This window comes from Macrotis lagotis, chromosome 2, assembly GCF_037893015.1.
Source record: "Macrotis lagotis isolate mMagLag1 chromosome 2, bilby.v1.9.chrom.fasta, whole genome shotgun sequence".
In the NCBI taxonomy this organism is placed as follows: Eukaryota; Metazoa; Chordata; class Mammalia; order Peramelemorphia; family Peramelidae; genus Macrotis; species Macrotis lagotis.
In genome coordinates this window covers 113,875,939-113,948,027 of record NC_133659.1, presented here as the reverse complement: position 1 = coordinate 113,948,027, position 72,089 = coordinate 113,875,939, and the positions used below count along the sequence as shown (strand labels likewise).

The following is a 72,089-nucleotide window of genomic DNA, read 5'->3' as shown; positions in this document are numbered from 1 at the left end:
CTTATGATTTTTTAAAGATAGCTTTAAAAATCAATATTATTTTATGGGACAATTAGGTGGTACAATGGATAGAGCACTGGTTCTGCAGTCAGGAGGACCTGAGTTCAAATCCAGCATCAGCCACTTGATATTTAATAACTGTGTGACCTTGGGCAAGTCACTTAATCCCATTGCCCCACAAAAAGAAACAATTAGACACAAAATCAATATACTTTGTTTTTGTATCTCCTCTATTCCTCCTCTATTCCCTTCCCTTTTAGAGAGTCATCCCTTATAACAAAGAACTTTTTCTTAAATGAGAAAGAAAAGGAAAGAACTAGCAAAACTGATCAATATATTGAAAAAAATCTAATATCATATACAATGTTCCAAATCCTGTGGACTGGACTCTACCACTACAAAAGAATAGGGAGAAGTGTTTCCCCATAGCTCTTCTGTAGACATGTCTGTTTTTCAAAATTTTGCAATTTTGGGGGGAATTGTTTTATTTCTTCCTGGTTTCTTGCAAAGTTGTAGGCTTCCTTTAGTTCCATTCTGAATTTGAAGGAGTTATTTTCTTCAAAGAGCTTTTTTGTCTCCTTTTCTAGCTGGCCAATTCTGCTTTTTAAGGCATTCTTCTCCTCATTTGCCTTTTGTGTTGCTTGTTCCATTTGGCCTAAGCTCATTTTTAACATATTATTTTCTTCAATATTTTTTATATTTCTTTCACCAAGCTGCTAATTTATTTATTTATTTCATGAATTATCTGCATCACTCTCATTTCTTCTCCCAATTTTTCGTCTACCTCCCTTAATTGCTTTTCAAAGTATTTTTTGAGCTCATTCATAGTTTGAGCCCATTTTCTTTTCTCTTGGAGGTTTTGGAAACAGAAGCCTTGATTTTGTTATCTTCTGAATCTTCCATGGGACCAAAATAATTTTCTATGGTCAGATTCTTCTTTTTCTTTTGTTTGCTCATTTCCTCAGCCTATGACTGATTTAACACACACTTTCAAGGCTTTTGGGGGGTTTTGGGACAACCTACAAGGACCTTAATTCCTCCAAGGTCTTATGAGAGGCTCTGACTGCTCTCTTTCCTGTGCTTTGATATGTGGATGACCACAGGCCCTCCCCTCTGCCCTGGAGCTATGAGGAAAGTCCTTGCTCTGCCATTATGGAAGCCCAAACTGCAGCCTGGATCTGAGTGTGGTCAAACAGCAGAGTCCTTGCCACAGGGAAAGTAGAGAGACCCCTGCAGTATCCCCTGACCCCCTTACTGTCAGTGGGTTCTAAAGGTGTAGCCTAGCTTCCCTGAATCCCACTACAGGTTCTCACTGCAGGGCTGCTCTGAGGCCAGCACTCGCTCCACACTCACTCTGGTATGGCAGAGTTCTCTCACCACCCCTTCAAGCTGTTCCCCATGATCCCTGGGTCAGGAGGCCTGGAAATTGCCCCCTCTGCCACAAAACCAGGCGCCCCTAGGGATCTAGGCCAGCTGTGTTGTGCTCCAGCTGTGCTCATAATGACTTTTTTCCAACCCCCAGTCTTGGTGAAACAGACCTTTCCTGCTGAACTTCTAAGTTGTCTTGGACTGGAAATTGTATCACTCTCTTTCTGTGGGTTCTGCCCCCTCTAAATTTTGGCTAGAGTCATAATTTGAAGGCTTTTGGAGTTTTTGAGGGAACAAGTTTCTGGGAATTCCTGCCTACATGCCTCCATCTTGAATCTGCCCCAATTTTGCAATTTTTTTTATTGCTTTTTGAATGTCATTTTTAAAATTTATGTTGTTGTAGTCATGTATACTATTATCCCAACTCTGTTTACTTCACTTTTATTAAAAATAAATTCATTTATTTTTGAATTTTACAATTTTTCCCCAAATTTCATTTCTCTCCCCCAGCCCCCACAGAAGGCAGTCTATTAGTCTTTACATTATTTCCATGCTATACATTGATATAAATTGAATGTGTTGAGAGAGAAATCATATCCTTAAGAAAAATAATAAAATATAACATAGGAAGATTAGATAATAAAATAACATGGCTGTTTTTTTTAAAATTAAAAGTAATAGTCTTTGGTCTTTGTTCAAACTCCACAATTCTTTCTCTGGATACAGATGGTATTTTCCATCACAGATACTCCAAAATTGTCCCTGATTGTTGCACTCATGAAATGAGCAAGTTCATTAAGGTTGATCATCAACCCCATGTTGCTGTTATGGTATACAATGTTCTTTTGGTTCTGCTCATTTGCTCAGCATCAGTTCATGCAAATCCCTCCAGGCTTCCCTGAATTCCCATCCCTCCTGATTTCTAATAGAACAATAGTGTTCCATAATATACCACAATTTGTTCAGCAATTCCCCAATTGATGGACATTCACTCAATTTCCAATTCTTTGCTACTACAAATAGAACTGCTATGAATATTTTTGTACAAGTGATGTTTTTGCCCTTTTTCATGATCTCTTCAAGGTATAGATCTAGTAGTGGTATTACTGGATCAAAGGGTATGCATATTTTTATTACCCTTTGGGCAATATTCCAAATTGGGTATAATTACAAATTACTCTCCAGAAAGTTTGGATGAGTTCACAGCTCCACCAACAATGCATTAGTGTCCCAGATTTCCCATATCCCTTCCAACATTGATCATTGTCCTTTCTGGTCATATTGGCAAGTCTGAAAGGTGTGAGGTAGTACCTCAGAGAAGCTTTAATTTGAATTTCTCTAATAAGTAATGATTTAGAGCAATTTTTCATATGACTGAGGAGAACTTTGATTTCCTCATCTGTAAATTGCTTCTGTATATCCTTTGACCATTTGTTAATTGGGGAATGGCTTTTTTAAATATATATTTGACTCAGTTCTCTATATATTTCAGAAATGAGTCCTTTGTTGGAAATGCTACTTGTAAAAATTGTTTCCCAGTTTACTACATTTCTTTTGATCTTGGTTACAGTGGTTTTGTCTGTGCAAAAGCTTTTCAATTTAATGTAATCAAAATTAGCTAGTTTGTTTTTAATGATGTTCTCCATCTGTTCCTTGGTCATAAATTGTTTCCCTTTCCATAGATCTGATAGGTAAACTATTCCTTGATCTCCTAGTTTTCTTATAATTTTGTCTTTTATGTCTAAATCCTGTATCCATTTTGATCTTATCTTGGTATAAGGTGTGAGGTGTTGATCTAATCTGAGTTTCTGCCATATTAATTTCCAATTTCCCCAATAGTTTTTTTTTATCAAAGAGATGTTTACTTTACTTTATATCAGTTTATGTTTAATTTTTCCATTCTTCAGTGTATTCATCTTTGTTCTTTCTTCAAGAATAGTAATATTCTCTTACAATCATGTGTCACAATTAGTTTAGTCATTTCCTAATTTATGGTCATCTATTTTGTTTCAAGTTCTTTGCTAACACAAAAACTGGTGCTCTGTTGTTTATGGGACCTTTCTTCTTTTATCAATGACTTACTTGGGATAAATGCTTAACATCTGCCATTGTTTATAGCCTGATAGAAACACCACCACTGATTTATATGATCCTCATCAACATTGCTTCACAAATTTAAATTTTTTCCTAAATTCATTATAAACTAACTTTATTATCAGAGTAGTAGCAGTGGTAATGATAGTAACTTAATAATAATAATAATAATGATAATAGTGTTAGTGGTGATGGTAGTAGTAGTAGTAGTAGTAGTAATAGTAGTAGTAGTAGTAGTAGCAGCAGCAGCTTTGATTGCCTCGCATCCAGTTGTCCTGATTCATATTTGGCCACTGGACCTAGATGTCCCCAGAGGAGAAAGTTTGGCTGATAACTTAGCACAGCACCCATTTACTCAAATCCAAGTCACGTGCTTGTCACCTTCCTGATGTCATGGTCTTCTTCTAGAAGGAAGGATAAATAATTACTAGTAGTTATAGTGTTTTTGATGATGATAGTGGTAGTAGCAGTCAAATATTGCTGTTAGTTAAACTCAGGAGGGTCAAGGAAAGACTGGTTGATCATAAAGCTCTCAATATGATAGAGGTCTTATTTCTCAGAATAGAGTATTTGCTACTGCTACTGTTCAATCCAGGCTTCCAGGGAAGTTTTAAGATTTTAAAATTGAATCAACCCTAATGCAAGCATTAATTTTGCAGGCAAACTGAAGAGGCTTAAACTTGAATTCACTATGTATGGGGATTTGATACTATGCTTCATCAAGGCATAACTGTAGTCTATCAAGGATAGCCATTTGGATGCTTTGGATGAGAGCAGTTCTTCCCACCCCTTCTCCTACTCACCTTGAAGTATGGTTGCCCTTTGTCCTACACATTTTTCGGAAGTCATAGACACCATGTCATTATAGTCATCTAGTTTTATCTTTATTGATGACTTAGAGTTTAGTTTCTACCATAAAAGGACATTTGGAATTAATATACAGCAAAAAGGCAGGAGGTAAATTTCACTTTAGTTTTTTGAGTAGACTAAGTTGAGCAATAGACACCACACTCCCTGCATTTTTATGGTCTTGGAAGTCTCCCCACAACTGCACCATATTCACTTTCCAGAGATCTATCCTAACACCCTTGCAGCTTATTAGTTTCCTAAGAAATCCTAATTTTTTTGTCAAACTGATGTTTCTTTTTTTCTCTCTTGAAAAATTGTCTCTTAACTATGTTGTTTTTATTGATATATTTTGTTTGCACATCACTTTTATTTCTAAATATAGATTTACCATATCCTCTTCCTAGCTTTCCAATCCTTATTATAAAGATTAAAAAAGAAATTATTCAATTCAGCAAAGTCAACCATCATTTGGCAGCATAGGTAGTATTCCACAACTATGTTCCCCCTAGCCCCTTCAATGAGAAGAGGAAAAGCACATTTTTTTCCCCAAATCTTTTCTGGACCAAACATGTCATCATCTTTGCACAATGTTTGGTTTTCTTTTGTTTAATCTCTTTATACAGTTATTGTATAAATTGTTTTCTTGGTTCTGCATATTTCCCTCTATCAGTTCCTATATCTTCCCATGTTTCTTTGAATTCTTCAGTATTTGTCATTTCCCATAGGACATGAATATCTTATCACATTCATTTGCCACAATTTGTTTATAAACTGGGACATTTTTAATAGTATATATTTAGAGGCAGTACTTGAAAAGATAGGCATGGAGTACATATATTATTTAGGCAAGAAGTTTGGGATCTTGATTAAATCAAGATCTAGCAGGTTTTGAAAGCTCAGAAAATTCTGGAGATCTAAATTAATTACACCATCACAGTTGAGATGGAGAAACTGAGGACTGTATTACCTCTGATGATACCAAAGATAAACTATTGTACATGATGTTGGTTGGTGGGGGATAAGGTAAAAGGGGAAGGTATTGCTGTTAGGTTAGTAAAATACAATTTTCTTAGAACACTGGAAAATATGGGGTTGTTACACAGGCATACAAACAATCCCAAGACCTGCCAGGGAAAACAATAAGCCCATTATATTGAAGGAGATTATTTTATAGTAGTCTTATCTGAATTTATAAGTCTGTTTTTGCATGGGAATGAGGCAGAAAGGTTGACCATCTTTTATCTCTTCCAATAATGTGATGGCCCAGAATGCTGTTTTTTCTTATTGAACATTTTTATATTGGATAAGATTTTAATTTATAAAATTGCTGGTTGCTCTATGTTTCATCAGTGCTTAGAAACAAAATGTTCAGTATGTTTGAGTGTGTGTGTTAGGAATGAATATAATAAGAAAGGAGGAAGGAAAGTGACTAGCAGTCCATCTCTGAGTAGTAGAAGGCTGAGGTGGAGCAGCAACACAAGTAAGCTAATTGCTATAAAGATTCTAAATTTTCCATTTCCTTTGGGCATTAAACCCTGCTAAATGATGGGCTAGTCATTTAATGTGTAAATGTCCTGACAACTCTCTAAAATTATAAATTGCAAAGGAGATGTTCAACTATGTGTGTGTGGGAAGCTCTCCACACCAAAAGAATTATAGATCAGTTCTCTGCCTAAAGGTGCAATATGTAAATATAAAGAAAATGTAAAACAAAAACCAAGAAACAAGTCCTTGCCCATGGGGAGCTTACTGTCAAGGATATGACAGACACATATAGACACAGACAATATATTTTAAGGAGGAAGACAACATTAACAAGGAGTGTCAGGAAAATTTCCTGTAGGAAGTAGATGCCAAGATGAGTCTTGAGAAAGATGTTAAGAATCTTAAGTCATGGAGATAAAGAGAAAATGAATTCCAATACATGTAGCAGTCTGTGAAAGGGAGTTGAGTGAATAACAAGTTGACCAGTTTGACTAGTCATGAACCAGAGTAATGAGAAATGAGTTTGGAGAGGTAGACTAGAACTAGACTATAAAGGGTTTTAAAAGGTCAAGCTGTGGAGTTTATAATTTATACTAGAGGCAATTGGAAGCCACTGAAGACTTTAGAGCAGAATGTGATGTAACCAGACTTATGATTTAAGAAGATTAATTTAGCAGCTGTATAGAGGATGTATTGTAGAGAACCTGTGAGGGGGCTGTCTAGTTAGGAGGTCATTGTAGTAGTCCAGTCAAAAGGGTTTACAATCCTAAATTTAATTGGTGGTCATGCCAATGGCGAGAAGGATTACCAATGAGAAATGTTTTGGTGTTAGACTTGACATTACTTGGCAATTTAGTATATCTCCAAGATCTAGAATGGTACTCCATATAGTATTGTATGATCTGTTAGGTGTAATAGAGAGGAATAAAACTATGAAGATGTCAATATAAAGGTAACAAATTAAAAAAATCAAACAGGGCTTCATAAAGTAGGTGACATATAGTTAAACTTTAAAGATTAGTTGAGAGTTTAATGCACTAACAGTCAAAGAGGGGGAGAGAAGACATTTCAGGCTTAGGAAAAAGTGAGCAAAATTAGAGAATCATAGAATATGTTGATTGAGGGAAGTGCACATGAAAATGATATCTCTATTTGATATGAATTGTTTATCTGGAAATCTTGAAGAAAACACAACCTACCGGGACCATCTTATCCATAAAATGAAAAAAATCCTCATTTGTAAAATAAAGGGGTTGGACTAGATGGTCCCTTCCAATTTTAGCTCTGTCATCCTATGAGGGCAGCAGTGTGGTGCAGTTGGACATGGAGTCAGGAAGACTCATCTTCATGAGTTCAAATCTACTCTCAGACACTTAACTGTAACCCTGAGTAGGTCACATCCCCCTGCTTGCCTTAGTTGCTCATCAGTAAAATGATTTGGAGAAGGAAATAGCAAACCACTCCAGTATCTTTGTCAAGAAAATCCCAAATGTGTTCAGGAAAAGTTGAACATAACTGAACAACAAAACATCCTCTTATACAAAATACTGGACATGGGATGGGAACCAGGTTGAGTCAAGAGTTTGCATTTATGAACTGACTAGCCTGATCTAGATAGATATACAGCATGTAATAATGAAACAGAACTTTCCTCTGTGCAATTTTAAATGACCCTTCTATGAAGGGAAACTTATAACACTGGCCTTGTTCTCTCTTCTCTACCTGAACTAACCAGCTTTGCAAACTGGCAAAACCGCCAAGCCTAAAAGTTGACATGACCTACTGATCAATAAACTAGAATCAAGTTGTTTACTATTGGTCAATGGGGGATGTTGAGTTCAGGGCCCAAACTCATTGCAACTAGCCTTTGCTCTTGGGGTGAAATGTAAGAGCTGGAGAAATCATGTAAAAAGTCAAGCAGCAAACATTATAAATACCAAACTCCCTAGAGTTTGGCAGTGAAACAAGTCACTTCCTTTAATGCCCATTCCTTACAAAGCCTGCTCTTCTGAAGGGAGAGATTTCCAAGGGAGCAATACCACAGTTCTCCCACAGCCTTGGAGAATGGAGAGTAGTTCTCATTTATTCTGTATTAACAACTTTTTGTAAACAATCTGAGTGGGGTGAGGAACTCCCCCCCCCCAGGGAATAAATATAAGAACCTGCATGGATTTGAAAACCAACTAACCCCTGGGGAAGGAAATCTCTTATTATGCATGGTTATTTTAACTGATCTTTTGAACTTTCAGAAATCCAGTACTTTCCTAATGACATCCCCTCAGTCTAGTAACCAGACCATCTAAGGCAGTTTCAGCACACTGTGAAAGAGGCCTTGTAAAGATATAAAGTTCAAGTTGTCTCTGATGACTAGCTAAGCAGAATAAATGGAGGGGGGAATAAAAAAATCTTTCCAAAATGTCCTAACAGGAAACCTCAGAAATCCTGAGAAATGACAAGTATTTCCAAAATTAAATTTGACTAAAAAAGCAGGAGGTGGTTCTGAATGAAGCACTGGAGCAATTGGAAAGTATTTGGTAAAGTAATCAAGTTTAAAGGTGTGGGTTCAATGAACTAAACTCCCTGGCCCTGGTCATTCCCTCTGCCAAGTTAAAGCTCTGAATACCAGGATAAATTAGCCTTCCTAAACCACTTAAATATTGGACCTGAACTCTGGAGACCTAGATACTTGCCCCAACTCCAATATTAAATTGAGGTGTGACTTTGGATAAGTCAATCCCTTCTCAGTTTTGCTTCCTTGAGAGGACAGATCAGGTAGAGCTACTATAGGAAGTCTTTTCAAATTCCCCTCCTTACCCACCACCACCCCCCTGCCAAAGTTTTTTTCTTGTTTGTTTTGTTTTTACATGCTGGAAGTAGCCCCTACTCCATGGGAGAATCTAATATCCTGGGGAGCAAGTTAAGTTTCTGTTCTCTTATCCCTACCAACCAGTACAGTGTTCTGAACATATGAGATACTCATAATCAATGTTTATTGAATTGAACTTCATTTTGTCAGCCCCAGTTTTATTATCTGAAAAAATTAGACATGGATTGTTGCTGCTGACTATGACTCCATTTGGAGTTTTGTGGAAAAGATATTGGAGTGATTTGCCATTTCCTTTTTTTACAGATGAGGAAACTGAGTCAAACAGGGTTAAGTGATTTTCCCAGGACATACAGCTAGTAAATGTCTAAGGCTGGATTTGAACTCAGACCATCCTGACTTCTAGACTTCCTGGTTCCCTATCCACTGTACCATAGAGCTGTCCCACCAAATTATGTTCTTCCATACTAAAAACTCCTAGCCCTATCTTATGTCTACCAAACACTTAATAAAACTCTTTGAGGTTAGAGATTGCATCTTTCTTTGGATCTGTATGCAAACTAACTAGAATGGCAGCTGCAATGTAGACACTTTCTAAATACTTGATTGATCCCAGGTCTTTAGCCAATATATGAATGGACAATTTCTAACATTATAGTACTATACACTATATACATAATCAATAAAAACATTAAGCTTAGATAGGCCTAGATGGGCCAGTGATAGGAAGATTTGAATTACCTCCAAATTACTTAGAGGAAAGAACCTACTAGTCAAGGATGGACTATTCAAATAATTCAATTGGATCTAAAATCTTAACAATGTGCAACAACAATAGCACCAAAAAATGTTTCCTCCAGGACTGAGTATCACACCCCATCAGAGTAAGTCAATCTTCTATGATTCTTGTAATATCACTACAAAGAGTGGATCCAATTATCTTCTCCTAATATCATAAGCATACTAGAGGAACCCAGACTGTCCAGTAGTTATTATCTCTTGTTCTTTCTACATAACTAGCACATTGCCTTTTTATCTTTTTTTTCCTGATGGAGTCCTTCATTCTCTATTCTTTTCACAATTCCTGTTTTTTGTGTTGCTATCTGCTCACACCTACAATAATGTGCATCTTCCTTGCTATCTGTGTGATATTCATTTTTAATTCTTTGGAGACTATTCTATTCCACAATAAGGAACTAAACAAAAACAATAGTAGAATATTGGAATTAAAATCATGGGCTTTCATTTCTGGGAGAAGTATGGAGTCATTAAAAGAATTTTTACATTACTATAAGGCCTTCTTTTCTCATACCTAATTCTATGCCCAATTTATTATTCACTGACACTGTTTGTCTGAAATATATTGTTGAGTGAGTTCAAAGGGTTGCTGGCCTAACTGCATATCATGATTTGGATAACAGACTTTTTTTTTTTATCTGTTTGGTTTTACCATTGTGGATGGTTAATTCTCTTTAGTGGATATAAATCTCTTCTGATGTTCTAGCAACTGATACAACTAGAATATTATCATATACAAGCAAGAGCATCTAGAGAACTTTACTATCTGTAAGGAATTATAGATTTGGACTTCTCTTCAATTTGGACTGTTATGGATCTCCTCTATGAGAATAGAGAGCATCTTTGCTAAACATTTATTTTCTTGCTTAATATTAACAAGTGTTGTCAGAGTGAAGTTATTTCTGCTGTTATGGTTTTCAATGAATCTTGAATAATTTTGATGTGTGAATAAGATGTACCTTTTGGGAAGAGAGTGTCTTGCTCTATCAAATCAAACTCTTTTTTCACAAACAACAAATAAGCATAATGGGATCTTACATTCTCTGTATTTTTCAGTGAATCGTGTGATGGTTAAGATGTATTTTACTGTGGAACATTGCTTGCAAATGCCTGCCTGTTCTCTATTAATAGTTTTGTTGAAAATACTTGTGTCAATTTTAACAAAAACCTAAATAGGAAAGGAGGCTGTTGTCATTGTTCTCTCAGTTACTACTTTTTTTATTAATAAGGTTCATGACTTTGTACACTCCTTGAGTCTCTTAGCCTCCTTCAGCTCCTTTTTGAATTGATTCTATAATGTTCTCACAATTGTGTCACTTCCAGCACTGCCCTTACTGGATGTACACTTGTATTCAGATGCTTTTACCATTTTTTTCCCCTTAGACCTATTCTTATCTCTTCTGTAAACAAATCAGCTTTTACCCTATTAAAGTCCAAGCAATATTCCAAGTCCCTGCCCCATGCAGACTTGACCAGTTTTTGTTTAAAAGGATTTGAAGCTATTCTCTTCACTTAATTGGCTGTGGATCTAAACCTAAGTATATGACACAAGATTCAAGTAGCAGTCTGATCTGCCCTCAAGCCTCTAACTGAAGACCATTGTGAGCAACACAGAAGCAAAGAGGCTGTACCCAGCTGAATCAATACAGTAGCCTTGTTTTTTTTTTTTTAGTTTTTTTTTGCAAGGCAAACGGGGTTAAGTGGCTTGCCCAAGGCCACACAGCTAGGTAATGATTAAGTGTCTGAGACCATATTTGAACCCAGGTACCCCTGACTCCAAGGCCAGTGCTTTATCCACTACACCACCTAGCCGCCCCTGCAGTAGCCTTGTTGAGTATCTTTTTCCTGCTCTGAATATTCTTCCCCTGCTATGGCAAAGAAAGGAAACATTAAGTGACAGATGTTCTGCAAATACCTTATTTCATTTCACTCTAGAACCTGAGTTATAAGACTAAGCTAAGTGATGACTGATCTGTTTATTACATGGGGACTCTACTGTTTTTTATAACAAAAAGTTATATTAAAATATTTCCATTAATAAAAAGACTGCAGGACTTTATTTTTTCAGTTTTCTTTCATTTGTTTTCCTTCTCTTTTCTTATTTCAATACCTTCAAGATGACTGCTCAATTAGATCTCTCAACAAGTTTTCTTTATACTAGATTTAGTCTCCATTTTGTCCTATTGTTTTATGAACAATAATGAACATGCTCTTCTGGCATCCTTTCCTGTAAGATTTTCCAATTAAAGTTATTATCCTAAACTTGGTGTTGGTTGCTCTTGTTTAGCAAATCTCGGCCAGTCTTGTGATTCCAATCTTTGTTGACTAAGGTACTTGTGGATCTTTTGATCTCCTTGTTATGACTGTTGATAAGTTAAACATCTCTACTACTGATAAACTGAGAATCTCAGTTTCTTTTGCAACCTGGAGAGGTTATGTAGCTTGCCTAAGAGAACACAAAAGGTGGTCAAAATTTGATTCACCCCAAGGTTTTTGATTCTAACTCTAGGGCTCTTTACAGTACACTGTGATTTATTGTTTGTTGATTAATTGATCTGTTAATTGATTAATAAATATAGAAATATTAAGTTGTTGGCAACTTAGTGACCCAGTGGTTAACATGTTAGACTTGGAGTGAGGGGAACCAGAGCTCAAATCCTGCCCCAAATATTTACTAGTTCTGTGATTGTCGGTAAATCACAAAAAAAAAAAAGGGAAAAAATCATGGGACCTCTCTCATTGGGTTATTGTGAGGATCAAATGAGATAACTAACTGTATGACCCTGGACCAGTAACTTAATCTCTGTCTGCCTCAGTTTCTACATCTATAAAATGAAGATAATAGTGCATAACTCCCAGGATTGCTGTGAGGATAAAATGAGATAAAAATTATAAAGCACAGTAAATGCTATATAAATGTTAACTATTATTTACAATTAGATAGCTTATGCAAACTGCTTTGCAAAACTTAAGCGCTATTTAAGACAAGCTGTTAGTATGATTTTGTATCCTGTGGATACCAAGAGTAAAATTATATCAGAGACTGAATCTTCCCCTCAAATTAAAAGCACTTTCCCAATAAGTTGAAAGCACAAAGGTGGAAAGCAAGAAACTCCAAAATATCTTAGTATCTTCTAACTTTCCCTTTCCTGGACACTTTCCCCAGGGTCTATCATTGGCCTTTCTCCCAGGCTGGATTCTGCTCTCCCTTTCCTTAGCCAAGTGACTCAGAGGCCACTTCAGTCACATAACTAAATGTGATTGGTCTAAAAAAAAATGCTTGGCCTAAAATATCCAATTGCCTCAGAATAATCCCTGTAGGGTATGTTACTCTTAAATAGAATCACAGAGTTCATTTAAACTGTAGCCCCACTAATTTACAGTAGACTTTGTAACCTTTGGTGGCTATAATTAATATGTGTAGTCATCCATAGTGACTTTTGGATAAAAGGTTTAAAAAAAAGATTTAAAAGCTTCAGAAATAAACCTTTGCATTCAGGTCTTGGATTTGGGGAGTAATAATCTTTTACTGATCTCTATTTGTGCTTTTAGTCTTCTGTTGTCCTACAGTGCCAACTGTTTAAGGAGTTCAATTGTCTGGATGCTTGTTAACTAGAGTTATAAGGTAGAAGGTGCTTACAGGATGCCATTTAAAACAATGTGCAAAGAGTTTTCTCCCCATGTCATCTCATTCTCTAGGGTGTGGTCTGTGGTGTGAACCCCCATTTTTCAGCTGAAAGAAACTGTGGGAATCAACCCTAGTTACCTCTTCCTATTTCAACATGCAAGATAACAACAAGCAAGAAGTCCACCACCACCATTATTACCCATCCCTAAGAAATTCTGTCAAGTGAGCTCTTACCAGATTGAGAACCTTGTGATTCAACTCTAATACAAGGGCAATGGGGAATCTTTCTAGCATGTTTCTCCCTCATGGTCCAAATAGTCAGGGTACATATATTCTAGTCCTGGAAGAGCAATGAACTCAGTGTTACAAGGATCCCATTCAACTCTGACTGGATCAGGTAAGGTTTAATTTGATAATGAGAGAGGCATCAGGGAAAAAAACAGGATGAGGAGAGATTGAAAATTACTGAGACAGTGACTTGATGAAGGCAGCAGTCTTTTGGAGAAAATAGAATGGAATGGGAATATGTGTGCATGTAGAGGAATTTGCCTTAATAAAAACAGAGGCAACTCTTTGTGAGACAGATGTAAATATAGTAGGAAAAGACGTATAAGTGATATAAGATGAATATGAGGGAAAGGGAGAAAAGAGGGAATGATCAACAAATGTTTCACTTTTCTTTTAGAAAAGTTTAAACAAAGTTCTCAGCTGAGAGAGTGAAAGGAGGAGGAAGATCAGGGAAGGAAGGTTGCAGAGGAATGAAAAGGTTTGGAAAAACTTCATGAATATGGACATGAAATGGTTGTCAAGGGAAATGAATTCCCTCTATATGCCTCAGTTTCCTCCTCTTTGAAGTGAGGGAATATGTTTTGATAGTCTTTTATTATGAATATGACCAGGATTTTACATCCACATTTATGATTCCTTTGTTATAGGGATTTCCCCATGATCAAACTGCCTTTGTCAGTGAAGATTGCCATCTTCTTTGCAAATGATAATTTTGGATAATTGACTGGACCCTAATAAAATGTATTCAAAGTTATACAATCAGTATATAGATAAGAAACAGGATTTGAACACAGATCTTTCTGACTCTGAGACCAGTTAATCAAAATAGGGGAGGTTTCTAGCAGGAGTAAGAATCTAACCTGAAGTTTAAGGATTGAATAGGAATTTGATAAATGGAGGCAGAAGAGAAGAGGAATTATGTTTTAGGTATAAGGAATATTACAGACAAATGCATTAAGATGGTAATGGGTAGTACTTGTTGGGGAGATAGTGAGTAGGTCAGTAATGACAAGCCAAGTAATTTAAATTTTGTTCCACAGAAGGGGAAGTCGTTATAGGAATTTGAGTGTGATTAGATGAATGGATAAGGAAGGTAAAACTGGGAATTGTATGGAAGGATGGTTTGAAGAGAGGAGACAGAAGAGGGAAAAACTGGCAAGAAATTATTACAAGGTGGGTCATAATAAGGACCTGTAGTAGAGTGGTGGCAAAGGGAATAGAATAAAAAGAATTGCCTTTAGGAATAGAAAATTGGAATAAGAATAGAAAATAGACTAGGAATCATTTATCAACTTGTTAATAACAAGAGATGAGAAAGAAGGAAGAATCAAAGATCTCACCGAGGTTTCAAACATGGGAGACTGGTTCAATGATGATATTACTATATGTAACATTTAGATTTTGAGGAAAATATAAGCTCAAGTTTGTACTTGTTAAATTAAAAATAATGGCAAAACATCCAGACGGAGATATCCTATAAGCAGCTGTAGATATGTATCTGGAATTTGGAAGAAAAGCAAAATCTCTGGATCTGGGAATCATTTATATAGAAATCTTAGTTGAGGAAATGGGAATGAATGAGGTTGCCAAGGGAGGGAGTACAGAAAGGGAAGTGCACCAAGGACAGAACTTTGGGTGACTCCCAATTTAAGGGATCAGAAAAAGGATGACAGCATGCAGAAGGGCTTGTTAGAAGGTAAGAGGGTAGCCAGGAAAGCATACTATCTCTGAAGTCAAGGGAGGGGAGAAAATCCAGAGGGACAGAGATGTTCAAGCTTGTCAACTGTTTCAGAGAGGTCAGACAGTATGAGGATTCCCCAAAAAGGGCCTTTGAATTAAGTATTTAGGAGGCTACTGGTGATCTTTAAAAGAATCAGTTCAACAGAAGTCATATTCCTAGGACTTGATGGAATGGGTATTGAAGAAGTAGCGGTATTGAGTGAAAATTTAAAGTGATGGAGAACAATAAGATGGGATAGGAGCTTGAGGGGTTTAAAGGGTGAAGAGGAGTGGTTATTGTTTTTAATGATGAATTAGAAATCCCTTGAGCATTGTCTATGGATCAATTGAAAACTGATTGAAAATATATGAAAAGTGGGGGCAGCTAAGTGGCAGAGTGGATAAAGCACCGCCTTGGAGTCAGGAGTACCTGGGTTCAAATCCAGTCTCAGACACTTAATAATTACCTATCTGTGTGGCCTTGGGCAAGCCACTTAACCCCATTTGCCTTGCAAAAAAACTAAAAAAAATATATATGAAAAGTGATTTCTTAGAGTTTACATGGGCAAAGAGAAGAGGGATTAGTTTTGGTGAGGTGTTAGGATATCTATTCTTATGGGATAGGAGAGAAAGAGGACAGTGAGTGATAATACTGAAATGTATTATACAGAGGAGATTGGGGAAATAAGAGACAAAGTTACAATGTTTCCAGTCCTATTTGTACCATATAATTTAGTGGGATTTTTCCCCATCAAATTATTTTTCATGTCATCTTTGTCTCCATCAGAAGACAATAAGCTCCCTAAAACTGGGGATTGTGTCTTAAACATACTTCCTTGATACTGTCCCCACTGTGACTAAATGAAATAAACATAAATACAATATCAGAAATGGCATTTATCTATTTGCCATTATATCTACAAAAGGAGGATGTGATCTATGGATTACCTTGACCTAATTTAAATAGTAGAGTTCTCCTCAAAAATGTGTTGTGTTTCTCTCTAATATTTCCTTATAAATTTTTTTATTTTTAATTTATGGCATAAAACAAGTATTTCCATAACACAATATTTTTTTTTTTTTTTAGTTTTTGCAAGGCAATGGGGTTAAGTGGCTTGCCCAAGACCACACAGCTGAGGCTGGATTTGAACTCAGGTACTCCTGACTCCAAGGCCAGTGTTTGATCCACTGCGCCACCTAGCCGCCCCCAACACAATATAATTTTAAAAAGATTGTGCATGAAACTGCAAATCCATTAGCACAACTTGCTATTCTTTTTAAAGTTATGTAATTTTTTCCCTTTTTTCTCTCTCCCACACCATAGAGGTAAGTTCCATTAGATGCAAATATGTGTTGTATGTAAAATTATTCTATACACACTTCTATTTATCATTTATTTCTGATGGCTTCAAATAAAAACCATTGATCATATATTTAAATGTTCTAAAGGAATTTACCTTATAGTTTACTGGTTCCTCATTTTCCTTTTAAATGAGTTTTTCTGCCCTTTTTTGCAGCTTTACTTTTGAGGCTATATTTATAGATTATTAATATGTTTCCATTTTATAATAATAATAATATTTATATAGAACTAAAAAATTTGCAAATACTTTAGAAAATTTTAGATATATTATCTCATTTGATCCTCACAACAATCCTGGGAGATAGGTGAGTGATTAAGTGACTTGCTCAGGGTCACACAGCTAGTGTCTGGGGCTAGATTTGAACTTATACCTTCCAGACTCCAACTCCAACCCTCTATCTAATGTGGTACATAGCTTCTTACAAACTCTATGCCAGAAGTGGAGGTAGGGGAGAGGAAAAAACACTAATCTTCCGTTTGTATAGTCTTAGTGAATTATTAAAAAACACAGCAGATTTTAGGCACTGGGGAAAGGCTGATGCGAATTTGCATAAATAATAAATTAAGAATTGCCATATATGTTGTGGTCTTGTACAGGTTGGCTATACAAGACTATTAGATCTGGAAAGCATTCTAGAGAATTGCTGGTCTAAACCACTCATTTTATAGAAAAGGAAACTTGGGTCCAGAGGAAAAGATTTGTCTTGCTTAATATTACAAGCTGTGTTAAAAATAGTCACAATCATTATTAGTATCACAAAAGTTTCAGCCTACAGATTGTACCTTTCTGGGTTTTAGTAGGACTGGGAGTTCTGAGGGAAGGAATAGAGTGGGGGGGGTGGAGACTAATAATAGCTAACATTTATATAGCCCTTTAAGGTTTGGAAATTATTTTATTTATATTACCTCACATGATCCTCCTAAAAACTCTGAGAATCTAGGTGCTATAATTATCTTCATTTACAGGTGAAAAAACTGAGGTTAAATGACTTGTCCAAGCTCACAAGGTTTATATGTCTTGACAGAATTTAAACTCGGGATGAATCCTGATTCCAGGTATAATACAATCCACTTCACCATTTAGTTGCCTCATTACTAGATTTGATGAGATAGCTCAATTAAACAAACCGTTTTATTCTCTAGATGAAAAAAAATTATGCCCAAGAGTTTGAGTGATTTGTCCTAAATGATATAGCTACCCAATAGATAAGCCAGAATTAGGATCCAGACAATTCTCCTGATTGCTTGTCTAGTCTTTTTTTTTTACTATGCCTCAGGGGTATTTATTCTGGGAAAAAAAAGTGATATAAGGCAGGAGTACTGGGTCCTGTGACACAAGCCTGTAACTCCTGTTGCTGGAGTTGGTGAGGTTTTCAGATTTCTTCTGAATTAATATGAAAAGCCTTCTACTCCTGAGTATAACAGTAATGGAAAGTAGTGCTCAAACTTCCAGTCTTGGAGAAATGAGGAGTCTCAGTCTTTAAAATATAAATAAATGCAATGGAGCCAGAGGAACCGAGTTAGAATTCTGCTGCTACTACCAATGCCTGTTTCTTCTCTAAGTTGAGGAGATGGGCTACAGTCTCTAAGATCTTTCCAGATATAAATCTTATGATACTAGTAGTGGGACTAGAATCACATCATTTGGTGACCTGCTTACCATGACTTGACCTCTTTATATTACTTCTACTTTGGTCATGATTGGATGCAGTCAAATGAGGCATGGTTGAACCTGCAGATAATATTTAAATGTCCCCATCTACAAAGTTTGGGGAAACAGGGATGGATACATGTACAGGAACCTGATAAAGCACTGTACATCATCCCCTTCCATCTACCTCCATTCCATAATAGTCTACCTTTTAATATTTCAGCTACTATCCTCAAAAAGCTATTTATATTTCTGTAGTCTTAGCCCACCTTAGGGACCAGCAGGGGACCCCACTTCATTCATCTAAAAGGCAGTTCACCCCTTCTACTTGCATCAACTTTTTCATCAGAATGGTATCTCTCCAGTCTGTGTGGCTCTTGAACACCCAATTGGCTAATGCTATCCTTAGAAACTAAGTATATACATGCCTCTCATCCTAAGCTAACTCCAGTTCTGTTTAATTTATCTAAGCTTTATATCAGCTGGGTTGTTGTCATGGAAATTGTCTACTCTGGGGACCAAACAAAGTACAGAGCAACAAAACATGGCCATATTGACTAACTCACTGAGCAAGGAGATAGTGTCCATAAAGTCCTTATATTGTCCATCTGATGCAACTTATCACTGAGGATTTCCTCCTTCTCCCTCTTTTCTTCCTCTCCTTCCCCTTTCACCCTGCCCCAAATTCTTTTCTCCCTCCCCATTCTTAGTTAATTCTTATTCCTCTTAAGTGCTGTGAGAGACAAAGAAAAGGGAAAATCCAAGAGACTCATATTATGATCTTTCTTTTTCAACTTAAAAAGTTGATTAGGAAAAGATATTATTTATTTCTTTCTCACTCTTGTCTCACTCCAGTCTTACTCCTTTTCACTATAATTCATTTCTGCCTGACCTCAGCCTCTTAAATTCATGTGGGTCCCTTGAGGCAAGGCTAGTACAGACTAGTAACAAACAGCATTCATGGATTCTGGATTGCTTCATGGATAACTGTCAAGGAAAATTGCTTTTGATAAGAGAGCTCTCCTATGTCGCAGGGATATTTTTAAGCAAGCAGCATGCTTCTTGTTAGACTACTTCATAATATCTATATGATTTAATTCAGGTGTAACCCCTCAATGTCTTAATAATAAATTTTTTGAACCCTGAAACTCCTCTCCCAGAGGCCAGCTTTCTGTGTTGAATCTTTCTGTACATAACTATATCTACCCTCAGATGACAAACATTCAGTATAGTTCCTTAATGGACTTGCCTTCAAAGACCTTCAGTGTGGTGGGACCTCCTAGAGTTTGGCTCCATTTTGTGTAGCCTCCTAAAAATGAGGGTCACCTACATCAAAGCATTAGAGGGCATACTTTAGTGTAGGGGCTCTTTCAAGTATCACTATAAATATGGATTATGGTTCCAAAAAAAAAAGAAAATGGAATAATATGCCCCTATTGATATGGGGAGAAAAATGCTCAGGTCGTTTGAGGAGCAGGATAGAATTGATAAGAGTAAGAGAATTCAAGTCTTTTCAATCTTTTTCCAGTTGTCTTTGAATCTTTTTGGACTGTGGGTACTTCTAGCTTCCAGCTTTGAGACAAAAGATGAATGATATCAATCCCACTTTATATTGTTAAAGGGAAAAATAAGACTCTAAGAAGAAACTGACATTAGAGGAGTTCACAGTCTCCCATCGTGTCCCTCCCTCTCTCCAGCTTGCTGCACTAAAGACAAGGTTTCCTCTAGGGTAAGACCTAGGAATCTCATTCTGGCTTGATATGAGTTACCTTGCACCCCATTGAAGAGTTTCTTCACTCTGTACTGTCTATATATATATTTTTTTTCTTATGAATAACTTCTCTAATTTCTATTTTGCCATGATTTCAATACATAGGTTTCTGTGTTATTCACTATGTATCATCATCAGAGGAATGGCTATTCAGTGGGAAAGGGGTCTAAATCATAGACATAAAACTTTGAGTCTCCTTTCCCAACAATGAAATAGGCATCAGAAGTGACCTTGAACTTGAAAATCACATTTCCTAGACTAACAATATTTAAGAGAGTGGATAGATATAATTCTAAGTAACCTCCTCTCTCTGTCGAAAGCCTCTGGTCTCAACTTCCTGCTTCCCCTCCTGGCAGGAATAAAAGTCTGCCTTGGACAAAGGTGGGGGAAAAGAAGCTGGTGATGTTTATTCTCACTTCCTCTGAGATACACAATGACACTCCATGCTACATGTGAGGAACAACCCCAACTACAAATATAAATATAATTACTTCAGCTATGGAAGAGGTATTTTTTTTAGTAAAGAAGTAGAAAAAAATGTCAAGAGACAAAATTGATAGATTTGTTCATACAGAAATTAAAGGATTTTCTACAACAAAAAAAGGAATATCTTCAAAATTTTAAAAAAGAAATTGGGAAAAACATTTTTAAGTGACTTTTTCATTATATTTATTTTTATTTTTAAACAAATGATTTTTATACATTACTAAAATATTCTTGTTTAAGAGTAAACATAATACCCCTCCCCCCCAAATTATAGACCCTCATGAGCAATAAAGGAAAGAGAAAAAAATTAAAATTTTTTGAGAAATTAAAAATAATAATAATAATAATAGGGGCAGCCAGGTGATGTAGTGGACAGAGCACTGGCCCTGGATTCAGGAGCACACAAGCTCAAATCGGCCTCAGACACCCAACAATCACCCAGCTGTGTGACCTTGGACAAGTCACCCCATTGTCCTGCAAAAATCAAAATAATAATGATAAAAATAAAAATAAAAATAAAAAATGTGCCTCAGTCTGTGTTCAAACACCACCAGCTCTGTTGTAGGTGGATCACATACTTTATGGTAAATCCATCACAAAAGCTAGTTCTATATTTTTCCACTGTTGCCATTGCTGATCGCAAATCCCTCCATTCGTACTTCCCCACTACCATACACTATGTTTTCTCTCTCCTTTCACTGTCCCTTTTCTTAAATGTGCTGTAGGGTAGATGAGTGGCACAGCAGACTGATCACCCGCCCTGGGGCCAAGAGACCCTGAGCCCACATATCACCCCTAAGGCCCAGCACCACCCAGCTCTGTGGTCCCAGACAGGCCATCCAATCCCAGCCCTTTGCAAGAAGGAAAAAATGAAAATGTGTTATATCTGACCACTCTCCCCCAAAGTCCATCCTCTCCTCCATCACTCACATCCCCCCTTCCCCCGTCCCCCTTCTCTCCTTCTTACTCTAGATGTTTATACCCCATTGAGTATATATGCTGTTTCCTCTCCATGGGAAAAAAAAAAAACATTTTTAGTAAAAATGTTAGAAAAAAGTTAGATTCAAGGAATACATAAGGAAATGTCATATATCTATAACTAGTAATACAGACAGTATTAAGACTTGTATTAAGCTTGAGTAGCACTATTTAAGGGCATTTAGGTGGCATAGTAGATAGAGGACTAAGACCAGAGTCAGGAAGACCTGAATTCAAATCCAACCCCAGATACTAGTTAAATGATCCTGCCAAGTACTTAATCCTCTTTGCTTCAGTTTCCTCATTTGTAAAATGAGCTGGAGAAGAAAGTGTCAAAACACTCCAACATCTTTGTTAAGAAAAACCCTCAGTAAGGGCAGCTAGGTTGCGCAGTGGATAGAACACTGGCCCTGGAGTCAGGAGGACCTGAGTTCAAATCCAACCTCAGACACTTAATAATTGCCTAGCTGTGTGGCCTTGGGCAAGTCACTTAACCCCATTGCCTAGCCAAAATCTAAAAAAAAAAGAAAAGAAAAAAGAAAACCCTCGGTAAAAAGGGTCACAAAGAGTTGGACATGACTGAAAAAGAAGTGAAAACAATATTGAAGTGCCATCTCCAGTTACCCTGTTCTATACCTGGTGACTGGAGCCAGATGTCTCTGGAAGAGAAAGTGAGACTAGTGACCTAGCACATCCCCCCTCACTTAAATCTAAATCACCTCCCTGTTGTCATGGTCTTCTTTGAGAACAAAAGGCAAACATCATCATCATTATCATATGTGTATATTTAAATACTATTGTGTATATATATATATATATATATATATCTGTATATATACAATATAGATATAAATATAACACATACATATATATAACACATATCTATAGATGTATGGATAATAATAAAACAGTACCAAGTTTTTAGCGATATTCTGTATTGTTCAAATGAGCAATTGTCAAAGGATATGATCAGATAGTTATCAGAGCAAATAGTGTCTATTAATAATCACAAGAAAGATGTTCAGGCTTGCTAAATAATCAGAGAAATGCCAATCAAGACAACCTTATTATTAATCACCCTACACCCACTGGAATGGCAAAAAATACCAAAAAAATGATAGAATTTATTATTTTTGGTAGACTGTAGGGAAACAGGAGCTCTAATATGCCATTTGTAGGACTGTGGATTGGGATACGTATTTTGAAGAGTGATAGGACAGAATATAAAAAGAATCCCAGTCCTGGTCATATCTTCTGACCCAGTGATTCTATTTTGGGGATTTTATCTTAAAATATATTTTAAAAGAGGCCTGTTAATACACAGGTATTCATAGTTGTTCTATTTTTCATAGAAAAAAATTGGAATCAAACTTTAAGCCCCCAAATTGGAGAATACCTAGATAAATTAAGCTAAATTGATGTAATAGAATAATATGGTACTATGATAATGATAAATATGAAACATAAGGACACATGGAAAGATCTAGAAGGTGGTACAGAGTGAAACAAGCAGAATATATACTAACTATAGTTTATGTGTTTGTGTATGTGTGTGTGTGTGTTTGTGTGTATGTATTATAAAAAAGGAAAGAAAACCAGAGAAAGCAAAACTTCAAACAGGCCTCAAAGGGAACACAGAATTTTGCCATGGTTTAGTTTATTAAGTTCTATCTTGTTCAAATCTTAATCTTAAACTACTTTATACCCTATTTTGAATATTTTATTAACTGTTTTATAGATTGGATTTTCAATTAAAATTTTTAAAAATATATGGCAAATGATTTTTTTCTGGATTGCTCAGAGGAATCTGTTCTTTTTATGAACTTTCCTTTGTTTATATAGTAGATTTGCAATTCAGTCATGTCCAGCTCTTGGTGACCCCATTTGAGATTTTCTTGGCAAAGATACCGGAGCTGTTTGCCATTTCTTTTTCCAGATCATTTTCCAGATAAGGAAACTGAGACAGAGATAAGTAACTTGCCCAGGGTTGCACAGCTCTTCAGTGTCTGAGGCCAAATTTGAACTCAGGAAGATGATGAGTCTTCCTAACTCCAGACCAGGCATATTATCCACTGTACCACATAAATGCTATTTATAGCAGATACTTTTGATAATCTGCTTTCTGTGACATGTTTCCATAATACCCCTACTATGCTGATATTTCTCACTTGGTCCACCTCCTTATCAATGGCAAGTAGGTATAAGGATGCTGTTTCTGAGCATGGAGATTTTCCCTGTGTCCTGTTAGACTCATGACTTTGATTTAGTGAACTCTCTTCCTCCTTCCTGCCTATCAAAACCCTACTTGTTCAAATCTCACCTCTTTCATGATGTCCTATTGTATAATTGCAAGTAAATGTTAATCTTGTCCCTTCCTGATGTATCATGGTATTTATGATCTATACTACACTGTTTGTGTGTGTGTGTGTGTGTGTGTGTGTGTGTGTGTGTGTGTGTGGAGTGGCTGTTCTCTAAGTGAGGTGACTTAGCACAGCACCCCCTCACTCTAATTCAATTCATTTACTTGTTATGGCATCACCTCCCTGATGTCATCTTCTTTGAGAATGAAGGACAAACCTCATCATCATCATCATATTTGTGTACTATTATATATGTATATAATACACATACCTCTCTATGCATGTATAATTTATTTATTTTTGTAAGTCTTGTCTCCTCTAAGAGAAGGTAAACTCACTGAGGGCCAAAACTATGGTATAGGCTTTTTTTCTTATAATAATTAGCATTTATATAGCTCTGAACAGTTTACAAGGTGCTTTCTTCCAAACAAACTTGTGAGGTAAGAACATAAGAGGTAACTACTTGGCACAGTGGACAGCATGATGAATTTGACCTGAATTGACTTTGTAATCAGAGAAAGTGAGACTGGTGACCTAGCACATCTCCCCCTCACTTAAATCCAACCTACTTGCTTATCTTGACATCACCTCCCTGATGTCATGGTCTTCTTCCAGAACAAAAGACAAACATCATCATCAGATACTTACTATCCAGTCAAGTTACTGGACCTTTCTCCTCCATGGTTTTCTAATCTATAAAATATAACTCATAATAGTTCCTACTTCAGAGGAAGTTAGAAGGAACAAATGAGATATATAAAGAGCTACAACTTTAAAATTATATAAAATATATATTTATAAAATATATATATTTGAATTTATTATATACCAGCTATATTATATATCTTTACTATTGGAAGGGCACCTAGGTGGTGCAGTGGATTCAACTGGGCCAATAATTAAGAAAAGCCATCTTCCTGAGTTCAAATCCAGCCAGATACTTCTTGGTATCTGTGTGACCCTGGGTAATTCACTTAACCCTGTTTAAAAAAAAACCTCAGTTTTCTCATCTGTAAAATAAGCCAAAGAAGGAAATGACAAACCACTCCAATATCTTTGCCAAGAAAACTTCAAAAGAATCACAATGAGTTGGAAACAACTGAGCATATTATTGGAGGTAACTAGGTAATACAGTGGATAGGACATTGGGCTTGGAATCAGGAGGTTCTAATTTCAAATCCAGCCTGAGACCCTTACTACCTGCGTGACCTTCTGTCTGCTTTTATTACAGCATTTGTAAGACGAGTTTGACAATAAATAGCTCCTACCTCCCAAAACTGTTGCTGAAGATCAAATGAGGTAATATTTGTAATGTGCTTGCTTTGTACTCCAAGCATCAACATCATTAGGTAGCAGGAACAAGTATTCTTACACCCATTTTACAGATGGGGGAGCAATTGCTGAAAGAGGTTTAATAATTTAGGAGTGCTATTGCCAGAGTTTGGATTCAAAACCTTGTATCCAGACACTGAAGTCTAGTGTTTTTCACTTTAGATCACAGAGATTTTCTGCTGTATGCTCATTTTTTCAGCCTATTTCTTGACTTCTATATTTGAGTTGTGTTCTGCTCAACTTTGGGAGGCAGAGATAGCTGAACTGAACCTCTGTAGATTGACCTGGGAGCCTGAACTTAATTCTAAGATGGTCACTGCCCTTCCTGAGCTGTATTCTGGTCTTTTCTCTAGAAGAGCCCCTGTTCCCTTGAACCCTACAACCAGGAACCAAGTAATAGGTTATGGGATTGCCAAACCAGGGTCAATCCTGTGTCCAATACTAGCACAGGGATCCCCTAATCTCTCACACTTTCAATACTTTTATCTGTCCCTTTTCACACCTGGTGCCTCATAGCTTTTTTTTCCCCCCTTTAATTTTTAGACCTGGAACTTCTTGAATTAAATTTGGTCCCACTGAATTAGCCAACTCCATCATAAGCCAGATTTTCTTCTTTTTCTTCATCAATACACCCACATAATGAGGACATAATATGTGCTGTGCACTATGGGAAGTTGTGGCATCCAGAAAGGATGAAAAATACTGCCTCTCCATCCTCCCCTCTATTTCCAGGCTCTAAGTCCTTAAAGTTGGAGAGTAAAAATTCGTCTTGTCAAAGGAGGCTCGTTGACAAAGGCAGATAAATGTTCAGTCTTTAAATTATAAAAATGAAGACCATTTTTAGAAAGTTTAGAGATTCTTAGGATTTTAAGACTAAATCCAGGCTCCCCATACATCAGTAATGATGTGGGAACATTTTCTTTTCTTCCTGCCTTTTTCACTCCTTTGTCTGTACGTGTAGTTTTCTATTTCTGTCTTTCTAGGCCTGCTCTTTGTCTGACTCTTCTTTTTATTTTTACTTTGCTACTTAGTTCATTTCATTTAAAGGAAAGAGATAGGCCTGGGAGGTGTCCATCAATGGAGTAGAAGCTTGGAATCATTCCAGTCTCAGGTCTGTGCCCCAGCATGAACCCTCCCTCTGCCAGCTAGGAGATGAAGCCTGTTTAATAAGTCCCAAACATTCCCCTTCCCTGCCAAGAAGTGGGATAGCAGCACAACAGGCCACTTGGTTCAGCAGGATTAACTGGCCAATCCCATAGCTTCAATTAAGAACCTTTCTGGTCTGTGCCTGCCACCATACAAAAACTACCTGGGCCCCAGCTTTGCCTCTGGGTATTGCCAGCTTAAGACTGTATTGATTCACATAGACGGTTTGAAAAAAAATTCTTTTTTTGGATCCTAACAGCTGGTTACTAATAGGGTTGTTCTAAATAACTGGTTAGTTGAATTCAAATCTTTTCTTTTCTAGACTAGTTTGTGGGGAATGGAGTACAGGGATAGGAAAAGGCTGAGAGATATTCATAAAAATAAATAAGCACGAGGTAAAGGTAGCTTTAAAGCAAAAATAAAGGAGAAGTTAAATATTTACACTTGGTTGAGTTGCACAACCCAAGGTCAGGGTTTTTTGTTTGTTTTTTTGGAGCTTTTTTTTTTCTGAGCCTGAGTCTCCCCGTGTTGATCAGGTTGGAAATTTAGCAGCCATTCCTGGATCCATCCCACTACTGATCCAAGTGGGAGATTTAATCTGTTCCATTTCTGACCTGTGCTAGGTCAACCTCCTTAGGAAGCCTGGTGGCTAATGAAGATACCTGACAGACTTAGTTTACTGCAGCAAAATTCCCAAATTCAAGAGATCCCTTGACCTCAGAGCCCCCAAAGTCAGGGGCTGTATCCTTATCAAGGCTCAATTCTTTTCTGATCCCTGCTCAGATGAACACCCAGATTCTTAGAGCAGCCTTTCCTCGGTACCCCATTGTCTCAGTTCCTCCTTTATGTGTTCTCAGGTTCTTACGGGTCCCTTGTTTGGGAGCCACAACTGAGTGCTCTGGTTTTTAAGTCCTCCTTCTGGGCTCCAGACTACAAGGGGAGCAAAAACAAATAAGGGAGAGTAGCCAGTGTCAACAATGGTCTGAGTCCAGGCAAAAAATGTCAATAAGAACTTGAAAGGAAACTTAACCACAACAAGAAAAGGGGAAGAGAGCAAGAGAAAAAGGTGAGTATAGCCTTCCAGGTTTGACTCATTTTCCTTTCTTCAGACTGCATCTTGCTCCTCTGGGTTAGCCACCAGACCATTTTAGGATGGGGGAGCCCCAGGAAGTAATTGTTTTTACCTTATATTGTGTATCAGTAGTGACCACAGGGGAAATTTGCTCCCTTTCTAGATCTCCTCTGTAGGACAGTAGGGGTTGAATTGGGGGTGAAAGAGGGTTCATGCTATTTAGAATGATGCTGAGATGTTAGCTGTAACTTAAAGATGATCCCTCAGAGAGTTGTGTGGAGAGTTTAAAGACAGTCCCTTAGAGATAGTCCAGTCCAACCCTCTTACTTTACCAAAGAGGGAATTGAGTCTGGGGGTGTCTAGAAATTAGCCCAGATTACATAATTTATAAATAACAGCAGGGATAAAATTTGAATTCAAAGCCTCCAATCTCAAATAGCATGTTCTTTTTATTACCCTAAATTTCCCAAGACTTTGGAGTCAGAAGATCTGAATTTGTATCATAATTCTGCCACTTGTGATTTATCTAATTTCCATGGGCCTCATTCTGACTTTTTCCTCTGTCAAAGGAGGAGATTGGGCTACAGCAGATAATTCTGAAGATTTCTTCTAAAATTTGGGTTAATCATAGTTATTTTGGGATTGCTAGTTCTCTATCAGTTTAGCTGTCAGTGTGTAAAAAGGACCTTCCTTAGTTTCTGAACCACTCCCTGTGGCTATGTTTGTTGTTACTGCTTTAAAATAGCAGGGCTTCATTTCTTCTATTACATTAAGGCTGTAAATTTGGTTGTAGGTGGAGTGAGACATTAAAGAAACTCTTCCCCAGGGAAGCAGCCTGGCTTCCTCTTTTTAGACAGGACTTTCCCCATTGTGGAAAGCCTTTTCCTCCCCAGATGCCAGGTAAAGGTTCTGCCCTGAGGGCAGAGGGTAAAGGTTCTCAGTCCTTTTTGTTCTCTGTTCTATGAATTAATGCCCCATTATCTTCCTGAGAAACTTCCCTCTGCTTTCTCATAAAGAAGTATATAGTTCCATTGTCACATGGGAAAACAGAAGATGGGGAAAGATTGTGAAGGAGACTTTCATGAAGTTAGATTTCTTTGTCTTATGCTTGGAGATAAACTACCCAAGAAGAATGCCCATTTTCCTGAAGAGGAAAAGGAAGCCTCTCCTTTCCCCATACCACCCCTTGTCTCTGCCCCACCATATTCATTCTCCACCTGGATTGATTTCATCTTGAGATTCTCTGCCTTCTAGAAGCCCCAACCAGCAAAATGGGAGCCCTATTGCTCCAGGAGCGATCCCTTGCTCAGGAAGCCTAGTATTGTTCAATGCTCTGCTATAAGCTCCATATGAACAGCTCATTTGCTGTGGGGGCTGTTCCTGTCTCTGGAAGATTCTGGTTTTCATCGACAGAGAGTTTCCATGACTTAAGCGTTGCATCCTGTGAATCACATAACTTTCTATTATCTTTGGCACCTCATGGACAAGCACACTAATCAGTTCGATGCAATTTACAAATACTTTTTTAAATGCCAATTAAGGGCCTGTCATTGTGGTAAATCCTGAGGAACAGAAAATCAAAAACAACATCATTCTTGCCCTTGGAGTTTTTACTTAAATGGGAAGGGAGTGTGAAGGAGATCTCAAGGTGTCGAGGAGATGAATGAATGAATGAATGAAGCATTTGTTCAGCAATTACTCTGTGTTAAGCATTATAAAATGCTAAGCTCTGGGGATACAAGTCCCTGCTCTCAAAGAGTTCACATTCTAGGGGGAGAGACAGTTTATGGTATGAGATATATCTGCTACAAGCCTTATTGAAAGGCCTCATAGTCTTAGATTATAGTAGCAAAACAAAATTATTTATTAATATTATTTCCACAGACTGATGGACTGATGTTGGACCATTTAAGTGGTGAGAACTTTGTAAATTTCCTGATCTTCAACAACTATAACAACTGCAGAGGCAGTTGGTAGGTTAGGTTTCCACAAGGGCTAATTTCCTGGATGATGGTTTGCTCAGTCTCAGATGCTCCCAGGCTCTTATCATAGGGTGGGAGGATCTGAGTGTGCTTCAAGGTGTCTCAGTCCACCTCTAAATTCCTTCTACCCTTCAAGAGGAGACTTACAATCTGGTGATCAGTAGGAGGTGGGTTGGGGAGGTTCTGCATTGAGGAGGTCCAGAAGGGTCAAGGGAAGGAAGAAAGGAAGGAAGGAAGGAAGGAAGGAAGGAAGGAAGGAAGGAAGGAAGGAAGGAAGGGAGGGAGGGAGGGAGGGAGGGAGGAAGAAGGAAGGGAAGGAGAGAGAGAGGAAGGAATGAGGAAAGAAGGGAGGAAGTAGGAAGGTGGGAGGAAGGGAGGAGGAAGGGAGGGAGGAAGGAAGGAAAGAAAAAAAGAAAGGAGGAAATCTAGCATTTATTAATACCTGCTATATGCCAGGCACTTTGTTAAGCACTCTGCAAATATTGTCTCATTTGATCCTCACAATACTGGAATGTAGGCAGCATTATTAACCTAATTTTACAGTTAAAGAAACTGAAGCAGGCAAAGGTTAAGTGACTGACTCAGGGTCACAGAACTAGTAAGTGTCTGAGACTGGATTTGAACTCAGGTCTTCCTAGTCTCAGGCCCAGAGCTCTATCCAAAGGGCCACCTAGAGCTCAGCTTGAGCCTGAGTCTTTTGACTCAAATTCAGGTCTCTGTTCACTGTTGCTGTTTCTTGTCTCTGTATAAATACTTGTCTTTTCTGAAACACGTTTGAGAGGCAGCATAGTGAATAGAAAGCCAGTGTTGGAGTAAGGATGACCTGAGTTCAAGTTCTACCTCTGCCGCAGACCTTCCTGAGCAATCCTGGGCAAGTTGTTTAACTTTGGGGTACCCCAGGCAATTTTCCAAATCTATAAGTTGCCAGCGTCCATAGCAGAAAGGGCAGGTCTGAGCGAAAAAAGATTAATCTACCTACTAATAAATAAGCTATAATGAAGAATGTGACAGGAGCAAGGAAACATCTAAGCAAATACTCTAATAGGAGGGAGGCATTATTTTCAACTGTGATTCAACTCTGAGAGGGGGATGTGGCATCTGAGGAATTCAAATTCCCAACACTGAAAAAACAATCAAAGTAAAAATTGAATTCAGGAGGCCAGGAGCAAGGACAGAAAATCTGGGAATCCAGGATGCCCAAACAGCATCAGGGACAATTGACAATGATAATGTTGGCAATTCTCTATTCCCAACCCCCCACCCCCCATCTATCTTTTTCTTTCTTCCTCTATCTCTGTATCTCTCTGTGTGCATGAATGCAGTTTACCTTTTATTTCATAATCATATGAAATGATTTACTCTGCAGTCTAGTCAAACTTGTGGAAATTAAAGGAAATCCAAGGAGAGTTGCAAGTGGGAGGATAAGGATTTGGGGTTTGAAAGCAGTTTGAAACTTTAGGTTGTGGGGGGAGGTTGACTCTCCCCAGGTACAGAGGAATACTTTGGAGATGAAAACATAAAGAACGAAACCAAAAAACATGAAAGTCATTTGGTGTCAGCATTGGTCATCTTTCTGATCTTGTCATCCTCTGTGGTTTCCACAATGCTCAGACCCATTTTCACTTTCCCAAGGACAACATGCTTATCCTCCAACCAATCATTCTTAGCAGTATAGATGAGAGACTGGGATGATGGGCCGGGCATTAGCTATAGACAATCCTGGGCAAGGTATGGACAAGACCAAAACCGGTGTGCTCCAGAATTAAGTTCTCATCAGAATTTCTCTCTGAAAATGGACTTGCCAACAGAGCTGTTATAACATGTGTAGTTACCACCCTGGACATGGTTCCAGGAAAGCAAGGAGTGAGTAGCAATGTTGTAGGGCCAAGTGACATCACAGTAGCATCTGCATATACAATGCTATTTCTAAGGGCACAGGAGTTTTGAAGATCCAGATTGTGTTTTAGCAGGTTTGTCACTTCTGATCCCCAAAGGACTTCACTCTGACCCTCTAGTTACAAACCCATCTTTGATTATATTTCTATTCAATCAACCAACCAACCAAGTAATTAATCAAAAAGCATTTACAGTACATTAAGGACTGGAAAAACAAAAAATGCCTACCTTCAAGGAATTTACATTCTAATATAGGAGACAGCCTATCAAAGAGCTATAGAATAAATTCTCTTATTGGGGATGGCACTAGCAGTTTAGGGAGACCAGGAAGGCTTTCTTAGAAGAGTCAGATTGGGAGGGAGAGCATTCCAGATATACAAAGACAAGGAAACCAAAGAGGGAGTGTTTTATGAGGAACTGCAAATAGACCATGCCTAGATCTCAGGGTATATCTAAAGAAGTAGAATCTAATATTGGAAAAATAGGAAAGAGCCAGATTATGAAGAGTTTATGTCAAACAAAGGACTTTATCTTTGATCCAGGAGGTAATAGGGAACCACTGGAGAATGTGGTGGGGAACCAACTTAGAGAATGAATAAAGGCCTGTCTAGGTCTAGTCAAGAAAAAATCCCAGATCCAGCTAAAGGGACCTGGGCTTCTGCAGGGAATAGAAATAGGTTCCAACTGAAAACAATGTCACTCACTACCCAATGGTGGGTCACAGTTTAAGGATGGACTGAAAAGGAACCCTTCCCTAGAAAGGTTAGTCAAATTGTATTTACTGAGTAAGTGCAGAAGCAAGAAACAACTTATGACTGTCCCTGTGAGGGAAGCAGGTTTGCAGATTCTATCTTTATCCTGTCTGAAACCTATAGTGGAATAAGTAGGACAAGAACACACCAAAGTGAAGCCTACAGTTCTGTCATTCTGAATATACATAGCTTTCCTGCTGGTTCTCAGTATCTGAGCTCAATAGCAGTTCAGGGGAGCTCCAAACCAGTGACAAGCTTACAGGTACTTTTCTTCAAATCCAGGAACTTGAGTAGCATAGATAAAAAGAGTAACTCTCAGATTCAACTTTGGATCAGACCAGATTGGGAGGACTGAATGCTGACATATTCCCTACCTGACCTGTCTTTGAAATCCTGGAATAACACCATACTCAATATCCCCCAAAGCAGCAACAGGACAAAGAGAACACAAAATAAGACCAAGCATAGCCTAGTCATTCTCTCCAGGACTATAGAGAGAGCATGACCCTAACTCAAACTTTAAAAAGTCAGGAAGTAAGACTGAATAAATGAACAATTTTTTTTAATTTTAGAAAGGTTTCATTTATTTTGAGTTTTATAATTTTTCCCCCAATCTTGCTTCCCTCCCCCACCCCCCACAGAAGGCAGTTTGTTAGTCTTTACATATTTCCCATAGTATGCATTGATCTAAGCTGAATGTGATGAGAGAGAAATCATTTCGTTAAGGAAGAAACATATAGCATGTGATATGGCAGAATTACATAATAAGATAACATTTTTTTTTAAATTAAAGGTAATATGGGACAGCTAGGTAGTGCAGTAGATAGAGCACTGTCAGGAGTACCTGAGTTCAAATCTGACCTCAGACACATAATTACCTAGCTGTGTGGCCTTGGGCAAGCCACTTAACCCATTGCCTTGCAAAAACCTAAAAAAAAAAATTAAAGGTAATAGTCTTTGGTCTTTGTTCAAATTCTACAATTCTTTCTTAGGATACATATGGCATTCTCCATTGCAGATAATGCAAGATTGTGCCTGATTGTTGCCTTGGTAGTATGAGCAAGTCCATTAAGGTTGATCATCAACCCCAGGTTGCTGTTATGGTGTTCTTCTGGTTCTGCTCATCTCACTCAGCATCAGTTCATGCAAATCCTTCCAGGCTTCTCTGAATTCTCATCCCTCCTGGTTTCTAATAGAACAATAGTGTTCCATGACATACATATACCACAGTTTCTTAAGCCATTCCCCAATTGATGGACATTCCTTCAGTTTCCATTTCTTTACGACCACAAACAGAGCTGCCATGAACATTTTTGTACAGGTGATGATTTTTACTCTTTTTCCTAATCTCTTCAGGGTATAGACCCAATTGTGGTATTGCTGGATCAAAGGGTATGCACATTTTTGTTTCCCTTTGGGCATAGTTCCAAATTGCTCTCCAGAAAGGTTGGATGAGTTCACAACTCCACCAACAATGTATTAGTGTCCCAGATTTCCCACAACCCTTCCAACATTGATCATTGTCCTTTCTGGTCATATTGGCCAGTCTGAGAGGTGTGAGGTGGTATCTCAGAGATGTTTTAATTTGCATTTCTCTAATAATTAGTGATTTAGAGCAATTTTTCATATGACTATGGATTGTTTTGATTTACTCATTGTAAATTGCCTTTGCATATTCTTTGACCATTTGTCGATTGAGGAATGTCTTGTCTTTTTTTAAAAAAAAAATTTGACTCAGTTCTCTGCATATTTTAGAGACAAATCCTTTTTATTATTAATTAATTAATTTACTTTTGTATTTTATAATTTTCCCCCAATCTTGCTTCCCTCCCCCCCACACCCACAGAAGGGGGATCTGTAAGTGTTTACATTGTTTCCATGCTATACATTGATCTAAGTTGAATGTGTTGAGAGAGATATATCTTTAAGGGAAAAAAAATAAAATATAGGAGACAGCAAAATTATATAATAAGATAACAGTTTTTTTTTTAAAGTAAAGGTAATAGTCTTTGGTCACAAATGAGCAATTTAAAAAAATTTCATGATTAAGAACTATTATGGTGAAAGGAATGCTCAAGACACAAACACAGAAGAGTGTAACATCAAAAATCTACAAGCAAATCTTTAAAGGAAAATATAGTTTGATCACAAGTTCAACTAGAATTATTAGAAGAGATGAAACTGGGGGTGGCTAGTGGTGCAGTGGATAGAGCACCAGTCCTGGAGTCAGGAGTACCTGGGTTCAAATCCGGTCTCAGACACATAACAATTACCTAGCTGTGTGGCCTTGGGCAAGCCACTTAACCCCATTGCCTTGGAAAAACCTAAAAAAAAAAATAAGAAACATTAAACAATAAGATGACTGAAAAAGTAGAAGAAAGTATAAGGTATCTCATGGTAAAAAAGAACTGGCCTGGAAAATAGATTGAGAAGATATGACTCAAGATTCACTGGGCTGTCTAAATGTCATTACCAAAAAAAAAGAAAGAAAAGAAAAGAAAAGAAAAAGAAAAAAGGAAAGAAAGGAAAAGAAAAAAGGGTTTAGATATTTTATTTAAAAAAAATAAAAAAGAAAGTGCCCAAATATCTTAGAACCAAAGAATAAAATTAAAATAGAAACTACCCAGTCATCACCTGAAAGAAACCCCCAAATGAATACTCCAGGATGATTGATGATGATAATGATGTTTATCCTTTGCTCTTGAAGAAGACTATAATTTCAGAGAGGTGAGGCCATGACAAGCAGGTGAATTGAATTTGAATAAAGGGCATGTTGTGCTAAGTCACCAACCTCACTTTCTCCTCTAGATTCATCTAGGTCCAGTGGCTAGGTATGAATCAGTATGCCAGGGTTTAGCCTTGGATACAAGACAACAGGGGTCAAATGACTTGTCCACAGTCACATAGTTAGTAAGTGTCTGAGGATGGACTTGAACTCAATTCCTCCTGATTTTAGGGCTGGCACTCTACCCAGTGTGCCATCATACATACATATATATATGCATATGTGTGTGGGGGGTATATTAATAAACACATGTGCATATGTGTATGCACATATACTACATTGCATATTATAGAAATGCATATATGTTTCTATATACATATTTATAACTGATTCAAATTTCTAAGAATAAAAACTATTTCCTAATTGTAAACCTTCTAAAGATATTAATAGTCAGTTTTCAAAGGAAGAAATCCAAACTATCAATAATCATATAAAAATGTTTAATAACTAAATGAAAAATGCCCTAAATCACTAATATTTAGAGAAAGTGAAAATTAAAACAATTCCAAGGTTGCATCTCATATTTCTTAGATTAGCAAAGTATTAGAAAAGAAAAATATAAATGTAGAGGAGTTATGGAGAAATAGGCATATTGATGCCTCACTGATATGTCTATGAATTGGTCCAATTACTCTGGAAAATAATCTGGAGCTATGACCCCAAATTTACTAAATTGTACATATCCTTTGATATAGCAACACTACTACTAAGCCAATAACTCTAAAGAAGCTGGGGTTTTTTAAAAAGAAGTTTTTGTAATATAATATTTATAGCAGCTGTCTTCTTGGTGGCAAAGAACTGGGAACTAAGGGAGTGTCCATCAGTTAGGAATTATTGAACAAAAAACTATGTTATAGGAATGTAATGGGGCATCATTGTCATAAGAAATGTTGTAAGGAACAGTTTCAGAGAAACTGAGGCAACTGAAGCAATGTAAAGTGAGTAGAACATGAAGAACATTAGATTTAATAATAACAACATCATTAAAAAGACAAAGATTTAAGAACCCAGATCAATGAATGTAATGGGGCATCATTGTCATAAGAAATGTTGTAAGGAACAGTTTCAGAGAAACTGAGGCAACTGAGGCAATGTAAAGTGAGTAGAACATGAAGAACATTAGATTTAATAATAACATCATTAAAAAGACAAAGATTTAAGAACCCAGATCAATGAATGTAATGGGGCATCATTGTCATAAGAAATGTTGTAAGGAACAGTTTCAGAGAAACTGAGGCAACTGAGGCAATGTAAAGTGAGTAGAACATGAAGAACATTAGATTTAATAATAACAACATCATTAAAAAGACAAAGATTTAAGAACCCAGATCAATGAATGTAATGGGGCATCATTGTCATAAGAAATGTTGTAAGGAACAATTTCAGAGAAACTGAGGCAACTGAGGCAATGTAAAGTGAGTAGAACATGAAGAACATTAGATTTAATAATAACAACATCATTAAAAAGACAAAGATTTAAGAACCCAGATCAATGAATGTAATGGGGCATCATTGTCATAAGAAATGTTGTAAGGAACAGTTTCAGAGAAACCAGTTCCTGAGAAACTGTAGCAATTGATGCAGTGTAAAGTGAGTTGAACATGAAGAACATTAGATTCAATAATAACAACACTATAAAGACAAAGACTTAAGAACCCAGATCAATGCAATTGACCAGTTATGGTTCCAAAAGATCAATGGTAAAATATTCTACTGATAGATAGATGATGGACTCAAGGTACAGAAAGACAGATACATTTTAACCAGGTCACTAGAGGGATTTGTTTGATAACAAAGTTTGATAACAAATATTTCTTATAAGGATTTTCTTTTTTTTTCTTTTTCTCTTCCAATGCTTGAGAAAGGATAAAAAAAAACATGTATTCACTGAAAAAAATCAAAATAAAATAAAATAGAAAGTGAGTGAGGGAGATAATTTGGAGAGGGCAAGACTTTGAATAGCCTTTTATTCAAAATTCAAAGAGGAGGATGAGGAAATTGGGCTATATCATCATTTACTTTAATACACCAAAGAACAATTTACATATTCCCACAAATAATGTTGATAGCAATTCATTCATTTTATTCATTCTGTATGACTTGTCTGTGTCATTCAATGAAAGCCAATTAAACATTTCTCTTTGCACTGCCCAGTTTTTTTCCTAGTATGCATTTCACATCAAGATTATACAAGTATGTTGTATTTCCTCATCATTGTTTAACATGCTGAGCACCAGAGGAAATTAATAAGTCATAGGCAAGTCACTTCCCCTTTTCAGATACTCATTTTTGCTGCGTTCTCATCCTTTTTTCTTCTATCTCCTCTCTTCAAGTCATTTCTATATTTATAGACCATTTAATTAGCCAACATTAGTCATGAGAAAGACTTCCAGCCTGTCATAGGAGAGAATACTGACAGATGTCTGGCACTCACTAGCAGTAGAATGGAATCAGCTGCCTCTATATCCCAATTGATGTCATTTGACTCTGAACCCCTAAAGTCCAACAAAAAAATCAAGAAATAGAGTTATTTGTAATAATACTAATAAACAAATATTTTCATTTCTAGTTCCATAATGCCTTATCAAACCTCATATCCTCTTACCTACACTTCCTAATTGGTCTCGCTACTTCCTCTTTCATTTATCTCTCAGTGTTTCCCTACTCAAATCCCTCATCCACACTGCTGGCAAAGTGACTTGTCTAAAGTACTGGTATAACTGTCACTTTTCTGCCCAACAAATTATAGTGGCTTCCTATTACTCACATGATTCAATAAAAAAGTCTTTTGTATTTAAGGTTCTTTTTGACTAGGCTCCAAGCTACCTTTGCATCATTATTATATATATTAATAATATTTGTTCTTCATTCTCCAAGAAGACCACAACATCAGGGAGGTGATGCCATGACAAGCACATGAATTGGATTTGAGTGGAGAGTGCTGTGCTAAGTCACCAGCCTCACTTTCTCCTTCAGACTCATCTGGGTTCAGTGGTCAAATATGAATCAGGACAACTGGAGATAGCCCCGGATATGGGGCAATCAGGGTTAAGTAACTTGCCCAGGTCAACCAGCTAGTAAGAGTCAGAGGCTAAATTCAAACTCTTGTCCTCCTGATTCCAAGTCCAGAGCTCTATCCACTGCACCAAGCATAGTATCCTCTCTCCTATACCATAAGGTCTAACCAGATTAGCCCTCTTACTGTTCTTCATATGTTACACCCCATTTCCCATCTCCATGCCTTTGCACCAGCTATTCCCCCCATTCAAGAATGCCCTTCCTCTTTACCTCAGCATTATAGAATCTCTAGTTTCCTTCAAGATGCAATTCAATAAACTATTATTATGTACCTACTATATGCCCAGGTATTGTGAAGCCAGCTTCTGCATGAAGCCTTTCCTGAACTCGTCACCAGTGCTTTCTCTCATTCAAACTACCAAAGCAAAAAGAGGGTAAATGACTTGCCCAGGGTCACACAGCTGGTAATTATCTGAGGTTGCATTTGAACTCAGGTCTTGTACACCACCAAGCTACCCCCCAAAAGAAACATATGTAATAAATGTTATTGTGTGTAACATAGAACTAAATAAGGTTTGTTCCTATGTAAAATACAGAATGAGGAAATATGAGGATTTAAGTTTGCAAAGAGACTAGTCTCCTAAAGAAAGACATGGTAATTCCATGGGTATAGCAATAGGTATAACAATGGAGCAACAGTTTATATACCAACAAAGAATCTAAAATGGGATTCCATTGGTACTAAGAGAACATTATTTTCTCTTCATTCCAGGCTTCTCACCAAAAATGAGCAAGTAAACAAAGAACTAAAATCTCATATTTTAGCCAAGGCAGCATTTCTTTGATTCTCTTGAGTTCCTCAGTTTCCTGTGCCTATTACTTTGCCTGCTTATCATCTTGAGCTGATAAAGAATATTGTAGCAAAACCAGGTTTGGGATCTCCCAGGAGATAAATCATCCTTCTCTAGCTTGTCATCTCACATATCATGCTAGGTGATGCATGCATCTACTGCCTTTATTGAGGCTTCCCACTTTCCCAACCTTTATTTTAGAGTTGATACCAAATATGAGACAAGGGTTAGCAGACTTTAAATAACTATGGAATAAGCATTAGCAAGGGAAAGGACAGAAAGAGAAGGGGAAAAGAGGGGTGGCATGGAACGTCTGACTGATATTGCTAGAAATAACAGCAGCCAATGTAAAATGATTCTGGCAACAACAAGAGGATGAGTTTCCTTTGCTTAGTCTGTCCCTTATGGAGAAGAGATCAAAGTGATTTCAGAGGAATAGTTTGCTTAAAGGGGGAGTGTACTTTTTAACTCCGAGGAAAGAAGGGAAGAGAGTTCCTCCCATCCAATCATCATTCAGGCTGTGAAACCAGACCTCAGTACGGCAAACAACTTTCTCTTTGCCCCACTGCTGGCAGTTCCAAACAGCAGCTGCCAAAATCTTTAGTGAGAGAGGGAAAGGAAGACAAATGCCCAAATCTGCCAAGTCCACATGGCATTAAAATGGAAGATAACCCTGAAGACAAGTCAAGTTAATGAGCATTTATTAACTACCCACTGTTTTCAAGGTTCTATGCTAAATTTTAGCAGTAGAGGGAAAAAAAGGACAAAAAAACACCACCCAGTTTCAGTTCTTAAGGAGTTCAGTCTAATGGGCCCCTATTTAACTTTACTTTTCCCCCATCTCTAGGTCTATGATCTGAGCATCCTGGGAAAGAGTCTCCTCCTCCATGGTTATTCTACTGTAGAATCAGATTTCCAATAATGTTATATATAATATACACATATAAATATATAACAAACACACACACACACACACACACATATGAAGTGTGAGTGTGTTTGTGTATCCTACTTCTTTGCAAATATATCCAGAAAATCTCTGGGTCCATGACATGAGAATCCTGGGAAAGAATCTTCTTCTTCATGGTTATTCTACTGTAGAATCAGATTTCCAATAATGTTATATATAATATACACATATAAATATATAACAAACACACACACACACAGATTTCCAATACTGTTATATATAATATACACATATAAATATATAACACACACACACACACACGCATATATATGAAGTGTGAGTGTGCTTGTGTATCCTACTTCTTTGCAAATATATCCAGAAAATCTCTGGGTCCATGACATGAGAATCCTGGGAAAGAATCTTCTTCTTCATGGTTATTCTACTGTAGAATCATTTCCAAGCAGAGTTTTATTTTTAAATATATATATATATATATATATATATACATGTATGTTTATTTACATATACACATGTGTGTCCTATAGTGTGTATGTCCTACTATAGATTCAGATTTCCAAGCAGAGTGTTTTATGTATATACATATATAGAGTTATATGTATACACACACACACACACACACACACACACATATATATATATATATATATATATATATATATATATTATAAATTTTTTACCCATTTCCTCCCTCCCCCATCTTTAATAGAAGGTAAATGCCTTAAGAACAAGAAAGTTTTGGTTTGGAACCCCCGGGTAGATATTATTGGAAGGATTATTCCAGTTTTACTGAGGAGAATATTGAGATCCAGAGACATTATTAAGTAACTTGTCCATGCTTACACTAGAGTCATAGGCAATATTTTAACCCAAGCCTTTCTAACTCTCAAGTCTAGGGTACTATAAACCACATTTCCCCTTCAGTGAAACTTTAGGTTATAGGTTTCCTGAGAATTATTTTGAAATATTGAAATACCAAGTATTTTGTGTGGGACCATTTGTGTTACCAGCTCCAGATCATTAAGGGAAATCCTGTTGAGAATGGGAAAAGTTCTTTCATTGTTAAAGATCATTCCCACCTGGTGTTTTCCTTTTTTTTTGGTGGGAAAGAATGAAAATGCTCATTTTCAGAGTAGAGCATTTCATAGTTCTAAGACCCTTCTTGGCAACAATGGTGATGAATGAGAAGCAGTTTGGAAAACCATGGAAGGCCTCTCTGCATTCTCCACATTCTGTTTTTCTGTGCAGAAGCAGCCAAGTCATTCTGGGTAAAAAGCTAGGTTGATTAGTTCATATAAGAATGACAGCAGGACTTGTCCCATGCATCTGATGCAGCACAAGGAAGCAAAGGGAATTTTTTTTTTTACTTCTTATGAGATTGCTTCTTAACATCATTTCTCTGAGGAGGCAGCTAAAATCTGGAGTGATTTCTTCATTGTCCCTAATCCTGGAAGCAGCACTAAAAGAAAAAAAAAACCCAACATTTTTTATTTTATTTTGTTTGCTGCCCGCCCTTCAGTAGAAGAGAGATGAGAGGAGAGAACGAAGTTACTCTTTTTTTGGCAGAGGCCTCTTTTGTAAAACTTAACTTTTGAATTTTTTCTGAACTCAAGGAAACAGAAAATATGCCACATGTACTGGGCAAAGTTGTAAGTCTGAAAGCCCACAACTCAATTCCTTCACTTTTTTTTTTTTGGAGAGGGTGTAGAATGGATTCCAAGAAGGAAGTTTGGCAAGCTTGGTAATAGAGAAATAGGGTTGGGGGAAGGGAATAGCTCTGCCCAGGGACCTAGTTCTATTTTAAATAGAAGTGGGATTCCCAGTGGCCTGGGGTTCATCACCCCGACTGCAATGGAGCAATATCTCCTTGGATGTAAAAGCTTGCAAGTTTCACTTTTCTAACTTTTTCTCCAACACTTAGCACAGTCCAACACATGGTAAGTGTTCAACCAATATTTGTTTCCTTCTTTTCACTATCATATCAGATCCCCAGTTACCAGTTAGAGATTGATGCTAGACTTTCCACTCCCTTACCTTCCGTATCCAATAACTTGCTGGCTTGCTTTCCCTGTACAACCTCTACCTAAGTTCAGGTCCTCATCATCTCTGGATTATTAACCTAGCTTCCTAAATGGTGTCCCCCATTCTAGGATCTCTCTCTATAGCCTATCCTATCATATTGATATTCCAAAATGACTGTCACCCCCTACTCAAAAATCTTCAGTGGCTCACTATTGACTCTAGAATAAACTACAAAATCTCAGAGTTGGGTATTTAAAGTTTTCCACAGTGTTGCTCCCACCTACTCTACCAATCTTCATAATCCTTTTCCCCAGCTTCCAATTCCAGTCAAAATAATTTTTTAACTGTTCCCCTTATGTGCCATTCTATCCCTCAACACCTTGTCAGGAATACATTCCTTCTTCACTTCTTCCTTGAAGACTCCAGCTTCTTCAAAAAGACCTCTGTTAATTTTCCTAACAGAGACTCATCTTCTTGAGTTCCAATCAAATATTTAGTAGTTCCGTGACCTTGGGCAAGTCTTTTAATCCTGGTTGCCTCAGATTCCTCATCTATAAAAATAAATTAAAGAAGGAAATGACAAACTACTATAGTATCTTTGCCAGGAAAATCCTAAATGGGATCACAAAGAATCAGAATCAACCAGAGCAACAACAAAATGATAGCTGTTCTCACATGATTAAAGAGGCAGTGTGTTTTAATAGAAAGAATGCTGGATTTTGGATTAAAAAATTCTGGATTCAAATTCTGTCTCTATCACTTACTAGATAAAGGAACAAACAACAATCATTTAACTTCTCTCTGCCTCAATTTCCTTATCAATAAATGAGTGAGATTGGCTAAATAACCATTAATTCCCTTCAATTCAAGCTTTATGGTCCTTGCTATCTAATTATCTATGATCTTAGTCATAGGTCCTAATACTGTGTGATTTTTTTTAACCTCAGTAAAGATGAGAAGTGTGAGAGGTGGCTTAGCACATTAGATAGCTCAAGAACACAAGTTCAAGTTCTGTATAATCTATTCTATATTCAATCAATCCTCAGCATTTGGGTGTTTAACTTTTGGAAGCTCAATTATTCCTGTGACTTTATTAGTAATCTCATCTTCACTTTCAAGTTTAGCAATCACTATGAACAGTAGAGGAAAAAACAAGAGGTACAATGCACCCCCTCATCAGCACTTGCCCAACATAATGAGAGTCCTGTCCCCTCTTATCACTTCCCATGCAGCAGGGCTCCTTAACATTATGATATGTTCCCAGTTTGGGGGGGGGGTGCTTTTTGTCCCAGAAGAGTTTGACCATTGAGCCAAAAGGGAGATTAGAGATGGCAGGTTGCTCTTTTACCTCTTTTTTTACTTTGGAGTTCTGGCATCACTGACCTTACCCTCTCCCAGTCCAGTCTTACAATGCGTCTCCCCTACCCTGAATTTTATAGGATATTTTATGGTTACTGTATTAGGAAAAGTGCATATTATCAAAATTGATGTTTTGTTAGAAAGAATTGTATGCAAGAAAAGTGTATTTTCAGACATCTCTAACAAAAAAGTTTTGGGTGTTCATGGGAACCTAACTCCCTTTTCCCCAAAGCTTCAATATATCAGCATTCACATTTTTTACTTTTGAGCTGTTTCCTAGGAGCTTAACCCTGTGAAAATTTGAGAATTGACTATATTTATTATGAATAAGGCATGAGTATAGAACTGAGCCAAAGACTTTGGAGAAATCAACAGAAGTAATATAAATCCTAGGTTGTTGGGGGTTTTTTTTATTGCCCAAGGAGTTGTTCAATAATTACTAACTCAGTGGTTCCCTGATTAACTAAATAAATTATTTGTAAATGATACAAACTGCAAATGCCTATGTGAAGTACAGAAATATGTAGTTGATCTATATTTGGAGGGGGTCACTTATGTTCTCATGTTTTGGTAATAAGGTTACAATGATTTCTACATAAGAAAAGTGCTATCAAGCATCCTTGTGAGAGAAGGCCAAGAAAGTGCTTTGCTCAGAATTTATGTACCACTGGGAAGCCTTGGAATTAATAATTTTGGATCTTCTCCAACCCCAAAGCTTTCAAGCCTTGCAGAGAAACTTGAGTTTCAGTCATTCAGTCACCTCCCCTAAGGTCAACTCCCCTGCCATTTTATTAAATCACCCTTTCTCTTCCATTATTTATCTAATTTGCATTTTCTTTGTTTAGATTGAACTTTTGGGGCCATTCATATAAGCAGAAATATCATATATCCTCCTTTGGATGTTCTCTCTTGTCTAATTTCTCTATTTCTCAAGGCTTTTTATGAAAGTTTTTGAATTAATTATTTGTGCTATTTGGATTCTTTGTTTCAACTTAATCTTTTGATTTTTTTCAATTTCTGATGGAAAAAATCTAGGATTTCTGATATGTTAGCTGTTTGATTCCTTTATTCATGATTTTTTTTGGTTCCATTTAAATGAGTTATGTAGTATACATGTTTTCTAGGAAGAGCTAGTGGAATAAGTATTTGTTCCAGCATTGGATACAGAGGACCTGACTTCCAATTCTGACTCTGATGCCTCAATTTCTTCATCTATAAAATTAGAAGTTGAACTCTGTGGTCCCTTTTAGCTATAGATCTATGATCTTATGGTTTATGTGTATATATATATATATATGTATATATATATATATACACACACATATACTCTCTATAAACATATATATGAATATAGTATATGTTTATATATTATATATATTTTATATATATATGTGTGTGTATGTAGGAGGGACACTGATAAAAATTCTAGGTTGGTCCTATCACCTAGAAAAAATAACAGGAGTAAATTCAATCTTTTTCTGAGGCTAGTTAGCATTGACTATAGAGCTGAACTTGGAGTTAAAAAGACTTGAGCTCAAATCCAGCTTCAGATGCTTACTAGTTGTATGATGATGATTGTTTGTCCTTCGTTCTTTTTTTTTAATTTTTTTAATTTCTTTCGGTTTTTGCAAGGCAAATGGTGTTAAGTGGCTTGCCCAAGGCCACACAACTAGGTAATTATTAAGGGTCTGAGGCCGGATTTGAACTCAGGTCTTCCTGACTCCAGGGCTGGTTCTCTATCCACTGTTGTCCTTCATTCTTTAAGAACATCATGACATCAGGGAAGTGACAACAATGCAAGTACTTGAATTGGTTCTGAGTGAGGGGGCTGGTGTGTTAAATCACCAATCACACTTTCTCCTCCAGAATCATCTGGATCCGGAGTCCAGATATGAATCAAGAAGACTGGAGATGGCCCTGGATACAAAACAATCAGGGTTAAATGACTTGTTCAAAGTCACACAAGTATCTGAAGTTGGATTTGAACTCCCATCCTCCTGACTTCAAGGCCAGTGCTCTATCTACTGTGCCACTTAGCTGCCATCTCTTGCCTCAGTTTCCTTATTTGTAAAATAAGGGTAATAAAAGTACCAACTTCCCAGAATTGTTTTGAGGATAAAATGAGGTAGTATTTGTAAAGTACTTTGTAAACTTTGAAATGCTATATAAATATATTATTGTTATTATTGCTATTACTTAAATACCTCGAAATTTTATATTTCTATTTAATTATTTATATATGTATATTTATATTTAATTAATTAATTAAAACACAAAACATTAAAACATAATCTGAGAATCAAGGAAGGTAACTGATCACAATGTAAAAGGGAAAAAAATCATTGGAAAGTACAAAACAAGTACATTGTTTTGATGCATTTTTGATGAAAATTTGGTAATTTTTTAAACGTAGCCAGTGCCTAGTAGTCTTCAGATAATTTAACAAATAAAACAACAATGACCTATCACATAGTATATGGTATTTTATGACATTGGCTTACATATAGCCCTCTGTAGAGGAATCTGTCAAGAAAAGAAAGAATCAGAACCTGTTGGTTCTATCCCCAGTGAATTTGAAATTACTAACATCTCATTGTGTAGAGAACACCAAATTATTGTATTTTATCTTCTTTCCTAGAAAGTAGTGGCAAATCTTCAGGGTTGAAGTAGATGCTTGGGTGTCATCAATTTTTCACATGTATTTAAGATATTCAGACATTTTATTTGTGCAATTGTAATGATCAATATAGCTCTTTAAAAATATATAGATGGGGGCGGCTGGGTGGCACAGTGGATTGAACATTGGCCTTGGAGTCAGGAGTACCTGAGTTCAAATCCAGCCTCAGACACTTAATAATTACCTAGCTGTGTGGCCTTGGGCAAGCCACTTAACCCCATTGCCTTGCAAAAACTAAAAAATAAAATAAAATAAAAATATATAGATAGCAATTCTCATTTCCTTTTTCTCCTCTCCTCTAATCTTATCTTTTCTCATCTCATCACACTCTAGTCTGTATAAGACTTCCTATCTTACATTTCTGGTCATGAAGGTATGAGTCAAAATAATGGCTAATAAAGAAGGAACAGCATAGAGATCTCAAAAGACTTTATTGGGGAGGAGTCAAGGAATGACCTTTGTCCACTTTTAGTAGAAATTATCTGTTTCAAGTACTTTATGTTTAATCTGTTTAATTAATCTGTTTAATTCAAAGAGCAGAAGGTATCTTAAAATTGGAAGGTGGGTTTCCAGAAGGTACCTGAGCAATGAGTCATCAATCTGGGAACCCAGGAAAGTGGGTGGAACTGGTAAACAGAACTGAAAGTGTGTAATCATTCATTGGCCCCAGGATGTGTCTTTGATTCTGGCTCTTTCTGTGAAGAGAGGACCAAAAATCAGCCAGCTGAAGTCAAAACTAAATAATTTTCTTTAACAGTTCCAAATCAACACAGTAAAGGAATGAAGACTTGCAAGTAATGAAGAAAGTAAAATTGGTCCTGAACATTGTTTCTTTCATGCTAACAATTTCAACTACTATTAACAACTGTATGGATGACTCTAAATCTATCTCCAGTCCTATAATCACTTCCATGTATCAGACCTTCATTTGCAACCTCCTATCAAATAGGCATTTTACTTGGATGTCTCAAGTACTCGACTTTTTATCAAGTTATTATTGACTCCTATTCTGTGTCTCTGAAACCATTCACTCTGGATAGAGTGTTAGACTTGGAATCAGGAAAATCTGAAATGAAATCTTTGCTCAAACACTTACTAGCTGTGTGATGATAGACAAGACCTCTAAGACTCAATTTCCTAATCTATAAAATGGGGATAATAATAGAATCTACCTCACAGACTTGTGAGAATCAATCAGCTCTTTTGGTCTACTAACAAAATGTTGGATTCTGAATTGACTTGTTTTATTCAAGTCTCACATGGTATGATTGATTCTCTTCAACTTGTTACAAAAAATTTCCTCTGTGTTATATATTTCCATGTATGATTCAAGTAATTTATTTCTTCTGAATTAAGAACTTATCCAAGTTTATACTAGTGATCAATTTAACAGAATTGTTCATATCTAGTTTATAACTTTAGATAGAAGCTTGGGGTCATAAGACATATTGTTACTTCCATTGCAGAGTATGGGAAACCCTTACTATGTAAATATAAAATAATTTTAAGAGGGAGATAATGCTAACTTTTGGGGACAGTAATGAATGGAACAGGAATGCTTTGTTAAAAAAAATCAAAAGGAAGCACTTGTATAGAACTTTGAAACAAACTAAAGATTCTAAAAGTTAAAGAGATATATTCTCAAACTGGAGAATGAAATATCAGATTGAGGAAGGAACCTATAGTTGAGTTTAACTGACATGCACAGTGAAGAGGGGTAAAGTGAAATAAAGCTGAAACTATAGGTTGAAGCAAGACTGTGGAGGGCTTGCATGCCAAATTAAGGATTCATATTTTATCTTAAAGGCAATAGAAAGCCCATGAAACTTCTTGCGGGGGGGGGGGGGGGTGATAGGTTCAACAGTGTTCTAGGAAGGTTATAGTGAATTAAGAGGATGGCTAGGAGAGGGGAGTCATTTGGGAGGCTATGCCAATAGTCCAGGAGAGAGGATCTCAACTGGGCTAGTAGTTACTAGTAGTAATTACTCATAGTAGTATGTGAATGTAATTAAAAGGAAGGATACAAAAGATGTTGTTAAGGAAGAACTTTACTGGATTTGACAACCGATTAGATAGTTAGGTGGTTAGGTGTCCACAATGACACTGTGACTCTGGAACCTGGGTGACTGGGAAGATGAATATCAATGGAAACAATTTTTGAATTTAACAGAAAAGATTGTGAGTTCTGTTTTGAGTATGTTGAGTTTGAGTTCCTATCAGGATATCCAGCAGGTAATTAGCAATAAGGGAGATTAAGGATTAAAATTTAGATATGGAAAAATCTTCATAAAGATTATTATAATGAGAATAGAACCTTGAGGGACAACCATGCTAAGAAGAAGCAGTTCTACAGAAGACAAAGAGACTGTGTTGTCATGAAAGCCAAAGGAGGAAAGAGTATCCTAGAGAAAAGAATTGAAAGCTACAGAGATGTCAAGGATTAGAACTGAGAGAAGATCAATGTATGTAGTATTTAAGAGAGCAGTGGTAAACAGTTTCAATAAGGTAGGTTGAGGAACCAGATGGCAAAGAAGTGGGAGATGAAGGAGTGGAGGAAACTGCAATAAACTGCTCATTTTAGGAGTTGAAGAATGAAAGGGATGACAGAGCAAGGAAAATACTTTGAAGGGGATAGCAGGATCAAGAAAAGGGAGAAGGGAGGTCTGAAAATATTTATTGTCAACTTCAAAGGAACCAGAAGTTAGGGAGAGATTGAAGATGGCAGAGAGAATGATCAAAAAACAAGATGCCAAAGAAAATGGGAAGAGACGGAATCAAGTAAGAAACTAAAAGGTCTGCCCTTGGCAAGAAGGACATTTCTTTAGATTATAGGTAAAGCAAGAGAGGATGAGTGAAGATGGAGAAAGCTTTTGAGGTTTACTATAAAGGAAATGAGAAAATGGCCAACAGATGATCTTGCTTTACTTTTTCCTTTAAATTTATGTTTATTCAAAACTTAACATGTACCACATAAAATGGCATTTCCATACACCCAGTAAAATGGAAAAAGAGAGTCATATATGAAACTGTAGATCTCTAATATGTTTTGCTTACTTTTTAAAAATTTATTTATTTATTTTGAATTTTACAATTTTTCCCCCAATCTTGCTTCTCTTCCCCCACCCCCCCCCAGAGAAGGCAGTCTGTTAGTCTTTACATTGTTTCCATGGCATACACTGATGTAAGCTGAATGTGATGAAAGAATCATTTCCTTAAGGGAAAAAAAATAAAGTATAAGAGATAGCAAAATTACATAATAAAATAATGGGTTTTTTAAAATTAAAGGTAATAGTCTTTGGTCTTTGTTCAAACTCCACAATTCTTTCTCTGGATACAGATGGTATTATCTATTGCAGATATCCCAAAAATTGTGCCTGATTGTTGCACTGATGTAATGAGCAAGTCCATCAAGGTTGATCATCACCCCCATGTTGCTGTTAGAGTGTACAATGTTCTTTTGGTCCTTCTCATCTTGCTCAGCATCAGTTTATGCAAATCCTTCCAGGCTTCCTTGAATTTCCATGCCTCCTGGTTTCTAATAGAACAATAGTATTCCATAACATACATATACCACAATTTGTTCAGCCATTTCCCAATCAATGGGCATTCACTCAATTTCTAATTTTTTGCCACCACAAACAGGACTATTATGAATATTTTTGTACAAGTGATACTTTACCCTTTTTCATAATCTCTTCAGGGTATAGGTCTAGTAGTGGTATTGCTAGGGAAAAAAGGATATGCATATTTTTGTTGCCCTTTGGGTGTAATTCCAAATTCTACTTAGCTTATTTTTTTAAAGTGTATAGTGGGGGGGGGATGCTAAGTGGTGCAGTGGATAGAGCACTAGCCCTGGAGTCAGGAGTACCTGAGTTCAAATCCAACCTCAGACACTTAATAATGACCTAGCTGTGTGGCCTTGGGCAAGCCATTTGACCCCATTGCCTTGCAAAAATCTTTAAAAAAATAAAGCTATAAAAAAGAGCTATCAATAAAGTACACAGTAAGTTCAATCTATAGCTTCAGAGTTGATTGTGCTTCTTTCTGGACTTCCTTCTGGTCTCTTTGCTCCATTTTTTGAAAAAGATGCCTCAATGAATTTTATTTCTTTTTTCCTTCCCTCTTTCCTTTTTTTTTCTTCCTTCCTTTTTTCCTTCTGCTGCCCTGCCCCATTCCTTCCCCCTCCTTTACCCTCCCTTATGTATGTGTGCCTGGGGGGAGGGAAAGACATCCCCTTTAATATATGCAAAATCAATTAAAAGAAATCCCACACTGACCATTTCTGAAAATGTACCATCTCCTGTATCTACCACTCTCTGTCAAGAGGTGAGTAGCATGCATCATCATCTGTCCTCTGGAATCACATTGCATTCATTGGTCAGAATTCTCGAGTCTTCAAAAACTTCTCTATTTTTTTTATTGTTTTTGTTATAGTATAATTGTTTTCCTGGTTTTCTTCATCTGACTTTTGTAATTTTCTACAGTTGTTCCCAGGTTTCTCTGAAATCATCCATTTTCTAGCATTTTGTAGAGCACAATAAATTGCATTCATAAAGTATAATTTGATTATCCCCCATTCCTCAATAGATGGCTACTTATTTTCTAATTCTTTACTACTGGGAGAGAGAGAGAGAGAGAGAGAGAGAGAGAGAACAACTATCAATATTTTTGAATATTTTCTTTGACCTCTCTTAGGTAGAAGCTTTATAGAAGCTAGCTATATGTGGTGCAGTGAAATAGAACTCTGGACCTCTAGTCAGGAAAAGCTGAGTATAAATTCAGGTTCCGACATCTACTATTTCTGTGACAATTCATTGCCTCCATTTCCTCAAGGTAAATAATAGCACTTACTTTTCAAGGTTATTGAGAGTGAAATGAGATAATGTTTATAAAGAACTTAGCACATGTAATTGTTTTTCAGTTGTTCAGTTGCGTCCAACTCTTCATGACTCCATGACCATTTTATACCAATACTGTTCATGGAATTTTCTTTTTTTTTTTTTTAAAGATTTTATTTATTTTGAGTTTTATAATTTTCCCCCTAATCTTACTTGCCTCCCCCCACCCCCCACAGAAGGCAATTTGCCAGTCTTTACAGTCCATGGAATTTTCTTGACAAAGATATTTGAGTGGTTTGCCAGACTCATTTGACAGATGATGAAACAGAATTAAGTTACTTGCTCAAGGTCACATAGTAAGTGTATGAGGCCAGATTTGAACTCAGGAAGATGAGTCTTTCTGACTTCGGGTCTGTTATTCTATTAGACATGACTAAAAAACAACTTAACAAAAATCACCTAATCTAGGCAATTCTTTAAGAATGAATTCAAGAAAAGATCTAATCTGAATTTGTAGAGAGATTGATTATACTTGAGAATTTCTTATGCCAGTGAAATTCCAGATCTAATCTCTATCTTTTAATATTATAAATAAGAGAAGCAAGATGGCACTGAAGACAGGCTGACCCTGTAATAGGTTAAAATACTGCCTCTGACAAGTTCTCAATTCCCCTAAGCAATTTGGAATTGCAGAGAAGTTGTTGGTCTTCAAAACTTGATGAAATTCCTCATTTGAGCTCCTTACACCAATAAAAATTGCAGAACCTATAAAAAATTTGAAAATTCATTTCAAATTTTGACTTTATAATTTATTTTTACTCATTTTATAGGGTGTTTTTTACTTCTTCCCCTTTGGAGTAGCTAGGTGGTACAGTAAAAAAGAGCACTGGACTGGAGACAAGATAGATGTGAGTATAAATTCAGCCTCAGGTTAACTGTATGACATTAGGCAAGTTATTTAATCTCTGCCTACTTCAGTTTTCTGTAAAATGGGGATCATGACAGTACCTAGGGTTGTTGTAAAGATCAAGTGAGATAAAAATAAGAAATCTCTTAGTACAATGCAAGTGCACAAAGTATGAATATTAGCTATTATTATTACACTGATGTATTGGTTAGTTTTGACTGAACTGGTTTTTTTTCCACCTCTATCACAAGGTATGGCTTGCTTCATAAGAGACAGGGAAGGGATATATCTGAAAATAATTGGAATATAAAAAGAAGAGGTTATCAATGTAAAGAGCTTATTTATATAATATGATAATTTTTAAGTTAATATAATGATATTATTAAGCCTACCCATCCACTAAGAGAACCCCACGTTCAGAGTTGCCACATCCTCTTCAAAGACCAAGTAGTAGTGAAGAAAGTCCCCAGAGGTCCATCTCTTTCAAACTCCTGTCAGGGCTGATTGATTTCTAAGACAGAACTGAGGCAATTGATAACTTCACAGCAGGAAGTCAATTTAACCAGTTTGTCCCGAAGCCAGGAACAGAGCTTCCTTCCCACAATGAGGGAGGAAAAGTTCATCAGACTCAGTCCTAGCAAGGAAGAAAGATCTTTAGGAGGGGACCTGATTGTGCTTACTGCTTCTCTGAGGCAACCCTACATAGTGGACAGATGCCTTGTTTTTAAAGGATTAGGAGAACAAAAAAGCAAAATGATTGGAGCATTCTGCATCTGATGTGGACCTATTATCTAGCACAGTACCTTCATTTGAGGGAACTGAGGCTCCAAGAGATAAATAGCTCAAGGTAGGAAGGTAGCAGGACCAGGATTTAAACCTAAATTCTTGGACTTGAGTTTTAGTGCTATTCCTATTTTACCACACTACTTCCAAAGCAATGGATTTTCTCATACAAATTTTAGAAATAACTTGAAATGCCACAAGAATATTTTCATGAAATTCACAAGCTAGGGGCGGCTAGGTGGTGCAGTGGATAGAACATTGGCCCAGGAGTCAGGAGTACCTGAGTTCAAATGTGACCGACACTTAATGATTTACCTAGTTGTGTGACCTTGGGCAAGCCACTTAACCACAGTGCCTTACAAAAACCTAAAAAAAAAAAAAGGAATTCACAAGCTAGATTTACTTATATCTATGTATATGTGTGTAGAGAGATATTGGAGAAAAATCTTTATCATCTATAGCCATATCTATGTCTATATACCTATGGATATATAAATATATATGTGTATCTAACTATATTCATATACCTATATCTATATATCATTATATATCTATATCTATGTATTCAGTAATTTTTCAGTCATGGTCAACTCTTTGTGACCCCAAATTTTCTTGGCAAAGACACTGAAGTGATTTGCCATTACCTTTTCCAGATCATTTTACAATTGAGGAACTGAGGCAAACACTTAAGTGATTTGCCCAGGGTCAGTGAGTAAGTATTTGGGGTTAGATTTGAACTCGGGAAGATGCAACACTCTATCCACTGGGCCACCTAGATACCCTCATTTTAGTACCAAGTCTTGAACAATACAAGTCTTTAATCAATGTTTGCTTAAATGAGAATAGGACTTTATAATTTAAACAAGTATTTTTGCCTCCCTGATCCTCACAATGATCTCATGATATAGAACAAGCATTATTATTATTATCATCATCATCATCATCCCCATTTCACAGATAAGGTCATTGAGAATCAATGCTTGATTGACTTGGCCAAGATCACAGAGGCAGGGATAGAATTCAAACCCATATGCTTTTTCTATTACACATGAAAACCAGGAAAAAAAATCCGAGCTGAAGCACTAGATCATGTTGTAGAGACTACTTAGGTGGTACAAACAGTGGAAAGATCAGCATATATAAGAAATGGAAATATTTACTGCCTCCTACTTGGAATTTTATAGAGTACATTCACAAGAAAGTAAAAAGGATATACTGGCCTATTGTTTCCTCTTCAATTAATGGATTCAGGGCCTGGTGAATGTAATTGTAAGAAATGGAACAGGGACTGCCTGTTGGGGGCGGGGAGGGGAGGAGTTAGAATGGTAAATTTAGCCAAAGCTATACCTAGGGATTTGTGACTGGGGAGACCCATCTAGGGTACAGGTTGGGAGACAGAGAGGAGATCCACCTAGGAACAGACATCAAAGAGTTTTTTACTTTGAGGAAGGATTTTGTTGAAGAAGGGTTGGGTGGGAAGAGTTATAACAGGTAGTTAATGTTAGGGGTAAAATTCCTGGAGGGAGGGAGGAGGCAGTGAACCCTAGGAATGCTAGGTCTTTTCTATATAAAAATAATAATAACAACAACATCAATAAAGATAGAACATTAATAAAACATTTTAAAGTTTGCAAAGTCTAATAATTCTTTGGGGAGACTGTTGTTCACTTTTATCTGATTCTTTGTGATCCCTTTTGGGATTTTCTTGGCAGAGACACTGAAGTGGGTAACAGGATTAAGAGACTTGTCCAGGGTCCCACAACTGAGGCTGGATTTGAATTTAGTTCTTCTGGACTTTAGATCCTATGTTTTATTCACTTTGACACATAGCTGCCCAAGAGAGATGATAGATATTTAAGAACATTAAACCATGGAACACTATGCGGTTGCTGATGGACCACGTCATCTTCAGCTTAGCTCTACACTATCTGAACTACCCCTTCCCAATCTATCTCTTCTGGTAAAGTGAAGTCATTGCTTAGGTTTATTGTTCTATCAGGGGTCAGCTTCTTCTTTGAGAGGCACTGTAGTCGCTGCAGGAAGCACCTCCCTTTAGGCTGGATACAGGATGTCCCTACCTCATAAACTCACTCTTAGCCATGCATTGAGGCTAGGAACATTCATTTTAGGATTGTTGTTACAGCATTTAGGAAAAGAAACACAAAGTAGAAAAAACATCCATAATTAAAGAGTAATTCTAGGGTAGCCTGAACAAGTACATGACTTCACTGCTTTGAGCATCTAGTTTGTGGAAAAAAGAACAGTTTTTGTTTATCCATTCTGTCATTCCCAGATAGATCATATCTCCCCCAGTCCCATCCCACCCTTCACCCTCCCCCCCCCCAAGTCCAGTGGCTTTCTTTTGCCTCTAGGATAAAAAATTATAATGTTCTGAATGTCAAAAAGGCATTCAAAACCATAACATAGCTCCCTCTTACCTCTCCAGTCTTCTTACATCTTCCTCCTTCCCCTCCCTCAGCTCCCCCCCCACCTCCATATACTCTTCAATCTAGTGACACTGGCCTTCTGGCTGTTCCACAAATAAGACATTCCATGTCTCAACTCTGAGCCTTCTTTCTGGCTGCCCCCTTTGCCTAGAATCCTCTGCTCCAACTACTGACCTCCTTGGCTTCCTTGAAATCCCAATTAAAATCTCACCTTTTATGGGAAGCCTGTTCCAACTTCTCATAATTTCATTGCCTTTTCTCTGTTATTTATTTCCTATTTATCTTATCTCTTACTTTGTATATATATTTTTGCATACCATTTCCCCTCTTCAGACTGTAAGCTTTTTGAAGACAGGGACTATCTTTTGCCTTTTTTGTATCCACAGTGCTTGTAACATAGTAGACACATTAATAAATGTCTATTGGTTGGTTGATGAAATCACTACCTTGTATGAATCCATAGGCAGCTCAAAATTTCATATATGATGATCATCGGGTGACCAGCATGTTGGTGATGAAGCTCTCTTCACGTTTGCTAGTCCTTGTGCTGCATAAACAATGTTTTTGTTTTTATTCCAAGCCTTTCCAAGACGAGAGAGTTTGTACTCATTGGCATAACCATTGAGGATCCAACTGTGCCATGATGTCAGTCATCTTTAGGACTTCTGTGAAAATTTTATAGGGGTGACCTTGACACCAGCATCCTGTTAGTTTAGATTTGATGTTGGAATGAAATGAGTGACTTGTAATTCATTAAGAAGTTAACAAAAGAAGGTTTACTTTGTCCTAGGCTACTCAAAGCTTCTGTAGATGTCTCCATATGCAAACTCATCTAGTCACCAAGGCAAGGTCTGATGGCTTTTGTGGTCTTCAGACACCCACTCAGTCAAAGGGTCCAGACTGTCTACATGGGTACAATTTACTCTCTTTGTTGAACATTTGCAAATGGTGTTCCATGAATGAAGACTCTTTCCTGTTTGCCCAAACTATGTCCCTTTTTCTCAGTCAAAACTTTACTCAAAACTTACCTTTGCCAAGAAACTTTGTAGGAATGACTTGATTTGGGATTGTTCACTGTGCCCACCCACTCTAATCTTGCTAGATCCCTGTGCAGTTAATATTAGCCATATACTCTCTTCTTGTAAAAATTTTTATTTTTAATTGATAGTATAAACCAAGCATTTCTTTAACATATACAATAAAAAAGATGATTGCACATGAAACTACAAATCCACTATGTACAACTTGTTATTCCTTTCAATTTAAATTATCATATAAATTTAATTATCAAATAAATTTTTTCTTGCCCTCCCCTCATCCTCTGTCCTAGAGAAGGCTACCATTAAACACAATTAGGTATTATAAAGGTAAAATTATTCTCTATATACTTCTATTTATCAGTTCTTTCTTTGGATGCAGATAGTATCTTTCTTCATATAAACCCAGACATCTGGTTATAAATCTAGTATCTCTTCTCCTTCAATGTCCATTGCTTGTTTCTCAGAACCAGAAGGGACTTAAAACAGGTAGCAGGACCAGGATTTGGCTATACTTTTAATATAATTCCTTTTTCTGTTTTTTGTTTATACGTAGTGGGTATTTAATAAATTATGTTGATTAATAATAAAAAATAAGTAAAATAAATAATTTTCCAAAAAATTTAAGAGTGTATATGTCTCCTCCATTACACTGGTAACTTCCCCATGAACAGAACCCTATCTTCTATTTCTCTTTACTTTCCTGCTGAGTTGACTCAAGGTAAAATTGTGAAACAGTCACCTTTCTCCTCCTTTCAGTTCAGGTGCTCACTTGAGTCCTGCATTACACTCAGCATGTTCTCTTTGTTTGGTGCCCTATATTTCCTTCTATCATCTAGTCTAGCAAGCAGGCATATCCTTTGGGACCTTCTTACTTTTCCATCCAACCCTCTCCTCCTCTCCCCCACCCAAGAATATTAGAGTTCTATATCATTTGATAGAAGGCAAGAGTCTATTGGTCTAAATGATAACTAATCTGATAATTGTACAAATTAATAAACAAAAGATTTTTACTAAGTTCTTCCTGGATGCAGAGTATTCAATCTTTACTAAAGTGCTCATGATAATGGGCTGAGACCTTGGAACCTTCCTACTCTCAAGCAATAAATTCATTTTAACCCTGTTCTTGCCCCTACTCTTGTCTTCTTCCATGATGGCTTTTGCCATAGGACTTTAGAGGTTGAGACAGGAGAATGGCACAATGATAGGCAGTCTTAGGGTTAATCTTGGGTCTGGCTAGGTCTTGTGACATCCTTCCAGTTCCACCAAATAGTTAAGAGCCTGCTTGGTCTGTCTATAAACAGGGTTCCGCCCATAGTAGGTGCTCTATAACTGTGATATGCTTGACTGACAGAAAGAGGCCAGGTTGTATTTCTTTACAACAGCTGTTCTTTAGGAGGGCATTCAAGTTGAACCACACTTGGATTCATTTTTAAACTAGCCCTGTGTCCCTTTCACTCATGGGAGTCACACTTGAGGACATTGCTCTGGGCTGAGCTGAACTGGGGTTCTACCCCTCCTATAATCAGGAAGTCAGAAAATGGATTATTCATCTGGGTTGCCAGAAAGATAGGAGTTTCCCAACCCTGTTGGACTTAGGGTGTGACTTCTGTGGTCCTGGCCCTGGGTTAAGTGTGGGTCTTAAGCTTTAAAATTGTTAACTGGGTATTTAGTAAGATATTCAATAAAGACTTGTTGATGGATTATTATGTGAAATTTTCTTCTCAATGCTAAGTTACTTCTTTAGAAAGATCTTGAAATGTTTCCAATCCTGGAGGCAAATATGAAAGGATCTAGATTGAAGGACTGTGTCAAAATGGGTTGGGATGGGAATTATTGGTCAGAAATATCATCTTGCTATGAGGAGGAGGCATAGGGAGTCTAGAGGACAGTTTCCTGGGTACATGACCTTTAATCCTCTGTTGCCCATTCTTCCTCAACCTTTTACAAGATTATAGGAGGACATGGTCATCTGACAATCAGAGGTCCTTACTTCCAATCCCACTTCTGCTTTTTACTAGTTATAGGACCTTATGGAAATCACTTCAATTTCCTGGACCCCATTCTTCTTCTCTGCAAGAAAAGGAGAATAGATTAGATGTTTTCTTAAGTCCCTTCTGATTCTGAGAATTCCAATATTAATGGCCTAGGAAACAAGCAATGGACATTGAAGGAGAAAAGATACTAGATTTATAACCAGAGACCTGAGGTGGTTTTTTTTTTTGTTTGTTTGTTTTTGCAAGGCAATGGGGTTAAGTGGCTTGCCCAAGGTCACACAGCTAGGTAATTATTAAGTGTCTGAGATCGGATTTGAACTCAGGTACTCCTGATTCCAGGGCCGGTGCTTTATCCACTGCACCACCTAGACACCCCTATGTCACCTAGCCGCCTCAGGCCTGAGGTTTTAATCTTAGTTGAGTTACTTACTAATTGTGTGACCTTGGACAGGTCATTTTTATTTTCTAGATCTTACTTCCTACATCTAGAAAATAAGGAGTTTAGACTCCATAACAACTGAGATTCCCTTCAGCTCTAAATCTGTGTTTCTTAAAGCAATACTAGGGATTGGGAGGAGGAAGAGAAAGAAGATGACTAAATAATAATAATAACTGTAATGAATAGCTAACTAACATTTATATAGTATATTCTAAGCACTGTGCTAAGCACTTATCTCATTTGATCTTTTTAACAAGCCCAGAAGTAGGAGTTGTTATAATAGTACTCATTTTACAGATGAGGAAACTGAGGCAAGCAAGATTAAGTGACCTGCTTAGGGTCATACAGCTAGTAAGTATCTGAAGCCAAACTTGAATCCAGGTCTTCCTGACTCCAGGTCTGGTGCTCTATCCATGTGTCACCTAGCTGCTCCCAAAAACCAAATAAACAAGATTAATGAAATAAGACATTGTCTAGCTGCTGGCAACAAATTCAGGTTGTCATGAGACCTAGATACCCTGCATCCAAGATAATATGGTCACTAAGCTAGTCAGTAATTTTTAAGGGGGGGGAACTCACTCAAACATGAAAAACACGAGAGATGGCACAGAAATATAAATGAGCAAATGTCTATTTTTTGATGAAGAGAAAGAAGGTGGATTCTTTCTATACAAGTGAGCTTGTTTAATCCTTGGTAAAATCCTGGCAGGCATTGTTAAAAGGGATGGTTTGTGAATACTTAGAAAAAGAATTAGTGATCATTGAGTCATCATAAACTGGATTGGTTTTGCTGAACTGTTTTTATCCTCTTTATTTTAAAAATTCTTTGTTATAGGTTTAGCACAGGCCCTGAACTCTTACAATCCCTACTTGTTCTAACAGGTTGGGTTCCCAAAGGGCAAAATGACTACTGTTTTTAGGGGTAATCCTGAAAGATTAAGGTTTCTGTAGGGAATGTACTGCCCCTGATTTATATATTCATTTGGGATGTCTAAACATATAGCCAGACTATTTGAAGAGATATTTTTTAATTGTATTTTTTAATTACATGTAAAGGTAATTTTTAACATTCATTTTTATAAGATTTTGAGTTCCAAATTTTTCTCCCTTCCTCTTTCTCCTCTCTCCTTCTTAAGACAATAAGCAATTTAAAAGAGGTTTTATATCTATATAACCATCTATCTGTCTGTCTATCTATCTATCCAAGCATGTAAAATGTATTTCCATTTTAGTCATGTTGTGAAAGAACAAAAGGAAAAAAATATGAAAAAATAAAGTGAAAATAGCTTTGATCTGCAATCAGACTCCATTAGTTTTTCTTCTGGAGATGAATCTATTTCTATCATGATGATCTTCTATTATGATGAAAACCATAACATCAGGGAGGTGTTGCCATGTCAAGCATGTGAACTGGATTTGAGTGACAGGGTTCTGTGCTAAGTCACCAGCCTCACTTTCTCCTCCAAAACCATCTGAATCCTGTGGCCTGATATGACAGATGACTGGAAATGGCCCTGAATGCAAGGCAATCAGGATTAAGTGACTTGTCCAAGGTCACACAACTAGTGAGTACCAAGTTTCTGAGACTGGATTTGAATTCCTGTCCTCCTGACTCTAAAGCATCCACTATACCATCTAAATTCATTTTGAAAGTCAGGACCTAAGACTTGGCTCTTTGTATGGATCCAGGATGTTTCTCCATCAATGTAGAACACAATAAGAACCCTTTACCTTATTATAGGTGATTTTTTTTCTACTAAGTTCTCCATGAAGGATGCATTCAATCTTCTAACTTATCTTTTAACAAACTTACCTTCCTTAGACAAAAAGAGAAAAAGGGAAACATCCCAGGTATGTTAGTATGAGCATGGATGGTGAGGCAGGAATGTGGACAACATGAAAAGAACAGGTTGTATTGATTCCTTGAGCTATTTAGCATATTAAGTTAGAGGTGTGTCCTCCCCTGCCTTCTTTGCAAAGGTAAAGGACTACTAATGAGGAATACTACACAAAAAGTCAGACTTGCTTCATAAGCTGGCTAGTTGAACTGTTCCCCTCTTCTCTGTTGATATTCGTTATAAGGGACAGTTCCCTAGAAAGGGGGATACTTTGGGATATATAAATGACCTAAAAGCAAAAATTTCTATCATGAACATTTTGGAATTGTGTTGGATCATTGTATTGCTGGGGAAAGCTAAATCATTCATAGTTGATCATCATACAATGTTGTTATTACTATACACAATGTTCTGGTTCTGCTTACTTCATTCAGCTTTAGTTTATGTATGTCTTTACAGGTTTTTCTGAAATCTAACTACTCATCATTTCTTATGGAACATAAGAACATTCCTCTATATTCATATACCCACAATTTGCTCAGTCATTCTCCAATTTACGTGCATCCTCTCAATTTCCAGATCTTTGCCATCACAAAAAGAACTGCAATAAATATATTTGCACATGTAAATCCTTTTTCCTTTTTTTGTGATCTCTTTGGAATACAAACCTATTAGGGGTATTGCTGAATCAAAAAGTATGCATGATTTGATTGTTCTTTGGGCACATTTCCAAACTGCACTCCAGAATGGTTGGATCAGTCCACAACTCCACCAACAATACAATAGTATTAATTTTCCCACATCTTCTCCAACATTTATCATTTTCCTTTTCTGTCTTATTAGTCACTCTGATAGATGGGAGGTGGTACCTCAGAATTGTTTTAGTTAACAAATATTGTTAGCATTTTTAATGTGATTATAGATAGCTTTGATTTCTTCATCTGAAAGCTACCTGTTCATATCCTTTGACCATTTATCAGTTGAGTAATGACTTGAATTCTTAGATTTGACTCAGTTCTCTATAAATATGAAAAATAAGGTCAGGATCTGTCATTTGCTATAAAAAAAATTATTTCCTCAACTTTCTGCTTTCCTTCTAATCTTGGTTGCACTGGTTTTGTTTATGCAAAAACTTTTTTTTTGTTGTTTTTGGAAGACAATAGGATTAAGTGACTATATCTGAGGCTGGATTTTCACTCAGGTCCTTTTGACTCCAACACAGGTGGTTTATACACTGTTTAATCTAGCTGCCCCCAGATGAATTTTGTTATTATTTTTTCTAGCTCTATAAAATTGAGGAAAGATGCTGATGGATATCTCTGGAATCTTGCCCTCCACCTCCTTTTAAAGAGAGACTTTGATTCTTGCCTGGAAGAGAGCAGAAGAAACTTCAAGGTGACTATTACATTTATCTAGACTAGTAAATATTGCTGATCTAGAGAAACATTTTTTAGCTTCAAAAGCTACAAAGTTGGGGGTGGCTAGGTGGTGTAGTGGATAAAGCACCGGCCTTGGAGTCAGGAGTACCTGGGTTCAAATCCGGTCTCAGACACTTAATAATTACCTAGCTGTGTGGCCTTGGGCAAGCCACTTAACCCCATTTGCATTGCAAAAAACTAAAAAAAAAAAAGCTACAAAGTCACTAGCTTCCAAGGAAGAGAGCACTTTGAGCTTATACTCATAGATGTGCCCTTTCCACCAAATTTTAATTTCACAAAAGACCATCTTAATAGTGTTATTATTGTTCTGTTGAGTCCAACCCTTTTCTTGGCAGAGATATTTGGAATGGTTGCATTTTCTTTTCTAGTTCATTTTATAGATGTGGAAACGGAGGGGGTTAAGTGACTTACCCAGGGTCAAACAGCTAATATGTTTCTGATGTTTGAATTCATTAAGATGAACATTCCTGACTTCAGGCCTGGCATTCTATTTCCTGTGCCCCTAGTTACCCAATCACAAGTAGCAAGTAGCTAGTAAACCCATTTATCAAGCAGAAAGCAAATAGAAATCAGAAAAGTTCTACAGATTACAACACACCAGAATATACAGAGTGAACAAGCTCTTTAGATGAGAACAAACAGAACTCTTGCTCAATCAAGAAAGAGGCCCTGATCACATCCAAGGGGAAATTCCTCAACATCTGTAGTGGGCAAATTGCAAACCAAGTCCATACTGAAGAACTGACTTCCCCCTTATTATTTGTTATTTTCCAAAGTCCCTTTTCTCTTTTTTCTAAGAGTCTCTTCCCAAAAAGCATCTGATATCATGTGTGTCTCTCTTAAAGAAGGAATGAAGAATGTGTTACTTCTCTGATGTTCTCATACCAACTCCTTCTCTCTGAAGTCATGCACTGTTAAATTATCATTTACTCTTATTATCAATTAGTATAGTATTCTGCAAAATTCTCTATTCTTGAAGTTTGTGTTAAATTTCTAATATTAATACTCATGAAATGTCCTATATCTTCTCACAAAAATCAATGAATTGCCACCTTCCCAAAATCACTTATCCAGTTGAAATCAATTAGTTTTTACAAAGGTGTATTTACTGAAAAAAATGTGACAAGAACTGAAGTTCAAAAATTTCTCTATCCCAAACTAAGGTGTACAACTATCCAGTTGCCAGGGAAGAATGGAATCAAACTTAAAACAGTTTCTTTATATATCTTTCCTAACACTGGGGTGGTATTTCCCTATAAGGAGTCCCTACTAAATTCACTTCTTGTGTGCCATGTATCCAATGGTTGGGTAATTCTTTTACTTATGGGATTCACATCTTGTCTGCCAAGTAAGTTCACTGCTAGGCTAGGTCAAGCAGGTCATTCCTCAGCATTTGCCTCTCATTCAATGAATGAATGCGTAAAGCATTTATTAATTGTTTACTATGAGAAAAGAGCTGTGCTAAACTCTGAAATACAAGTAGAAAAGTAAAATAATTTCTTCTCTCAAGAAGCTCACATTCTAATGAGGGGATCTCATTAAAGGTTTCAGCTGTAAATCAAATGGAAAATTTCCATGATCCTTAATGGTACAACAGGAAAGCAGATGGTAATGCCTCTTTTTAAATGTCATTTCCACTGATTAACAATTTCTGATGTTGAACCATTTGATAATGCCAAGAATATTGGACAAGACATCTTGGATGCAAGAATTTTATTTTCTTTATCTTTAGCAATTATGGTGGTATCAACTATGGTGGTTGCAGCTGTAGGAGCAATTGCCAGGTTGCATCCCTACAAAACCTGCTTCCCAAGATGATGGCTCAGGACCCTAGGCTATTTACATTGGTATCTGAGAGAATATGGTGGTCAAGGTGGCAATGATGGGTTGTATTTCACATTTCCCAGATACACTAATCTTAGACAGCCTTGAACCTCTCCTAGGAAACTCATCATTGGAAAACCTCACAAGGCTGAAGATTGAATCTGCCTGGTACCTATATATCATCAGTATCCTTTGACCCTCTGATTGCACTTGAATGGAGGATAGGGATTTATTTAAAGAGAAGGCTTAGCCTATTATTTTCTATCCATTTCCCTTCAGCTACACTACTTTTGGAGTTGCTGGTTGCTGAAGGGCCCTTTAATGGTCGATGATCTTCAACCTTTGGAAGCTCATGAGACTTTAACTGGTCTGTTCTATCTCTGATATTTATTTATCTAATATCAGGAAAGAATATACACAAAAGATCCAAAGGAAACAGTGATGACATGTAATCATGACCACATGGCTAGGTGGAAGAGAGGTCTGAATGCCCCTCCCTACCCCACCTGGATGTCTATAGCATTTTCTTTGCTTGCCACCAGAGAAGACAGAACTTGAGTTTGTCCACTCAAGATTTTTGCAGGCACATTCAGTTTCAACTCAGCAGTCCAATAAAAACCTTTTTATCCCTTCATGGTAAGCTGACAGGAAACATTCAGAGGATGTCTGCTCCTACTTGGAAGCAGAAAAGGAAATGGCCCTTCTATCACACATTTCCTAAAGCAGACTCACTAAGCCTACATGTGGATTGGCAGGTAGCAGAGCCAGGAGTGTTATAAAGATGTGAACACTCATTGGTCAGTCTCCCCATAACAGAAGAAGTGGTTCACTAGGCAGAGGAGAAAAAAGGGATATATTTGAAAATGATGGTGATACAAAAGCAAAAGCTATCAATAAAAATTTTAACAAATACATCAGGAGAACCTATGTTTTTTTAAATAATCATGAATAAATCATGTGAACTAGAAACAATTAAAGCCTAGCCAAGTGTTTTATGAATCTAAGAATATAAATTACCAGAAGACAGATTCTGTTAGACAAGAAATGTTGGAAAAACTAGAAAGCAATTGGGACAGAAGTAAAGTTTATACCATCATCTTGATGTCCTTTTAAGAGGGAGCTTAGCTTAGTAGATAGGGCATCAGACCTTGGCATCAGAAAGACTGAAATTCAAATTCTGACTCATATATTTACTAGCTGTGTAACCCTGGGGAAGTCACCTGAATCTTAGTTTCCTTATTTGTAAACTGAGGATAATAATACTACCTATCTTACAGGATTTCTAAAAACTTCATAAACCTTAAAGTATCTTATAAATATGAGCTATTATTGTCTTATACCATGAGACAATAAAATACAAATGGATATTTGCCAAGAATATAAAAGGTCACAAAAAATTACAGTAGTACAGAAGGAGAAACCTTTTATAACTTTGATTAGAAGAAAAATTATTGTTTCAAAAATATTTTATTTTTATTAACACTTTTTATGTCAATTCATTTTTAAGATTTCTTTTTTTTCCCTGAATTTAACAATGAATTTAAATGAAATGGGCATTTCAATGCATATAGAAGAACACAAAAAGAGGATTCTATATAAAACTGCAAATCACTATTATGTCATATTTATTTCTGAGCATATCTTTCTCCTTACTATACCTTATGAATCATAATATTGTTAAGAGAGGGTGGAATACTCATCAAAACTAACCAACACTTTCAGGTCCAAAAATATACTCAATAATCTTCTATTCCTACAATAAACAGAATTAGTACATTTTCCCTGGGACCATACTTGATCATTATAACAGTCCCATGCTCAGGTTTTTTTTTTCCATTTTTGTTGTGTTAACCATTATATTACTGTGTGCCTAGTTCTATTTTCTTCATTCTTCATTATGTTAATCTTTCTATGCTTCTTTGAATTCTTCATATTCATAATTCTTATCCTCATGAATTACAATTTGTTTAAATAATTCCCAATTGATGAACACCTAGTTTCTTTCCAGTTCTTTGCAACCACAAAAGTGCTGCTATGAATACTGTAGTATATGTGGTTTGGGACTTTTCTTCTAGCAACAACATATTATTGTTTCTCTCTTTCCTCCAATTCCTCCAAAATTGACTACAGCTAGGTTCCAAACTGCAAATAATCAATACTATGAAATGAAAACATTATTCAAATTTTCATTGCATAATTCCATTGGACTATAAGCAATTATCATATTTTATATATAAATAACTGAGTAGAGTGAACTGAAATAATGTGGTCACTTCTTGGAATTCCCATTAATTGGAATCCAGGCCATTTTTTGATCAGCTGTGTGAAACCTTAAGGTTGTTTTAATTTGCATTTATTTTTATTGTTAGTGTTTTAAAACCATTTTTCATGTGTCTATTAATAAGTGACATCTCTTCTTTAGAAAACTGTCCATATCCTTAGACTACTTTTTCAATGAGAAATGGTTGTTAGATATTGGCATTATATCTTATCAGAACCTTATCCAAGACTTTGAATGCAAAGATTTTTCCCCCCAATGGACAGTTTCCTTCTTATCCTTGCTGAACTGATTTTATTCTTGAAAAAGCACTTTAAATTTCATGTAATTGAAATTATTCCATTTTGTTTTTTATGATCACCCCTGACCTTTGTTCTCCCGAGAAAGTTGCTCTAGATGACTTCTATGGTTTCTGTTAATTGTACATCAATGATCTCATAACTCTATTAGAAAAGCGATTAAATTGGTCAAAAAGAATTCGAATTACTAAGAGCTATTAAGTTCTTACTACAGGCACTAAGCTAAGTACTGGAGATCCAAAGAGAAAACAAAAATGGTCATTGCCTCTAAAAGCTGAAGTTGTAATGGGAGAGATATCATCTGTATAAATTTGCAAATACTAGATACTGAAGAAAAGGTTCAAGGTAACTCATAATGAAAGTCAATAGTAGCTGGGAGAAATAGGAAAAACCCAAAAAAGATGGAATTTGATTTGAAGACAGAATCAGTTCATTAACTAGCATTTATTAAGTACCTATTATTTGTCAGTCATTGTGCTAAATTCTGAGAATACAAAGAAAGGTCAAAAAACAAAACAAAAAAAGTCCCTGCTCTCAAGGAGTTCAAAGTCTAATGGGGGAGACAAAATGCAAACAGCTCTGCGTGACTCATGAAATAAAATAAAATAGCAGTAAATGTTAAGTCCTATATCTGAGGTATAAAAAACAATTGTATAAGTGTAAAGAGTTCTTTACTATTTCCCCTCTCTATGAGTACTTTTCTCCTCTTCTTGCACCCATTGCCTTATGTGAAAGACATGAGATTTTTGAATTTTCCTCTGACAAAAGAAAGAGATAGGGATATGCCTGAGGAATGACACAAAACAAACTTTTTCTATTGTAAGATGAGACGTGGGAGAAAATTTTCATAATTTGTTTGAAAAATGACCTGAGATTTATAATGGATTTTAAACTCAAAATGAGTCAATAGAATGACATAACATTCCCTCACCCCCCCCCCCAAAATAGTGTGGACCTTGGTCAGATTACTAAAACTACAGTGACTAAGGAACAAAAAGTTGCCTTAAGTACACAACATCACTAGTATTATGTTAAATTCTAGGCTCCACATTTTAGCAAGAGATTGGAGCATGAGGGGCTTGGAAGTCATTGCTTTATGAAGATTAGCTAGAGACATTGGAGATATTAGGTCTAGGGAGAAAAAAGACTTTTACAAGATATAATAGTTGTATTCAAGGATCTGAAGGAGTGTTATGTGGAAGAGCAATTACATTTATGACTTTAGGGAAGACAACTAGGAGCAATGAAGAGGAGTTGCAAAGAGATTGATTTCATATTCATGTAAAGAAAAATTTCATAGCACTTAAAGATGACTAAACATTGAATGAGCTGTTATATTAAGTCATGAATTCCCCAACACTGGAGATCTTTAAGTAGAAGTTATTTAACCACTTATTGGAAATGGTGTAGAAGGAATTTCCCCTTGGGTAAAGGTTGAAGTAGATAGCCCATAGGGAGGCTTCACGTTGTAAGATTCTATAATAAATTAAACTGTGGGAATAAGTCAACCAGACTAGGGATAGAGAGAGCTAGATAGAGACAGACAGAAAGAGACAGAGATAGAGAAAGAGACAGAGGGAGACAGAGATAGAGACAAAGACAAAGTGATAGAGAAAGAAAAAAAGGAGAGAGACAGAGACAGAGTGATTAATAATTATGCCCACAGAAAATCACCTTGAAGATCTGTTTTTTTCTGGAGGAAAAACATTATCTAGATGTGCATCTTAGTCCTTGCTTCTCTAACTTCAATTCCAATTCTTTCAATCCCTCAAAGAATTTTTTTTCCTATAAGGAACCTGTGATGGAGTTGAACAGATTTTTAAAAAATAATTCATAAGTTCTATTCCCAAGCATTTCTGAAGGGAATGAGATCATGAATCATTAGCTGCATATCCTATTCTGAGAAAAAACTGATGTGCAGAAAAATCAGTGAGTAATTTATACTGAGTTTCTCAGGTCCTGTGCCATCTCCAACTCTTAACTGTGTTGGCATCAGACTAGTGCTTATTAAGTGTTCATCAGAATGTAGTAGTCAAAAGTCAATAGTTGATAAACATTAGTTGAAAGCCTACTTTGTGCCGCCCTGGAGTCAGGAGTACCTGGGTTCAAATCTGGTCTCAGACTCTTAATAATTACCTAGCTGTGTGGCCTTGGGCAAGCCACTTAACCCCATTTGCCTTGCAAAAACCTAAAAAAAAAAAAAGCCTACTTTGTGCTAGGAGCTGAGTTAAGTACTGGAGATATAATTAAGGAAAAGAAAGACAATCCTTATGCTCAGAGTTTGCAATCTAATGAGAGAAGACAATACACAAAAGGAGGCAGAAAAAGCAGGTAAGGCAGAGGACCTGGCTTGATGTTCAGGAAGTTGAAACCAAGCAAAACAACCATTAGAAGAGGAGGAGCTGCACACCTCTCAGACTGGCCAATATGACCAGAAAGGACAATGATCAGTGTTGGAAGGGATGAGGGAAATCTGGGGCACTCATACATTGTTGGTGGAGTTGTGAGCTCATCCAACCTTTCTGGAGAGCAATTTGGGATTATACCCAAAGGGCAACAAAAAATGTGCATACCCTTCGACCCAGGAATACCACTACTGGGTCCATACCCTGAGGAGATGATGAAAAAGGGTAAAAACATCACTTGTACAAAAGTATTTATAGCAGCCCTGTTTGTAGTGGCAAAAAAAAAAAAATGGAAATTAAGTGAATGTCCTTCAATTGGGGAATATACTACAAACTGTAGTATATGTATGTCATGGAACACTATTGTTCTATTAGAAACCAGGGGAGATGGGAATTCAGGGAAAACTGGAAGAATTTGCATGAACTGATGCTGAGTGAGATGAGCAAAACCAGAAAAACATTGAACACCCTAACAGCAACATGGGGTGACGATCAATCTTGATGGACTTGCTCATCCCTTCAGTGCAACAACCAGGGACAATTTGGGGCTGTCTGCAATGGAGAATACCATCTGTATTCAGAGAAAGAATTATGGACTTTGAACAAAGACCAAAGACTATTACCATCAAATTAGGGGGAAAAAAAGTTATATTATTATGTAAGTTTACTATCTCATACTTTATTTTTCTTCCTTAAGGATATGATTTCTCTGTCATCACATTCAGCTGAGATCACTGTATACCATGGAAACAATGTAAAGACTAACAGAATGCCTTCTGTGGGGGCTGTGGGGAGGGAAGCAAGAATGGGGGAAAATTTGTAAAACTCAAAATAAATAAAATCTTTCTTAAAAAAAGAAAAGAAAAGGAAGAGCTGGATATTCTTAGCCCTCTATAAAAGGAAGCTTTAGACATTGCTGTTGTTTTTGCTCTATTCTTCTTCCTCAGTCATCCTATCAGATGGAGAAGCAACTGAGGGTACTAAGGAGATATTGAGTATCATAACTGAAGTATTCTCCTTGACAATGATGAAAAGCATGAAGTTCTTAGAGTTGGAATTAAGCAGCACAGAGGGTGGTAAATGATTGGTGTGTTCTCTGTGACTTGTCTATTCTTTCTATACAAAGATGATGCTCTTGGACCTTCGTGGGTGGGGTGTGTGGTTTGAATTGGTTTTTGTCAGAATGAAGGTGAGACAAACTGGTTCTCACCACCCACCCTCCAACCCTGACTGCATGGAAATGAAGAAGCTTAATGCTAGCATACACACTCATACTCAAATTATACCAATTTTTCATTAAGTTCTCCATCTTCCCTTTTTCCAAGCAGCACTCCACCCTTTGCTGTTCCATGAAGCCTTACCAGACCAATTGGAAGAGAGGTAGGAATTCTGCCTGCAGAAATAATTTCTATTTCAACACTCAACACTCCTCCTCTTCACTAGTTGGCCCCAAGGAGCACTTCCCCCTTGCTGTTACAGAAGAACCATCTGTCTATTTTCATACTTTATGTCTAACAGAATGGTGTCTCACAGAATCCTTCTGAGTATGCAGGGGCGTGAAATTGCCTGAACTGGCAAGAGGATAGATCTACCTACCATACCACCCCTGAATCCACTAGGCCAGAAGGGGCAGCCCCTGTCTTGGAACACTGTGAGTTATCTGAAGCATATTTAACCCCAAATTGGTTGCTTTCTCCCAAGTTTGCTTTTGGATTACATCTTTTAATTATTCATGTTGTTCTTTCCATTAGTGTGGACTAGAATGGGAAATTTTCACTTGAAGCTGGAGACCCAGAATCCAAGGACTACAGTGTACCAAGGGAAATAATATTTCAGGGAATTGTTACCTTGCAGTGGAAGAGGAGCATGAGTGATGCTATGTGGGAGAAAATGCCATCCATGTGAACAGGGGTGTTAATTTCAGCGTTAGCAAGCGCTGACTCAACCTTCCCGCTCCTTGCCATCCCAGTGTTATGTGCCAATGTGACAGAGCCGGGCATCTTCCCAAGGCAGAGTCGCCCAACTTGCCCAGGGAGCTCATTAATCCTCATTAAGGCACCGATTACCTTACACCAACCCAAGCACCCAGTGGGCATGAATGCAGGGCTGAGGTTCCCATACCAGGAGTGTGGGGGTTGAATTTTGCCTACCTTCATGGACTCCAGACTTACAGCCAATGAAATCTGGGATAACATGGTCTAGTGAAGGAAAGTCAAGAGAAAATGGAGGTAGCAGCATGGGCAAGAAGCAGCAGCAGGTTCCTTGGCACTTGGCCTAAGGCTATTACCACACCTAGTGCATCTTGGTGTACTCCTGTGTGGGGGTGAGTTGTGGACCATGTCCACACTTGTAGGTCTGTTGGTATGAACCCTGAAGAATGATCAAGGAGAGAAATGCAGAGAGATCAGAGTGTTAGCATAGTGATGAGCACATAGTAGGAGATTAATAAATGTTAATTAGTTAATTGACTGGCTTATAGATTTATTAAGACTTTGCTCCTTTATTTAGTAATGCTGAGTTCTTACTATGTGAAAAAAAATCTGTCTATTTAGTAGTAAACTTTGGGAAGATATACAAAACATGAGATATTCTCTTTCTTGGAAAACTCAACCTAATGGAGAAAGCATGGCTCTGGACTTTGAGAGATTCTAATTTAATGGGAGAAACATAGACAAGGGCTTAAGAGGAAGTAACTAATCTAATTGAGGCAATAAAATACTTACAAATAAAAAATATACAATAAAGATGATGGAATAAAGACAGGGACTCACCTGAGCTCTCCCAAATTCCCCTCCAAAAACTTTACAATAATTCCTCAAAACAAATTTTGGAGCAACAGAACCAATAAAAGGATGGGTGAAACAATTTTCCAGCCTGATACAGCTTAGAAGGTTAGCATGGAAATTTGTTTCACTGGGGTGAGAGTAGAGTACAGTTCAAAAATCAGCAGCAGGCCTTGGAGGTGATTGCAGCAGTAACTTCCAAACCTCTAAATCCGCAGATAGTAAAGAAGATTATTGAAGACCCTTTGTTGGCTGGGTGTAGGATTCTATTGCATTATTCATACACAATTCTGAGTTTCAGAGTAAGGAGGAGCACTAGAAAAAGTAGGGACTCTGGTCATAGTTCCAGAGAAGAATGCTTGTGGCTGCTCATAGACCAGAACATAGATTCTTCTTGGATCATACTACCTTGGAAGAAATGAAAACCTCACAGATCCCAGACCTAGCTTTGAAAACAGAAGTACAGGAGTTGGCTAGGTGGCACAGTGGATAAAGCACCTGCCCTGGAGTCAGGAGTACCTGGATTCAAATCCAGTCTCAGACACTTAATAATTACCTAGTTGTGTGGCCTTGGGCAAGACACTTAACCCCATTTGCCTTGCAAAAAAAAACCTAAAAAAAAAGAAAAGAAAACAGAAGTACAAAATCTGAAGCTTGAAACATTGTTCTCTCCTGGAAGAGGAGCCTATCTTTAATATAAAATTAAAAGTCAAGAAATAGACTGGAAAAGTGAGTAAGCAACAAAAACAAAAAAGAATCAGATGAAAGAAGGTCTCTATGCTGACGGGGAAGGTAAAATACAAATTTACAAGAAGACAACAAAGCCAAAACAGTTACATGCAAAATCTCAAAAAAATGTAAATTGGTCTGAGATCCCAAAATAATTCCTTGAACAGCTCAATAAAAGATTTTCAAAAATCAAATAAAAACAGTAGAGTAAAAATTCGGAAAAGGAGTGAGAGTGATATCCAAAAATCATGAAAAAAAGAGTCAATAGTTTGGTAAAGAAAGAACAAAACAAATATTGAAAAAAATAACATCTTAAAGAATAAGATAAGCCAAATAATAAAAGAGGCACAAAAATGTCCACTGGAGAAGAATTCCTTAAAAGGTAGAATTGACCAAATGGCAAAGAATGTACAAATGCTTAATTCAAAAAAATTCCTTTAAAATTAAAATTAGGGGGCAGCTAGGTGATGCAGTAGATAGAGCACCGACCCTGGAATCAGGAGTACCTGAATTCAAATCCTACCTCAGACACTTAATAAATACCTAGCTGTGTGGCCTTGGGCA

The 72,089-nt window shown here is 36.9% G+C and overlaps 1 long non-coding RNA gene across 3 annotated transcripts; it reads left to right on the top strand.

The window, feature by feature from the left end:
• Positions 1 to 26,668: 26,668 nt before the first annotated feature.
• On the top strand, positions 26,669 to 71,821 carry LOC141513111 (uncharacterized). 3 transcript variants are annotated; one of them, XR_012475714.1, is made up of 5 exons: positions 26,669 to 27,206; positions 61,052 to 61,163; positions 69,342 to 69,393; positions 69,532 to 69,664; positions 69,765 to 71,821. It is a non-coding gene; the product is annotated as an uncharacterized LOC141513111 (long non-coding RNA). The 3 variants fall into 3 exon arrangements; XR_012475715.1 differs by lacking the exon at positions 69,342 to 69,393; XR_012475713.1 differs by having other exon boundaries at positions 69,342 to 69,664.
• The last annotated feature ends 268 nt before the right edge of the window (positions 71,822 to 72,089 follow it).